At 47.2% G+C, this 60,948-nt stretch overlaps 1 protein-coding gene across 2 annotated transcripts; it reads left to right on the top strand.

Annotated features, from left to right (window-relative positions):
* Window positions 1-39,517: 39,517 nt before the first annotated feature.
* Window positions 39,518-59,250, top strand: PAX9 (paired box 9). 2 transcript variants are annotated; one of them, XM_055716392.1, is made up of 4 exons: window positions 39,518-39,726; window positions 40,611-41,237; window positions 43,534-43,676; window positions 58,373-59,250. In XM_055716392.1, the coding sequence occupies exons 1-4, from the start codon at window positions 39,723-39,725 to the stop codon at window positions 58,625-58,627; spliced, it is 1,029 nt and encodes a 342-aa protein (XP_055572367.1). In that variant the 5' UTR covers window positions 39,518-39,722; the 3' UTR covers window positions 58,628-59,250. The 2 variants fall into 2 exon arrangements, with proteins under 2 accessions (XP_055572367.1, XP_055572368.1); XM_055716393.1 differs by having other exon boundaries at window positions 43,537-43,676.
* The last annotated feature ends 1,698 nt before the right edge of the window (window positions 59,251-60,948 follow it).

The raw sequence follows: 60,948 nt of genomic DNA on the forward strand, positions 1-60,948 counted from the left end.
AAAATGGCATCCTAAAATGGGAATAACAGAGAAGAGAATCAGGCACCACAGCATCTAGACTCTACAGCATCTTAGAGGAAGGATTGCTCTAAACAGAGTTTCCATCCTCAGATTTCAGAAAAAAACCTTGCTCCCTTTTCAGATTTTCTCTTCTTCTTCTCCTTCTCCTTCTTCTTCTTCTTCTTCTTCTTCTTCTTCTTCTTCTTCCCTTCATGTCACATCTAACTATCCCATGTGACAGCTGACACATGGTGCCAGGTTACAGCTCCTTCAGTCTTCAATAATTCAGTTCCATAAACTTTGATGGAAAAATCTGCCTCATTGGCCCATCCCTACAGAGATGTTTAGAGGTACATTTGTCATTAAGAAGGTATAATGACACTTGAGCTGGCAAAGGCAGTTTGTATTGGCATTTTGGGCATCAAATGGGGAATAACAACATAAAAACAGTTTGGCAACAGCCTGTAGGAGTTTGCCTCCAGAGCGTATTGGCAGTAGGTTATGTCCCTTCAGCTAGCGGACGGGATGCTGCCAGGACTTCCACTTTTTTCCTACCATCTTTTTGGCCTTTCGAAATTACTCACAATCCCTTTTCTCCTGGAAAGCAGTAAACGGCAAGTAAGCAGCATGGTTTCTGTGTCTGTAGGTTTGAACTTGTCTTCCTCTCCAGCTTCTTGCCTGGGACATAATCTGAGATATTTTTTAGCCTATTAAAAAAGAATCATTATAATTACTGTTCATCATCAGTATCTTTGAGGAGTTATACTGTTCAAATTTATATATTTACATCAGAAACAATGTATTACCCTCACTGTAACCTTTGTTTAAGGTCACTATGTAAGGAAATATTTTCAAGTATTTTCAACGTGGGTGTTTTTTTCAGGTATAATACAAAAAAACATGCTATAATGTTGCCCCTAAACATGAGGTAACTATAATCATATTGTGATAGACAATGTGGCTTCTAAGGTCCTTTTGGGAAATGATGTTCTGCAAACAAAAAATCTAGAAATTAACTTTATTTGAAAGCTGATTTTCTTTTATGTTCATATGATGTCAGGAATTGGGGCTTTAAAGGAAAAAGTCAAATTACTGTAAACCTGTGAGACTCACCAACCCTGCAATGGCCTCATCCTTTGCTCTGACAATATAAAACGCCTTTCCAGGGCATCTGCATCATGTTTGCATCTACTTTAACATACTTTGATGTTTATTGGCAAAGTGAGGCCCGTAGTTTAAATAAACAATCTGCACTTCTATCTTTTACAGTAATACAGTATCACATTTCAGCCTTGAAGAATAAACATTGTTCAGTGGGCTCCAATGAAAAGGTAGTGGAGAATCAGAAATATTGGCTAAGCCCTAAATGCCACGAGAGAGTGATTTTTAATGGGAATCTGTGGTTTGGGGAAGGAAAAACTTGGCTGAGGTTTTTCTGCAACTTGGCCGTTTGATCCTGTTTGGAAAGACAGAAAGACAAACTGAGCTGACAGGTGATTTTAAGGCCTCTAAAGCCATGTCTTGAGGAAAAATATCAACCCTTGCTAAGCCTGCTGGCTTGTACCTGCAGCAGCAACATTAAACCCTTCAGGGAATGAAGCTCGCTGGCAATCCTGATACTCGGTCCCACGGCAGGTGGGACAGGGGACCTCAGTGCAGTCTGACAGCCATTCAAACCTAAACAGCACAGTGTTGAGTTCTTCTGTAAAATGAGTTGATGGAAACTGTTCTTTTCCCAGTGAGTGGAGGATTAATGGCCCGGTGAACACTGGAGCCAGTAGCAGGTATTACACTGACTAACCCCCTGTACCAGGGTCATAAGGAACTCAGAGAATGAGGGCTTGTGCACCCACATCGAGGTTTTCATTGTACCTGTTCTGTACTTAGGTATCATGTTGCCTTCCTTAGGGTAGGCCAACCAGCACAAACGGTTAAAAATCACATAGCTGTCAGAGGTTCATACATGGGACAAGGAAGCCACTGGGACCTGGACATATGAAGAAAACAGTCTGTTTTCACCCTTCCTGCATTTTTTTCTTTGTAACAACCCGAAATATTTCATGGCAGCATAAAGACAACAACAGAGAAAGGGAATCCTAGCAATGTTTATTTTAAAATGTCTTTCCTTCCCACACGAGGTCCTTTAAGACTGGCAAGCAAAAAGCTCTTGTCGACCTTCCACTCCATTTATTTCTCTGGCTCCACAATGTGCTTTCCCTCCTTGCATCCTTCTGCAGCCCACTGCTGGCTCTTTGTTGTCTGGAGAATCACTAGGATTCTAACTTTTTACCTAAATTGCTCAGTGGAAAAATATCAGAATATTTCATTTCATCAGCTTGAAGTGCTTTGCTTCTATATAGTTGAAGCACTTCAGCTGTGGTATTTTTACTTCAGCAAAACAACAAAACACACTAAACTGTTTCAATGCAAAAAGACTGAAGGTTGCTGTGGTTGTCTGTTTGAGGTATTTCATGTCATGAACAATTTTGACTTTTTATTCTGATTCTGAGCGAAGGGAAAATTCTTTTTCTTTTAGGGAAAAGAATTTCCCCCTAAAAGTTTGAAACAGAAATTTCAAATTTTGTTCTGCTCTAATGAAAATAGTTATTCTCCAGTCACTGATTGCTCATATCAAAATTACAGTTGCTTCACCCAGAATTTCGTATTTTGATTATCATTGGCCATATCACGATACATATATTGACAGGTTTCTGCAAAAGAACTGCTGTCTACAGTCAAGTTACCTTCAGTTTTAAAAATCATGGAAATCTGCGTTTGTCTTTGCCTGACCACACTCTTCTTGGGTTTGAAACATTGCTTAAAACTGCAGCCATTCAACAAAATGAACAACTCTAAGGTAGCTTGCCTGACCTTTCAGTCTACTCAGACGGATCGCTTAAGGCTTGCCCAGCCTCCCGTCAGCCTGAAATCACAGCAGCCAGCCCTGTGGTGTGGGCCCTGCACACATGAGGGTGCCACCTGCTCCGCTCCCCTCTCCGCTGGTCACGGGATCCCCAAACCACAGGAAACCTCCCAGGGCAAAGAGAATGGTCTTTCTCTTTTTTTTTAACCTGTCCCCATCATGCTGTCCAACTCCCCATCACCGTTCTCCACGCCATGATGCCAGCGTGTGAGCCTGGAGCCCCCGTCCCCTCTCAAGCCCTATGTGGGGCCACATAGAGGCAGGCTGGGTGACTCCGAGTAAGCTTCCAAGCCCATGCCTGGCACCTGAGAGGTCTCTGTCATTCGCAGGATAAACAGAGAGCTCAAGAGCATGTACAGGGGTCAAAACCAGCCTCATTCAGTGATGGATGAAACTTCTGTCCCAAAGGGTTTAGAGGTGGCAATCAAGTAGTGTGAAATTATCTTCTAGCTGAATGGCAAGGCAGCTCATGTCATCCCAGTGTTCCGTAAACTGCTTCAGAACCAGAGCAGGGATCTGACTTGGTTTTTGTCCTCATATGAGCAAAGCTACATAGATGAGTCATCCAGGCCACCAGCCTTGTCTCACAGCCCAGAAAAGGCTGAATTTACACACCCCTCAACCTTTTCTAGACTTTTCTCTCTGGGAAAAAAAATGAAATTGCTCCAGTAAATGACTAGTAATTGAAAAGTACCTACTGTTTGCTGAGTGGCTGCGTGCAGCTCATTAGGCTTCAGAGGGGTGAAAAGCCCTTTTGCAGGTGAGTGAAAAAAGGTGCATTTTTTCCTCAGCTGATTCACCCTCGTCTAATTTCATCATGACAATCCAACAAACACTATTAAAATAAAATAAATAAAACTAAACTAAAACAAAAATTCTTTAAAAACTTAACTGCAGTTATAGCTTCTATGGAATCAGCACTACTTTAAAATAAATTGGACTGCATTTATCTTGTTTGATTTCTGTTTACCTCAAGTTGCTTTTCATGCCAAAAAAAAGCATGTATATGATCAAAACACAAACAACTTTCTGAAGCAAATCTGGGAATACTTAGAAATGTTGTAGCTATTTTGCTTCCAAGGAAGAACTTTAGCAAGCCTAGGAATTCTTGCTGTTGTTGACCACAGTGTGTCTTCTTGGCCTTTCAAGGTCACAAAAGTAAAGGCCGAAGGGATGATGAATTTCTACAACTCAACGGCCATCCCACTCTCTGTAACCAAGATTTTCATCCCAGCAGATTGGCACCAAGGGAGTCAGCGTAGCCAGTCTGTCCTCATTTCTGTAATGTAATTCATGACCTTTGAAAGAGAAATCAGCTGAAGCATCAGGTACAGAGATAAGGAGGGAAATATTTGTGTTGTGGATATGGATCATTGGTTTGAAACCTTACTATGTCCAAAACCAGCCAAAGGTACTGCACAAATAAGCAAACTATGAAATATGAAAGCCTCAGTAGAAAAATAATGGAGGGTTCCTTGGTTCTCCTCATGCCCTAATGAAATCAGTTTAAAGCCATAAAACTCCCTCATTGATTCCAGTGGGGAAAACACCTGGAGGGTGAAGAAGGTCAATAAAGGCACAAAGATATGCTGAAGAAGGACTTTTGGCATACCAGCTCCAACTGACATGTGCTTTCTCACGTGGGCAGAAAGGCCCACTGCCAGTGAGAGGACCTTGCTCTGAACGTGTGAAGGAAATGCGGCTGGGAAGAAGCAGGAGATATTGGACTCTGGGCATCAGGGAGGGAAAGCAATGTGGAATGCAACCTGCACGTGTGTGAGCTGACTCATTGTGATTCATAGGGAAAAAGAAGAAAACATTACAGAGGAAACCTTCATAGTTTCTTATTTTTCTCCCCATGAGCTGTTGAATGAACATGGGCAATGAAAAAAAAAAAAGAAAACAGACATTTAGTGATTTTTTTTGACACAGGCATTGATTTTTTAAACTTTAAAGTTAAATTGATGCTACCCTTGCTGCATTTCAGTTCTCCAAAATGGTATTAGAAGACTTAATAATATTACATATATTTTGTAATACAGTATTTGTAAGCTCACAAGGGTTAGAGGCGGAAGCTTAATTTTCTGTTTTCCAATGCAAGATTTTTCTTAATGTATAGGTGCATCAATAGAAAAGTAGAAAAAGAATGTGTTGATGTGCTTTCATATGCAGTATAACTCTTTCCATGGTCCAAGATGTTTTACATTGTATAGTTTTTATTTTTTTGAAAACTTGATCCTGCAGGAGTTTCAAAATTCTAAGTTATACATAATCTACTTTCTGTGCTTGAAGAGGCAAAATAAAATAATTCTGATCTTAATTTTAAAAAATATTTTTCTCTCGATATTTCTAGGGGTTTTTTGCCATGACAGGAAAAGGTGAAAAAAATTTTCAATATCTTCAGCTCTTTCCAATCTCTAGTTTTGGCTGGTACCACCAATCACCTGTGGTTCAGCTTGGGATCTCAAGCAAATACAAGCTGGAAGTGCTCCCCATGGCCAAGACAGCCCCCCAAAACATCTGCTGCTTTCACTGCCTGCAGATGGCGGATCTCTCCTGCTGGGGGAATCCAGGTCCAACACGTGGATGCATGTGCTGTGCATCAGGTGCTCCTGGGTCTGACACTGCCAGGGCTGAGCAGCTGGTGCATATGTGACACAGTACGCTCAGCACATTGTGAATGTGCCAGACTTACTACATGAGCATAAGCCAACGGTGCAGCAGAGGTGCACTTCATCTCCAGATACCCTATGCATGGTCTGTGTTGTTAATGTGAGTTGTGCAGGGCTTCCAAACATCTGGAAACTCCCAGTAAATGGCTAAATTCCTTTTCCGTCTGGAGATCATTTATATACTACTACATCTGTGCTAGCTGTCATGCTGTTCCCTTATCTCCTCAATGACAGGCAGGAATGAGGAAGACCAGAGGAATTATCTATATTCATTACTTTTGTTTCTATTCCACACAACAGAATGTTTTATGTTACTGACACCTAGGATTTCTGCAGAGCCACAGGACAGACATTCCCACAGGAGCAACATCTCTGCTCTGCTGATGATAACCCCAATGTTTACCTCAACACCTCACTCAGAGCACCCGTGTAGGCAAGCGGGCATGCAGTAAACGTGCCGTCATCCTCATGTTTGTTTGCCTTGCCCTTCAGGGCACAACGGGAAAGCGTGAGATGCCATCAGGCCTTCACAGTGTCACAGTGCAGGTGGGCTCTGAGGACAGCACAGGAGCAATTATAAGTGAACAGGTTATGAAGACAAGTCATTGCCCAGCACTTAGCTCTGCCCCGTTTCAAAACCTGCAGCCACGCTCTAAGCAGAGAATGAAGCGATGCCGAAAAGCCCCCAGAGGGTATTAGGGCAAGGATGGCTACAAGGCTTCCCCAAAGGCCAGCGCCTCCGGCTCTGGCAAACCCGTTGTGTCTGTTTGCCAGGTGATCCATTAACATTTACAGGGAAACGCTCAGGAAACACTGGCAACCAGGATCTGGCCGAGCTGTCCTTGCCGCGAGCTGAGAGCAGTACACAGGTATCTACCCCCCTCTAGAGGTACAAGCCTGAAGCATCTGTTGCATCAGCAAAAGCGCTTGGCTGCGGGAAGCGCCCGACGCGGCGCTGCCGGTGCTGCCTGAGCTGCCGGCGCTGCCTGAGCTACCTGCGCTGCCTGCGCTGCCTGAGCTGCCGGCGCTGCCTGAGCTACCTGCGCTGCCTGCGCTGCCTGAGCTACCGGCGCTGCCTGAGCTACCTGCGCTGCCGGCGCTGCCTGAGCTGCCGGCGCTGCCTGAGCTACCTGCGCTGCCTGCGCTGCCTGAGCTGCCGGCGCTGCCTGAGCTGCTGGCGCTGCCTGCGCTGCCTGCGCTGCCTGTGCGCCTCCCGCGCGGCTGGCGGGGCTGGGCGCGCGCCCCGGCGGCGGTCCCGGCGGCAGGAACGCCGTGTGCCTCTGCGAGCGGGTACAAACCCACCGCCCGCCCCGCGGGGCTGCAAATTGCAGGCCCTTGCTCAGGTGTGAGAAACGGTAAAAGGTAGGAAACAGTGGAGAAACTAGGTTTCTGACTCAGTGTTCACTGCGCGCACACGAAATCTTCCACAGTTAGTGGGTTTTTTAAAAAATATTTCTTAATACTTTGCATTCTTTGCTTCGGTCTAAATCATATAGCCATTGCCTGTGTCTGAAAGGAATAGTTGTATTGGGGTTTCTTGCACATTAATCTCAAGATTGCGAGTTTTGACAAGCCCTTAAAAAATGCAGCACATACATAGATACATACATCAGTGTGTAGCCCCTGTATCTGACCTGCTTTGAGCTCTACCTTCCCAAACAGAACCAGCATCTCCTAGGGACCCTGGAGTGACACAGGAAACCTGCAGTTATCACAGTTCCTGTGCACAGATAAGTCAGATTTACCAGTACAGATGTGGAAACACATTGCATGACTGTTGTTGCAAATATAACAAAATATAGCAAAAAAATACACATTGCAAAACCACCAGACCCACTTGAAGATGGTGGGTTGGAAAATGTTAAAGGTATAAGAAACTGTAAGATGTTTTACCCAGTAATGTACCTTCCCTAAAACATGTGGAATAATGCAATGCAAAAAATCACATTATTGTGTTAAAACTGATTTGTCAAAAAGATACCACTGTGTTGAATTTAACCTTCTGAGTTTTGATTTTCTCAGCAGGTTCTGCTGCTGCAGCCATGAAGTCCCCTGAAGTCAGGGTGAGTTTTGCTGTTGATTTTTGTTCAGAATAGGATAAGAGGACATAAATAAGCACAGCTACAATGTTAAAGCGTGAAATTAATTTGGACGGCACAGCCAGGAATGTCCTGATTGGAAGGACAGAAAGGGCTTGAAAGGTGTTTCATCTGTAAATTTGATTCTCAAAGTGCAAGTATGCAATCAAAAATGTACAAGTATACATTTAACTCAAACGGCTTCTGGTGCAAATTTTTGGTTACATATTGCCCTCACAATGCAGGAATTTGTTATGGACATGTAACCAGAATGTGTAGGTCTGTGAGCATGGGTCAGAGGGCCTTACCCACCCTGTTCTCATGGGGTCAGGAAGTTTGAAATGAGTGGGGAGAAGGTACCAAACTTCTAGTATGTGTCTGATTTTTTAATTCCCTTTATTGCAAGGCCACAGAACCACAGGCTAGTTGAGGTGGGAAGGCACCTCTGGAGATACCTAGTCCAAAACTAGGCCAACTCCACTCCTCAAAGCAGGTCAAAACAGTAAGTTTCTCAGAGCCATGTCCATTTGGGTTTTGGATATCTCTGTTGTGGAGAATCCACAGCCTCTCCAGGCAACCTGTTCCCTTTTTTGAATATACTCACAGTCATTTTTTTTCTTATAGAATCATAGATTCATAGAATCATTTAGGTTTGAAAAGACCTTTAGGATCATCAAGTCCAACCATTAATTCAGGACTGCCAGGTCTATCATTAAACCATGTCCCTAATAAGCTCTGCATCTACACATTTTTTAAACACTTCCGGGGACGGAGATTCCACCACCTCCCTGGGCAGCCTGTCCCAGTGTTTGACCACCCTTTCAGTGAAGAAATTTTCCTAATATCCAAACTAAACCTCCCCTGGTGTAAGTTGAAGCCATTTCTTCTTGTTGCTAGTTATCTGGGAGAAGAAACTTACCCCCACCTGCCTACAACATCCTTTCAGGTAGTTGTAGAGAGCAATGAGATCCCCCAAGACTCCTTTTTCCCAGATGAAACAATCCCAGTTCCCTCAGCTGCTCCTCATAAGACTTGTGCTCCAGAACCTTCACCACCTTCATTGCTATTTTCCCACAAGTCATCTGTAAATGCTCACACCTAACTCTGTAAATCCTTCTTACATGGTAAATTATGGTCATTATTGAAAACAAGACGTCACTTCTGGCCAGAGAGCTTCTAACCCAAAGATTGCTCAAGATCTGGAGGGTATTCTGGATACATGTTGTCACATGAGTTCTCTCTGCCTGTGTTCCTCCACATGCAGTGATTTTGGGCCACTGCTGAAAACATGATACTTTGGGATGGTTGGACCTTTGTTCTAATGCAGAATTGTTCTTCCTTATGCTTTTAAAAGCTCCAGTAAATGTAGCACCACTGACTCAGGGTACTCTGAGACCAGGAAACCATGAAGCCCATTAAAACACAACTGGAACCAAGAGGGGAAGCAAGAGACCATCATGTGTCCCAACAAAGCCAGCTCTGAAGGAAAAAAAGAGCACATACAGGCACGGTGCTCCAGCCTGGGCAGTCTAAAATAAGAATGCTTCTGCAATGGCTTTAGGGAAGCGGTGTTTGCAGAGTGCCTAGCTCACTGAAGTCATGGTTACAGGCTGTAAATGCTGTTAAATCACCATTAAATCTCAGCTTTCGTGAGGGAGGTTCATTTTGCTGTTTTGCTTCCAACTGGAATTTAATTCCTTGTTAATCTCTGGGTTTTAAGTACAGTGAGCCTTCTTTTATCAACGCTCTGCAGAAGAACCTCACTAGACGATCACCTTTGGGTTACTCCCTCTGAATTCCTGGTCTAAGATTTTCTAACAGTCCAGGAAGAGGTGCTCCTAGGCTTTGAATCACACTGCTTGTAGGAGAACATGAACACTGACATGAATCCCAGAGAAAAGAAAAATCTCTCAGCTGACTTCAGCAAACTTGGTGAGCTCTCTGAGATTACTCATTCTGGCAAATACTGTGTGCTGTCCTGTCAGATTTTTGTACTTGAATTTCAGAAAACCTTAGAAACTTGGGTAACAAGAGTGACCGCTTTATCATCTGTTAATAAGGAATTCTCAGTTTGCTGCTCAGGGCTGAGACACATTTGTAACACTTATCTCCTATTCACCATTAAAGAAATTTCAGCTAGACTTGGAGCCAAATTATTCAGTGGCTTTGTCAACATCTATTACTCAAATGATGGAAGATGAAACAAATTTATTTTGATTAGGTCAATCCAAAGGAGTATTTCTATGCCCCATTTAGTAGTGTGTTTCTTCTGTAATGGAGAATAAATTGAGTCTTTTCCTAGATCATTTTTCCAGAGACGAGATTAAACTAGGTACAAGTTATGGTCTGATTAGAGTTATGGAATTCCAGATCAGTCGCAAAATTTGATTTTTTATGCAGATGCTGGGGGTGGGTGGGGTGGTGGTCTCCAGGAAGTAGAAGAAAAGAAAAAAATATTTTCTGCAAGTTACTTCAGAAAATGTGTTCCAAATACACCTGCAGGCCTTCATTAATATGAATGACACAGGAAAACATTCACACTTACACATATACCCACCATTAAGACTTTCACATGAAAAATTGAGTGCTCGGTTCCAAAAGGAAAAACAAGAACTTTAATTGATTATGACTTGTGGTGCTAGTTTAGCCAAAGGCAAAGTTGTACTTGGGCAGGAAGCAGGTTGCACAAACCCACACTTTTTCCAAACTGATCACATGTTCCAATCAGGAAATTCACTTAGTGTTTGGCAAAAAAACCCCCTACAGTTTCTATGGATCTTCAGAGGAAGGCTGAGTCAAAAAGCAGTAATGTCCTACTTATGCAGAGTCCTCTGCATTGACACCTTCTTCCTCAATGCCTCTTTTACAAATCACGTGCTACAAAATGCTAAATAAATTTATACATGTTTGTGTGTCCATATTAAAAAAAAACCAACTAGACTTTGTACAAAAGGAACAAGAAAACAGTTAGAAAACAAGTTATTTTGTCTTATTAGTGTAAAACCAAAAGTTACTTTTAAAAGGTCAGATTGCATAAAGTAAGAAAAGAAATGCTTCTTACAAAATAAATCTGACCTGAATTTTCATCCAGATGAAACGTGATTTTTGATTAAAAACAAAATCCTGTGCTAGGGGCCTGCCTTGTATTGCAGGCAATCCTGCCTTCACTTACAGCAGGGCAACACACTGGCTTCTTCTCTTACACCAGTTCTGCATCACTCTGACCCAGCGGACTTGCAGGTATAAATAACATTTTACAGCTGTGTGAGTACAGCTGACATTCATTGAAGCCAGTGGAAGCAGAGTAAACCTGAATTTGCAGCATAGATTAGAATTTCAAAGCAAAGATCTTCTTTGTGTCCTTTTATAGTAGGCTAGATCCTTGCTGTAATTCACCCTTTTGCTCTTTAGGACCAAGTCCATCACCGATGATCCCTCGTGTCTGCAACTTCAAACCCTGTGAGATCCAGCACAGACCTGGCTCCAGCCATGTCTAAATCAAACACCTGCCTGGCTGAACAGTAAAAAAGTGTGAGCAGGAGCATGCCATCTTTATTTTACGTGGTGCATTCCTAGAGTACATGGTGACTAAAGAGTTATCTGTGGAGAGATACAAGAGTTTAATGAGTTTCAGAAGGCAGGTGAATTTATTTTAGGTGCATTAACACTGTTTTGTGAATAAAGTAGTTAGAAAAGCCAATGCAAACAGTGTGCGATGCTTTTATAAATCTAGCCTGTAATTGTTAACATATGAAGCACACTTATTTTACTGCAACTTGAAGTGCACAGTAAAAGCTTGATTCATGAAGGCATTATGCAATAATTAAGTGGGTTTTCTGTGAACTTAACCAATAAAAATGTGCAGAAAGGACACGTCTGGAAGTTTCACTGATCACTGAAAGTGCAGAAGCTGGCAACACACAGGTGTTCTTATGGTATCAACTGGTGCCTGCTTGCAGCAGGGAAGCAGGGAAGAAGTGTTTTAGACGTAACCTTACACACTGCTATGTGTAGTTATGGTGCCTCAGGCAAATCAGGGCAAATGTTGTAAGTATCAGGCTTTGCCCTAAAATATTAATGTGACAAAGGGAACCTGTGGCATCAGCCCTCTTTGGTCACTTTCTGTATATACAAATATACTGTCTTCATCAAAAAGAATCTCTTGGTATGTTGGCCACAATACCTTACACAGGTGTTGTAAGTACGAAAATATAACAGAATTAGAAGTATCTGCATTGTGCTAGGCTTGGATATTTTTTTCGTAAGAAATAACTAACCCAATATTGCTAGCCTGTAGTTCTATTAAGCTACTCAATCAAACACCCAATTCTGGCTCTATAGCTGAAACTTAAAATAATGGTACTTATGGGTGGAAGACAGGGGAGATATGTTAAACCACCTTACTCATCTCTGGATCTGCAAGGTGAAGTATATCCCATTGTAATTCAATTAACCAATTAGTCTTAAATGAACTCTCCTTACACCTGCCAATTTCCTCTCTCTAAAGCTGGGAAGAAGGATGGAAGAATTTCCAGCTCTTTGTTCGCTGCTGAAGTTCTGCCTCTATCCCCGAGGGTGCCTTAACACCTAACACATAGCCCCGTGCAGCTGGAGTGTGCTGAGAGCACTCGTACACTTAGCTACAGCAGCTCAGCTGATGGGATGTCACTTGCTACTCAGTACTTCAAACTGTGCAACTACCTGTCCCAACCTGGCCATAAATCTGACTTACTGTCTCTCTTGCTTTTGAAAGACTGAAAAAAAAGGAAGCAAAAGCCCATTTGTCCAGGCAGTCGCAGATGCACAAGGTAAGGCTCATGCTCTGGATGTGATTCATTGGGCTCAACTCATACCAGTTCACCACAGCTCTGCTGTCTCATGCACTGGGCTCATTGTGCCATGATGTCTCCCTGCCTCTGGACCGTGCTGGACAGGCAAAGTCAGGGGGTGGAAGGGGTTGCAGGGCAGTGCCACCATGCTGGGCCCAGTGGCCAGTGGGCTAGGACCAGCTGTTTAGAAAACCAGGAGTGTAAGCCTTCTGAATGGCTCCAGAGAGAGACAACAGAAATCCAGGGCACTGGTTTTCTTGGTCCTTTTGTGAGACTTTTTTTTCAATGCATTATTGTTGCCATTAACTCTTCTGCTAATCACGTGTGATTTTATCAGGACACTGCATCGCATGTACTGGGTCTGCTGCTAGATTGGTTACTCTGGGCATAATCTCCACTATTGTCTGATTGTTAGTGAAGAAATGGGTATCAAAGGTATAATTGCTGACCATAACGTGCTGCTGCACTCTGCACCCATTCCTCCTACAGGAAGCGATGCAGCCAGTTAAAAAAGAGTGTACTCCAAGATGCTGGAGGCATTAGCACCTATATATGTAACCTATAGGGACAGGAGGAGTTTATGAAAAATTGTCCCAGAACAGATTCATATGGAGTATTTGCTCCATACCCTCACAGCTGGTACCCGACCCTGAAGGCACTTGCTGCCTAAATTCCCTGCGTGCCCACACTTCTCTTGCTGGGCATGTGAGGAGCAGCTGAAATGCCTTCTGTAAGGAAGCAGCTCCCACGTAAGCCCCACGGGACTTGCAGACCAAGCGTCCTTTTGCCTGTCTTGCTTGGCACTCCTGACTTTCAGGCATGGGGAGGGCTTGAGGCGGCATTACCACTCCTAGTGCTGCCAGCCTCAAGGATCCCTCATTAACGCCAGACCTATTTTAAATATTTTTCAAAACTGAACCAGTTCAATGATTTTGAAGCTCTTCTCTGTGTCGCTCATTAGCCATAGATTTGAAAGCAAATGTGAAACATGTTAGCTAAAATTTATCAAACTCTTCTACCGTGACCTGTGATGCTTTCCCACAGGGTGTAGTTCAAAGTAATTTTTTCTGTTGATTGCTGCTGTCAGAGCTAGAAAGGGGCCTCCACAGAGCAAAACACAGGGTCCCTGCTCCCCTTTCCACTGCTGGTTATGGGAAATATGGGACCGCAAGGGCTCTGCCCCTCCCTGCCAGCACTCCCCCCACCCCCACCCCCAGCAGCAAACCAGGTCAGCCATGGCTGTCTCTAGCTCCACCTTGAAAACTTCCTTGGATGGGGAATCTGCAGCCCCTCTGAGTAATGACTTCCAGTACTGCGCTACCCTCCTAGGAAAGAAATTTCTCTTAAGATATGATCTGAACAAAAGATTTTTTTTTCTTCTACTGAATAATAGAAAATACCTTTAGAAAATATGATCTCAGTACTGCATGTCTGGAACATCTTTCAAGTATTACTGTTGTTTTGTTTCCCCTGGGGTAGTCTAAGATGTTCCTTCCACACAATTTCTAGTGAGTATGTGATAATGGGGGTTTATGAAGGCACCAAAGAATAACGTGTGGTATGTCACATTTAAAATAATCACTTGAACTCTCTAGCCTTGCCTGTCTGTCCGTATCACACATCTCCCATCTTCCTGCCAACATAGCTGAGGCATCCCCTTTGGTCCTTCCTACACTCTCACCTCAGCAGGTACTGTGTAAAAAACCCTGGAGCTCCTGTACCTGAAACCGCCTTCCAGTATTCCCCCACTTCAACCTGGTGCAACCTTGACTATGAGTAAACATCATCTCAATTTTCATCACCTTTTATTTCTCTTTTCTTCTGCATTAATTTATTGCTAAACAATCACTGCCTGCAAAACCATTTTGGGATGCGGTAGGTACAAAAGCTGTGATCCCAGACAGAACAACACCTTCGGGTTGATATGTTCTTGAAAGTTCTCTCCTTCGTTCAGAAATATTGGGGAAGTCAGGTATAACTATTCTATTTCTAGTTGGAGGGCCACCTGCCATGTGAACCAGTCATAGGAAATTTATCAGAGGTGTTTTTCATGGCTTTTTTAGTCAGAGGGAGGTAATGTGAACCCATTTGGAGATTCTCATGTGAAATGCCCGGTGTAGCCCATATTTTCCTTTCATTACATACAAGTAGCTCCTAGTGATGCTGATGGAAATTACAGGTGTGTGCACTTAGAGGAGAATATAGATCTGTACTGTGCAAATTACTTCAGAAAACAAACTCAGTTTATGGACATGGACTGTGCAGAGCTGAGTGGCAGAATATTTCAAGCAATGTTCCCTTCATACCACATAGTAAAGGAAAGGGGGGGCTGGGGAGTGAGGGAGGGCAGAGATCTGGATTTTATAACTACTTTTAGTAACAACCATGGAGGATAAAACCTGCAGAGTTTTGACTAGCTTCAAAATCACTTCTCACCTCTGGTTTTGAAATCTGCAGCCCAATTATTTGTTTACTTGATAGTGCTAAAGTCTTATTCTCCATCGTTATTTGCTTGCTAGTAAAGAACCAAAAAGAGCAGCAGTCCAAAGGTAACCACACAACTAAATCACTTCCAGATGATAAGTCACACTCTGATGGTGAAAGCAGACTTTACAGTTTCGGCGTGCCAGGTAATATATGGCAGTCACACAGTTCCTATTAGGTTTTTGTAACAGTATATACACATACTCTTTTTTTTTTTTTTTTTTTTTTTTTTAGCTGTATTAGGGTTGGCTAATAACACATACGTACATTGTTTAGCCTGATTTCAATCAGAAAATCTCTCCCCCAGAAGAACAGACAGTTCTAAAGCATCTATTATCCCTAACCCTCCCCACGCAGAAATCATGTTAGCAATTTTTATTGTGACATTAAGTGCGCAGCAGTTTGGATAGCCAGCCTTAGAGGCATACAGTCTAAATATGCTCCCTCTATATGCATGCTTGTGATGCCATCTTTAAATACGTGACCACTTCATGCCTTTCCCACAGGATGCCTGCCTCATTCACTGCTCAGGATGGGTGGCATTCATTCATTGAAAAGCCATTCAATGTTTTGCTTTCTCCATGTGTTTAACATGTGGCTTAAACCCCTATTTACCACAGACCAGTCAATCTTGATCTGAAGAAAGAGTTTTTAATTTAATTTGGGAAGTTTCCCATGATCTTAATGACTGCAGTCTTTAAGCAGTTCACAAATGTGTCTTTATTTTCAGATTGCCCCTGTGATTATCATCCCCATTTTGCAGCTGGAAAACAGGAGACCAGAGGGGTGCAGTGATTTTGGGTGCCCAATTTAAGACTGCAGGACCTAATTTGTTAGGGTACTTACCATTATGTAATTCTTCAGATATTCAGAGCAGAGCTCCCATTGAGTCCTGCTGCAGCTGCAAGTGCTCCGCACTTCTCCAAATCAGACCCTGGAGTCTCAAGTCAGGTATCCGTATAACTGGGAACATGCAATTAGTGACCACGTGTGCTAAACTTGGTGTAAAAACTTACTGATGTCATAGAAGAGATATGTGGCACAAGCAAGGAGGGCTGCATCGAGTTCTTCAGGCTGGCATTCAATAGCTTTAAGCAAGATAGTCGTCACTGTTTTCCCCAACTCAACTATATTCAAAACACACCATTAAACCTTTAAACAACTTGATGGGGAGCTGAGCATCTCTTTACACAATCCTGACTCATCCTGAGCAGGGCTGGGACCGAGCACAGGCTGACACATCTTCTGTGAGCAAAGCGTATGGCTTCCTCTATTCCCAATGCATACCTGTAAAAGGGGAAAAAACTGCACAGATAACTGCAGCTCTGGAGCTTTCCAACTTCTGCGTGTTTGCTTTGGCAGCTCACAGAGTTCTTTTAAGAGAGTGTTTGTAGGTAATTTCCTAGGTTCTTAATGAAGCAAAGTGGAAAAACAAAAATTCTATTATGTGGCATCATATTAACACCTCTATGGCTCACGCTGTTGGGGTTAGCTCTTAGCTTCTCCATATGGATTTGTGCCCTCTGAGTTAATAGGGTAATGTGTAGCCATACTAAGTTGCTAACCTCTCTGCGGACCAGAGGACACTTTTGCTAGGGGCTGAGAGCAGAGTAGTGCCCTGACCCAGGATCCTCCTGCTCTGTTCTCTGCCCTGGAATGACCAGTGAAGGGGCTGTAGCCTTTAGCACATCTTTTCCTCCTCTAGCTCTTACTCCCCTCTCACCACCTCTGTCCCAGTCCTGTTCCTTCCTCAACTCTGGCTCCTTGTTTCCAGCCACTCCTTTCTCTCTCAGCCAGTTGCTGTTCCCATTTCCCAGTCAGTCCCAGTTGCTCCTGCTTTCTTCTGCCAGCCTCTTACCTGGAGGTGCTGGTCTCTCCCATCTGGGCTTCGAGTCCCTATCCCACTGGATTCCCAACCCCAGCTCTCCACCTCCTGAACGCAGCCTCTTGGCTCCAGGTTTTTGCCCACGTGCTTAGTTTCTAAAAGCTGTATCCCCATTTCCTCGCCCAGCTGGTCTCTGGTCACGTTTGATGCCTGGTCTGTATTTCTCTCTCATGACCCTCTTCTACTTTTTTCCTTCTGCAGCCACGGAGCTTCCCAAGAACTGCTGGAGTTTAAAAACTTCCACTAGGATAGAACTGCCTGTCATCATCCAGTGTGTCTCCCCTCCTTACTCCAGTTACTTTTAACTACATCCCTTCAGGAATGTTGACTTTATTTTTACCGTAAATAAATGTGACATGTTTTACCCTTATGGCTATGCTGCTCTTTCTGGAAGCAGTCTGTCCGATTATATATAATTTTATATAATAAATTATATATTAAATGTATATAATCATACTAGATTAATACGACTCAATCCTATAGAAGCTAGCAATCAGTTTTTTAGGGAACATAATTTTCTCTGGCTGGATAAATGCTTATGTGTGTAGTGTTAATGCCAGTGCTGGGCTGTGTAGCTTTTTACCGGGCTTTCAGCGGGGGTTGGCAGGAGAGGGCTGAGAGGTGGGGTCACCACCTGGGTTTCTTTTAGAGCTATCTCTGAAGAATGCAGAACAGACACTTCTGCAAGGGTCTGCCAAGCCAGACATTGCTGAGAAAAGAAATAGGAAGAAGGGGGTGAGGGGAAGGCACATGCGGCTGTTTATGGGGTTCAACTTCTAAAAGTAATGCTTTTAAGTTTAGGTGTAATAAAAACCTTTCATCTTCAACACAAAAGGTAAGTAAATAAATATATAGAGAGACACTGATACAGATGCAGACACAGCAAGCCACTGACACATGCACATCCTTGTAATTAATTTATGTCTTAGATTTTTGCTTGGTTGGTTGTTATTGACAGCAATGGGAGTGTTGTGTCCAAAAGGAGTACAATGTCAGGTCCCTCAGCATAAACAGAATTTGGTTGTTATGTTTGGAAGGGTTTTAAAGAACAACTTCTTACAGATTTATTGACTACAAATGTGATATAGACTGAGGAGAAGAGGCGGGCATACCCCACACTGCCTGATACCCCATAATCTCTGTGCTGTCAACTTTAGTCCATCAACTCTTGAAGTCAGGGGAAGATTCGCACTCAGCTGAGGAAGACCTTGGTCACATCTTCATGTCAGTCCTTCAGTTTGGTCTGCACTGAGCAATGGACAGGGTGAAGTACTGAACATCAATAACATTTTCTCTTGCCTTAGTTTTCCTACCACAAGCACAGAGAAAGCCCGGGCACAGGGTGGGGTAACGATCCTCTCTTCTAAAATGGTAACCTATGTGTGTGGCTCTTATCCTTATGGGCATGTACCTTCATAAATAAAGTCATATATATATATATATATAAAAAATGCTGACTAGCAACAAGGTAATTAGTCAACCAAATGTTCCAGAACTGTCATAAGGAGGAAGAAATAGTGATCTCAAGTTACTTCATCCCACCATCAATATCAGCTTGGAGTGTGAGTATGAAGCTAAACTATTTCATATGCTCCACACATGAAAATGGAGATGGAAAGTGATGAGCTCTTTATATGCCCCTTTCCAAATAAATTTGGAGAAGAGCTTAGGAGGTTAAGCAGGTCCCAAATGGTTTCTGCTGCTGAAATAGCCTATTGATGCTTTATTTTTCCCTTTAGATTTTCCACTACATTAAACATTTTAAACTACCAAATATTTCTTTTTAAAGGGGAATGGAATGAAAAGATGTCTTACATGATTTATTACAAATTCAGAGGGAAATACTCCCCTTGTAAATAGTTCTAAAAAAATTAGCATCATCAATTTAAATGTTGACATGCTTAATATTAAAGGGTCATATTGTACTGAAGGTCTTTAAGGAGAACTTCCCATCCAAATGAGTTGATTTCAGTGGGAGCTGATTGAAGTAGAGCTTGTGCTTTCTGGTAGCTGATCCGTCTCTGGGCTTAATTCTATGATTTTCAGTGCAGCTTGCACCTAAATCTTATTTTTTTGTGGGTCAGATGAGTTCACTCCCTGTTTCACCCCACAGGTTCCTATGCTGCAGCCACCCTTGCACTGCGGGCACCCTGCTGAAACCTCACGAAATGTGTACCGATGCCTTGGGGACACGTGAGTGACATGGCACTCAGGAGGTGAAGCTGGAAGTCTGAGCCCTGCCAGGACCTTGCCTGGTCTTTACCTTGTCCTTGGTGCACACTTCTGCTGCTCGGGCTTGGTGCTTGGGGTTTCACATCAGCGAGTGCAAGCAAGCGCAAAGCCAGGTCAAAGCACACCATCAGCTGTGTCCAGCACAGCCTCCCAAAATATTCTCCACCTTCACAGCCCGGTCTTCCTTTTGCAGCTTGCACAGACAGCGAGCACCTTCCAGAGGTGACCATGGCTTCTGGTTGCCTCCACCACTGAGCCAGCCTGGCAGAGCCGTGTGCCTTCCCCAGGCCACAGGGTGCCCTGGTCTTCCATGGTTAACACATCAAAACCTGTAAAGCACCTCTTATCATAAGCACAGGCTAGATTTCCACTGGGGGAAAAAAACCCACCAAAAACACCCCACACTATTTTGATTGTTTTATGTTTTATTTATACATTTATGATTCTAGAGTTCGTGTTTATTTAGGGGATTTTTTTTACCATTAAACTCAGTGTTCTGGAAAAAAAATACTTCATTTAGAGAAAATATTCAGCCTCTTCTCTGTCTTTCTGTTATTATCCAATATGAAAAGGATATTGTAAGCGCATATTCAGCTGAATATGCGGTTTGGCAGCGAGCGGCTATTCAGCTGCCCTGCTTCTACCTCAGAGTTTATTCAGGTCATAAAAGAGACATATAAGCATTTGAGTTAAGATTTATAGTTACATTAACTGTATCAGAAGCTTTTTGTACTTAATATAAAACACACTCTAATAGCTCAACTTTGCTGTATTCTACAATACAGTCAATATTAGACATGTTACCTCCTGTAATTACTGACATTAATAGCCTCAGGAATAATAGAAAGTGAGTTACATGCCAATGCGGTAGATGTAAATGGGACTTTAGAGTACACGCCATTTTGAAATATCATATGAGTCATTAAATTTGTACTTAATATTTCTTTATTTAGTAATTAGGCAATAACCCAACAAAACAAAGGATGTCCTCAGTTTAACACAGCATGGGTCAGATTTTGTTATAAAATCAATAAAGAGCTTGCCGTAAGAATTTAATTTAAATTTCATGAAAGATTCAACCCAGTACTGGGCAGAAGAGAAGCTCTTGCAGATAAATTTGAGGAGAAAGAGGGGACCAGGATTGGTACAGCTCCCTCCAACACCTCACAGTGACCCTTGCGACGCTTTAACCAGCATTGCATGAAACAGGGTTCTGGAAAGGAGCCTGAAGTCACGAGCAGCTCATGCAGGAAATCTTACATGTGTGCCTTCAAGCTGCCTTCGATTTGCTAATTTGGAAATTATATTTTTACCCCAGCTTCCTCAAATTATAATTTTGTAAGGCATCTATTTTAGAAGTTCCTCTTTCCTTCATCATTCATGCTACTGCAAATAGACATTCATTCCAAGCTTTTGCACAGAAGTAGCCACTGTTGCTTTCCAAAGGTCTTGCAAGACTGGAAAAGGATAGACTGGGGTTTCTTAAGCAAATAGTATCTCCAGAATGGCACACTATCTGAAATGTTTAAGATGAGGAATATGCCTGTAATGCATATTTCTCTCTACAGTCTTTCTTTTTCATCCATGTATTGATTAAGGTAACATTATCCAAACACATACAGTCAACATATTAGCATTCAGCTGATCCTATTTTGGCTTGATGTTAATTGCCTGTTATAGTGAACAAAGAAGAAAAGAACCCACTTTTACCTATAACCCTGATCTATTTTGAGGTCTCAAGGCTTTTCTGTTAATAATAAAAACACCAATAAATCCTCATCTCTTTGCTTTTTAAGCCTGACAGATAGTCTTTGAAGCATTAATGTATTTATTTCCTTCAACCAGATGTGCAATTTATATTGTATTTGATAGCAAACCTTAGCATTATAGAAGACACTTGTGCTAAAATAATAACACAAACGTGTTTTCCATCACTGGGCTAAAACCTTCCCAGGAATGTCTCCAGTCCCTCCTGTATTCCAGTGCCTTGCTAATATTCTCGCAACGGTTCCTTTGATGCTGGTAAGTCAGGTCACCTTCATTTCACAGAGATACAAATGAGGTCAGTTTGCAAACAGAATTAATACAGTAGGTTTAAGCAGGGCAACATTTAAGACCCCAGCCCGCATTTGCAAGGAGCACACTGTAAGGAGAGTGTTTAAATCCTACCTTTGAAGACAGTTGTATTTTTGCCCCTTAAAAATGGACTCAAAGAGCCAAATACGTGACTTTTTCTACTTGTGCAAGAAACTTCATGACTTTATGCACATTGGAATTGTGCAAATGGGATATTCATTTTTTTTGTTCTCTTACATCTTTATTAGCCTAGCTGGAGCCTCTAATGCAGTACAGAATTGAAAAGTAACCACTTCAGTGATTTTGAACACTTCAGCTGTGGTTTCTATGACAGAGAAATGCAGAACGATGCTGATAGAAAATCCACTGGACTTTCCAAATCCCTTACAGTGAGTGGAGGTGACCCAGCAAAGGCTCCTGATGCTGATATCTGTTGGTTCTCTGTAGGGTCAGCCACCCACACAGGTTCAACTCCTAGCTCACACAAGTAAATGACCCTTTAACACCACTGTGAATACTCCAATAGTAGACTTTTCCCTCCACTTTCTGAAGAGTGCAACATATGCCTTGAGGATGATGTTGGTGTGTGGCTTGCAAGATTAGAGATACTGGTAGCTGTACTTCCAGCATATGATATTGGCACTCATCTGCCATGAGACTTCAGGATTTTACTGTCTGGGAAAAGTGATTACTCTTGCTGACAAAAAAATTCTAAACCAAAATGGAAGGGAGTTACGGACTTTTACTCCTGCACCTAGAAGCAGGTATGCAGCATGACTCAGCTCAGGAGCACACAGCAGTCCAACAGGTAAAACAGGAGGCTGAGCTGTAGCTGTCTTCTCCACTGACGAGCCCACAGGGATTTCTGGGCTTCCTGAAGGAACATGGAAGTGACAATAACCCCAGAGAGCTCCCTCTCAAAGACAGTCTGCCTCATTACTCACCCTTATTTTCCTATGTTTTTCAACCTGGAGTAGGGTAGCTCTGCACCATTTTCAGTACCTTAAAGAGAAATTAGTCGTGCTTTCCCTAGGGATGAACAACTTCAGAACTCAAGTAATAAGTCAGGCTCCTGTTCCCAACTCCCTATAGTGTTATTATCGCTTATTGTTTCTCCTGCAGGTGAAGCATCAGGTAGAATCATGTCCAGTTGTGCTCATTGTTGTACAAAATGTACAGGAAGATGCAGAAACAGTTTACAAAATACTACGGTCCTACATAAAGTGTGTACGTCATGTGGTAGTTATAGTTACTATCCTCTTGGTGGCAGAATGAAGTCTATAAAAACAACATGCTGAGAAATCAAAGGATCACAGTAACTTGAGTCAGTTTTACCTTCTGATCTATTTGAAAAGTATTTATTAAAAAGATAAATGGCAACAGCAAAAATTGTGCCCTGGGAGCCGTTCTGATGTACGCTAATTGCAAACAGCCCTGCACATTCATTACATATGGTATGGCTCCTCCTAGTGAAACCCTGCACAAACATAGTTGAGGACTAATTTTCCTCCCTTCCAGTATTTCCACCACCTCTTGAACTGCAGTTACTTAAGGGAAGGGAAAAAAAGAAAAAAAGGATTATTTGCAGTTTTACTTCATAAACAAACTTCTGCCTTCGGATGTCTGTTTGGCTGCTGTTGGCTTTTGTGGCTCCTTTGCATGTGTGTGTTTGCCAGTTACCATTTGGGCCACCATAAATCAAAGAACTGTCTCAAGGAACTCAGATTGAAAGCATAAGCTGCTAGAGTTTGAGCTAACAAGACAATTGTCATCTGCTACAGAATACAAAGCCTCTTTCATACCTTCTGGTAGCTCCTACCCTCTCTGGAAAGCAGAGCAGGTGAATCGTAAGGCAGAACTTGGCTCTATGGCTTATAAAATACTGCATTTTGCAGTCATATGGAGAAAATAAATCTTTTATCTGAGTTACTTCATCTGTTTATCACCAGAGCTGGATATTTCATTCAGTTAGTAAATATAATTTTTGCAGTTATTTTAACCACTAATGATAACGTAATGCTTTAGTTATAAATAAATGCCAGCAGCAAAAGTAGAAAAGAAGGTCATGGGGAAACAAGAATCTTCATTGTCAGTAAGGTTAAAAATGGGATTGAACAACCAAAAGATTTGATAGAATTATGAAGAATTCATACCTTAGAAATTTCTGCAACTTTCTGGTCCAGAAAATTTTGAAAGTTTAGGTTCATTACAGGAGATGAGAAGAGTTTAATCCTTGAAAGGTGATTAAAATAAGCTTTAAAATATTCCCCCCAAAGTCTGTAGGAGGCATTGACAAATGGGATCTATTTGTAGCAAAAAAACCCCAAAAAACAAAAAAACACCCCCAAAAAAACACGCCCCAAGCAAAACAAAAATACAACTAAACTATTTGTCTGTCCAGTTAAAGGACCTGTCCTGCCTGGGCTAGGCAGTATCTGAGTTAAAGGCAGACTACTCTGGAGTCAGTGCTCCGCAGAGCAAAGTAAACTGCACATCCTTGATAAGCTCCCTCATGGTTTGCTCAGTCCTCTTCCACGTGCTGTGCTTGCTACTGGGGGTGTCATGGGAAACAAGACCTTTGGGATGAAGAGGTGCTGCAGTTTAGAAAAAATGGGCAGAACTCTTTACACATGGGATATTGTTTATAGCAAAAACTTAGGTTTGTCCTGAAGCTGGGATAAGCCTTGGTGACCAGCTCTCTCCCGTATATTAAATCTGACAGCGTATGTCTCCACAACTACTAAGTTGGAAGCTGCAAAAAATGGGTTGCAGGCACAATGCTCACCCTGAAAGAATCTAAAGCTAATGGCAGTCCCACTGAGTGGGATTACTTTACCACTGGCTCAGAGATCAGGGTTACACAATTGGTGCCTCTATTAATGTTTCAAGAACAGATCCTGAAATAATAATTTAAAACCTGAGTAAGAACTGAGTAACATTTAGACCCCGAAGACTCCCCTGCATCCTTGTTTGACTCTGCGTCTTGTCACTGCCATTTCATTGTGTTACCTGTGATGGATGCAAAGCTTCGATGATGAACAGTTGTTCTTCCTTTACAATTAGGTACGAACCTGTTATGGAAATCCAGCTGGTTATTTCTAGACTTCCCTGAAATGACTCTCTAAACACAGCTGCCTTACAGTCATGGTAAACATTCTTCACAAAGGCCAGTTTGCTCTGCAGGCCCCAAGGAATGTGGCAGCTTGATACCTGGATAAGCCTGGGCTCAGATTCTGTTTTTGCAGAAAAGCTGGAGTCTCTAGTTGATGTTGGTAAACAAACCCTGGAGCCATCGCTTAATAGGGTTCATAAGCTTTACTCAGCACCTTGTAATATGGAGCTGGATGCGACCAGAGCAGAAGGCAACAAAAAATCAGAAAAGTATTTCAGAAATACCTGGGATGAGTACTCTTGCACAGAGGAAGCTGCTGCCGGGGTGGTATGCCCAGATATTCAGCTGTTACACGTGGCCTGACATGGCTCACCTTGCACCGAGCTGAGGTGCTCAAGTAATTGTAGCTACTAACAGGCACAAGACCTGCTCCCCAGTGTCCACATCCAGCTCTCACAGACTTCAGCACAGGAACGGAGGGAAGGGCAGGAAGGAGGGAGAGGGCAATACTGAGATAGAGCTGTAATCCACTCCTGTTATCCAGACTTTTTGTTGAGAGGATGAAGTTGTTTTAATTTTTGGTCTCTGAAAGCTGAAGCTAGGTAGATTTGTGTTAGAAGCAGCATACAGAAAAGTCACTACTGTTAACCACTAGATAATTTTATTTTAAAGAAGAGTTTAGCTCTCCATTGCATTAAAGAGTTCATGTCTTCCCAGGAGTTCAGTCCTAGAAAAGCTATGCTATAGCTCCTCTCGGAGCAAGCACCACCCGCCAAAATTCAAACTGGTGAGAAGCCAGATCTCTCTGAACTTGCTGCTGATTTCTGGGAGCTTCCGTTTGCTTTTGTGATGGGGAGGCTGTGTAGGGAGTGTTGGAAAGGATGCAGGTAAAAATCTATTACTTGTTGTAGGATCAATTCCATCCTCATGACTGAGTGAAACTTACTGCCAAATAAGATATTACTTGCTCTGGTGCATGGTGGTGGAATTAAGCCCAGAAAGAAAATACCTGGAAACCTGGGCTTGACTGTGCAAGTGTAGGGCACACATGTGAAATTCCAGGCATGCCAGCATCAGGCAGCTTCCACACCCACTTGGCAGCCCAGAGAAGGCTGATCTCTGCCCACAGCTGGTCACAGCAGACCACCTTGGTGGCTTTAACACACCAGTTTGTCTCGAGAGGACTTGTTCTTGCCATGCACTATGATCAGCTGGAAGGGGCTGTTGCTCGTGGAAACGTTTCCACATTTGCATCTTTGCAGGCAGACAAACATAATGACGTGAAGGAAGAGGAGAAGAAATCAGTGAAGATTTCTTAAATGCTTCAAGAGGGGCCAGATGGCTGACTGGATCTCAGGAAGAACTACAGGACTTCTGTAGTATTGAACAGCTGGTAAGGCAAAAAAGGACTTCAAGGAGAGGCTATCAGCAGAGAAGCCCTTGTCTGGTTGTGAGTAATCTCATTCAATATTGGTACCAGAAAGAGGGGAAAAGCATAAAGTTAAAACTGTAATCCAGGGACTGACTGAGGGAAGGGTGAAAAAAAGAGAAACCAGCTGTCAGTGAGAGCTACTCTGTTACTTTAAAGTGTATTGATCTTGTTTCCTGTGGTCTTGCATTACAGCATATAAGGCAAATGTCACCACCACTATCAGCATGGGATTCACCTTCTTTCAAGCAGATGCTACCATCAGCTGGATGAATGATAATGTTTGAATCTGCCTTTCATAGCTCACTAGTTATTCTCAGAATTCTGAGGCTGACTCAAACGTACAGGGGAATGTTAGATATAAACACTGCTTAGCCCAGCATTACCTTCATGCTCAGAGGGGAGAAGGGGAAGGAGCAAGAGGCAGAGACAACGCTTTGGTATATGAACACCCTTCAAATTACAGTGCCTACAGCCTTGCCATGACCCAGCAGAAAGTCCCAGTCTCACTCTGTCACTGCGATGTCCCATCCCAAATGCTGCAGATGAATTTAATCACACAGAGGCCTGGAGCATTTTCCACGTTGGAAACAACCAGTTTCTGTGACTGAAATGAAAACGGAAAATTCCCAGCACAGTTAAGCTCAAAGACTTTCCTCCACCCCAACTGCTCTGCAAGCAAGGGTTATGCTAACCACAGATTGCATCGACTTGAGGGAGGCTGCCCAGCTGCTTCTCTGTCTTAAATGAGAAGCCGCACTTTGAGAGGATGGCTGCCAGGCAGAAGGGAAAGCCTGACCAGCTGCTGCTACAGGAGCAGTAGAAACCAGGCTGCCTTGCAGTCACCACTGAGACGATGGGGTCACCCACCCCACATCCAGAGCCTGGCTGGTGGGGCAAAGGCTGCAGCATGGCGGTTTGATGGGCAGGCACACTGATGGGAATGCAACGCCGGGAGAGGGACCTTTCATTAGCGTTCTGTTTCCTTCTCTCCTGGAGGTACTTTTTCAAGACCTGAGGAAAACAAAAGAAATCAAAACAAATCAAAACGCGGCAGCTGGTGGGCTCATCTCCCCTCCTGGCACCAAAGTCCATCCCTGAGCCCCCTCCAGGCTCCCCAGTGTCAGACCCACACACGAGGCATTTCAAAGGGCGAGTGGTTGCTCCCAGAGCAATCTCTGGTAAGCAGGACGAGGTGAGTATTGCTCCAAATCGCTAATCACTCATAATATCAACCTGGCAAGTGAATAAAACTAGGTTTCCAACAGACACAAAGATGGGGTGCACTCACAGCTCCTGCCTCCCTCCCGGCAAATTCAGGCAGCCCTGAAGACCGCGGGTGGGGGGCAGAGAGAACGCCAGGTATTTCATGGTGTTGATGCTACGAGGGCTCCTTTTTCCTACGTGTAATGGGTAGAAATAGCACGGTGGCCTCTGGGGCAACCACCACCTTGGAAAACGGGCGGAACGAAGCTGGCCCCGGGGGGGAGGGCTCCCCAACCCCCGCCTGGCGCCCACCCCCAACCCTGCACCGGGTCCAGGCCACTCTCCAGGCTCAAAAAAACACGTTTCTCACTCTCTGTCCACATCAGTGTGGTGTGTATCATCCACCCCCTTTCCCACCCGGCTCAAAGATTCAAGGAGAATGACAAAGAGCGGCAGAAGCGCCTGCGTTTGCTGCGTTTGCTTCTGACGCCAGAAAGGATTTAGCGACGTTACCGACAGCTCGTGTGGGAAGTCCCAAAGCGACCGAGAGAGAAACAAACGAGCAGGACAATCCTCGCTGGGTTGGAGCGCAGTCGGGGAGCCCCAGCGCGGGAGCCGGGGGCAGAGGTTGTGCGGGTTATCCCGGCAGAGCTCCTGGGGACGAACCGCCTCCCACTCCTAGAAAACGTCCCGGTTCGTGTAAGACACAACCACGCTGAAAACATATGTATATATTTATATATACGTTATATATTATTTATAGATGTATATACGACTATATATGGAGCGTGCGATGGGAAAGGACTGGCTCTTGCCGCTGTCCTTCCCGTCGGGAGAGAAAGCGGGGGCATTTTCGGCCCCGGGGGCTTCCCCTGCTCCCCCCCGCCCCGCCGCCGGGAGAGGCGCTGCGCGCAGTATCCGCGGGGGCCCGCGCCCCCTGCGCGCAGGTGCGCGCTGCAGGGCACAGCCGTCCCGCTGCGCATCCCCCCTGCTCCTCTCCTTCCCGGGGGTGCCCCAGCTGAAGGGGAGGGATGGGGTGGGCAGCCTGAGGCTACCCGGCGTGCAGCTTCCCGGGCCGAAAGCTGGCACCTCGAAAGGGATAAAAAACCGGGCGACGGCGAATTTTACCCCGTGCACAGCCCGTGTCGCCTCGCAGTGTCCCCTGCCGCCGGGTGAGTGCCACAAAAAGCACAGGACCGCTGCGGGGGCCGCGTAGCCCCCCGGGGCTGGGGGACGGGAAGGAGGGCAGAAGGGGCTGCCGGGGGCTGCAGGAGTGTGCCGCCGCCGGGACCCGCTCGCCCCGTTGCTTTCTGCGGTTTTCATGCGGTCACCTTGAACTGGCACCGGGCGGCTGTCGCCTGGGGGGCTCGGAACGCGATCGCTTGGGCGGGAGAGCCCGCAGGGTCCTTCGCTGTCGGGGGACGGGGACGGACGGGGGACGACCTGCCGTCGGCTCTTCCACACCGATTCCCTAATACAGAGCTCCGATCCTGTTAAGTCCTTTCTCCACTGCTACTGAATCTGGACCTCCTGACAGCCTAATACCTTTCCCTTAGTCCCACCAGCTGCACCCGTATGTATATAGCCATATACATCTATCTGAAAGAGACCGATTTTAAAGCGCACGTGTACACGCAAAGAAAACACTAACCGCGCAATAGGAGCACAAAAGTTTTAGCTGACTTTTTAATAAAAACATTTCTGAAAGCCAGCCTAAAGGTCATCTTTATTGTCTAAATCCGCACCACATTCCCAGCGTGATCCTACCTCTGTTGCATTGTTTCTCGGAACAGTATGCTCAGATTTGTTCATAAATAAGAAACTGTATTCTATGTGTGTAAACGCAGAAATACTGAAGGTAACAGGTTCAAAGGTTTTAAACCGGTTTTACTCCTGAAGAAACCACCCACGATTTTTTTTGAAGAAAGTTGCACATCATTAATATAGGAAGCTGGTCCTGAGAGTGTTTTGTATCTTCTATGGTGCTGCAGCTCTTCCATATACAAAATTATTATTAATTTACAATACCAATACATGAATAATTCATCTATGATTATTTGATTCTTTAAAATGCATTTTCCATTCAGAATATCATTCAGAATATCAGAATATTATTTGGTCTCGCAACTATATTTAACAGGAGTGGGGTCTATAATAGTCTTTCCATAGTCACAATTGATGAGTGGAAAGTATAGGTTAAATTAGAAGGTAAAAAGGGCACCTTATTCAAATCCCGTGGAAGCCCCCGCCTTCATCCTAAATTGTGTGCGTACAAAGAATAAACAAACCCTTCAAATGTGCAGAACAACGGGATGTTATTTGCTTTTTTCCCCCCCTAAGTGACATTTCATGTCTTACTCCTATTATAAGTGGAGGATGTTTGTACACGAGTGAAGAAAGATACTGTGTGGCTTATGCCCTGGTATCCAGAGACTGAGAGGCTGTTCACAGCATCCTGCATGATACAAGCGAGATCTCGGACAAAGACCTGCAAGTGCTGACAACGAACCAAAGCAGCTGGGCTGAGTTTCCTACCTTGGCTGAGCAGTTGCTGAGTTTGTAGATATGGGCACCCATCTATGAACCTGTGGCCAAGCCTCACCTCGGCCACTTTGCTCTGCCTCTGCCCAGCCACCCGTAGCTGGAGGGTCACTCTCCTGGGTTAGGTCTTGGTTCCAGGTCTCCATCCTGGAAGTCGCAGAGATGCAGTAAACCTGGCACTGCACGGCAGGGAGCTTTGCACCCGTGCTTTCCCTGGTTTGGAATACGCACCGACCTCTGTCATACAGCGAAGCCCTGGTACAGGGGAGCAGGGAAGCTGCCATGCAGCATCTCCAGCAGGGCTGCGTGGAGACCTTCGCCACAGCTATGCTTGGACGTCTTGGCAGCAGACTTTCCCTGGAGGCCTTGGCCTCGCCTTTCTTCCCATTGTATAGGTACTCGTCTCCTACAAGCAGCAGGCAAAGCCCACACCTCCCCCAGCCCTTCTATTCCCCTGCCCCACCGCTGAGCACCTGCCTATTGGTCTCAGACCTCTGAGATGACCTAAAACACTCCAAGGAAAAATGTCCCAAACGGAGATATCTCAGATCTCATCCCTGAGAGGAGGAAAAGTGTCAAGGGAAACACTGCACAGGCCGGGTGGATGCAGCAGGCATCAGTCCGGGGGCAGTGGTGGGGGCAGGCGGTGAGCAGCAGCCCGCTGTGACACCGGGCCCTGCCGACGGGGGCCAGGTCGGTGGCACTGGGGTGTCCCGAGGGAAGCTGGGCCGGGGCCAGGCAACGAGCAGCCCCCGCTGCCTGTCGGCGTGGAGCCGCCCGTGGTCGCTGGGGCGACGCCTCGGTGCTCAGCACAGGGCTAACACAGCAACATCCCCTCACCTTCCTGCCTCCAACTCCGCCGTTGGAAGCAATCCCAGGGCAGTGCGTGGAGTGCAAAGGCAGGGTCCGGCTCTCCAGCCTGGAAGCTGCCCTCGTCGGGGATGCTCCGGCGCTCCCTTGCCAAGAGCAGGGCGGTTCTGCAGCCCAGGCACTGGTCCTGCTGCGCCCCCTCCCTGGGCGGGGGGGCCGGGATTTGGGGCTGGAGGTGGGCAGCTGCAGGAGGAGGCAAGGGATCGCTCCGACGTGCCGGCTGCAGGCCGCCCCTCTCCCGCATCCCCCGGGCTGCACAGGTCCCTTAGGGCTGGACGGGGGTCCCGGCGGGGTGTGTGTGGGGGGGTGTCCCTTTGGCGGACAGCTACAGGCTCTGGGGCTCGGCCATCAGCGCTCGCAGCCCTTGGAAAAGGGAAGGAGGGGGGTGTGCAAAATCACAGCACGACGGGGGAAGCCAAAATGCCCCTCAGTGCCGCGGCTGGCCCCGCATCGTCCCTGCGTTACTCCTTGTTGCTGCGTTTGGCAGAAAACCCACGGAGAACCCGCTCTTAAATGTCTTTTTCTGAACCGTCAGAAGCCCAAGGGAAACATCTCCGCGTCGGGCGGCTTCTGCCTCTCCCTGGGAGCGGAGTCACGGTAGGTGGGCAGGGGCGAGGAGCAGCGGTCTTCTTCCCTCGAAATAGCCGGTTTTGTCCAAAGGGAAAAAAATATTTACAGCACAATTCTGCGTTAAATGTTGCGGCGTCTTAACGTCGTAAATGTGCTGGGTAGGTTTTACCCTTTGTTGTTACACCGCGGTTGCAGGAGAGAAATATTTTGCAAACGAAATTGGGGCGGCCCGGTGCGAAACGCACCCCCCGAGCTTTGCACGGCCGGGACCAGCGGCTCCCCGGCGGGAGCTGCCGACCTGCCCCGGTCCCACCGGCTGCAGCCCCTGCCGGCGGCCGCCGCCCTCCCGCTCCCCGCGCTGGCCCGGCGCGGGGCTTTTGCTGGAGAAGCAGCAGCGCAGGCTGCTGGGGATAGTGGCAAGCTGGCACTTGGCTGGCACGCAGCGTGGGTGGAATGACACTTTGATTTCCACGTGTGGTGTGAGCGGGCAGGGCTCGACCCCGCACCCCCCGTGTAAAAAACACTGCGTCACCGCAGAAACTTCCGACTCAGGGAGGCAGAAATTTTCGTTTCCTTCACCAAAAAATACACCAAGCGATAGCGAACTCCGCGCCCGATTACGTCTTTGCTATTTCACGTCGCAAATGGTTTGTTCTCACGTGCCTCAATAGCGCCAGGGGCCCTTCGGGGAGGGGGGTGAGGGTCGCGGTGCGGGGTCCCCCCCGGGGACCGGCCGTCGAGCGCAGCTGCGGCCCCGCACGGGGCAGGAGGGGATGGGGCAGGGAGAGGGGGCAGCTCGGCTCTCGCTCCGCGTCTCTTTCTTTCCCCCGTTTTATTCTCTTAACGAAAGGAAACCCTCAGAGCAGGAACGGTCGAGTTTTCTCCAGGCTGCAAAACATTAAAATGGCCACAAATCTTTCCGCGTAGGCCAAAAAGCTTGCTTTCTTTCGTAAGCAAGATCGCATTTACTACTCTATCAGGAAAAAAAAAAAAAAACCCAACAAAAAAACCAAAACAAACCAAACAAAGCCCAGTCCTCCATGTTTCGTGGCTATACAATGCAAGGGCAGACGAGGTTTTGGAAGAAAACATGAACAGCCCTTTCCCTTTGGAAATGCCCCCAGCCCAAGCCCTGTGCTGGCCCGGGCCCTGCGTGTCCCACCTTCCCCCCGTGCCCCCCTGGGCTGGCTGCCGCAGCCCCTCAGCCGCTCACACTGATGTCCCCACCTGCCGGCAAACCTCGGGTCACCTCGGAGGTGTCTCTTTTCCAGAGCAACGGGGCATCAACGAGTAGAACGCATAGGATGAAGGATGAAAGTATCCGTATACACATGTTTGGAGAGGGGGTTTATGCACGCTCTAGGAGCGGAAAAACCTTACCGAGAAAGAATCGAGAGAAAAAAAGGCGGACATGCAAATCTGATCAGGTAGGATCGCCACCGCCTTTACGTCCCGAAGACAAATATTTAGGAGGTCGATTTAACCGTGGGAAAGGATTAGCGGACACAAAGCCAGGTGAGGAAACTTCCTGGCGGAGCCACCTGCGGGAGCGCAGCCCGGGCCGCCCCCGGCCGCCCCCTCCCCAGCGAACCCCTTCGGGCTCGCCCCGCGGGGCTGCACGGCCGCGGGGAAGGAGAAACCCCGCTGGAAGCCAAGGCCTCCCCCACCAAAGAGACGAGGGAGGGGGATAATTATTCTTCCCCTGGCATTCCGGAGACATCCGTTTTAAGTCGCCAGGCGAAGGTAAAGCCCCGAGGTGCGCAGGGGAGCAAGGTAGAGCCGCGCTTGGCTTGTAGCTGCCTCTCGTCAAAACACAGCCAGGAGGTCCAGGCGTCGGTGTGAGCCGCTGTACAGGCGAACCCCTAAATCCCCGGTGCCTCAGGTGTGCTGTGCTGTGCTCCGACGGCGCAAGCGGGAGCTGCCCCCCTGCCCGGCACCGAGCCGGGCATCGCCAGGGACACCCCGAAACGCTGCCAGGTGTCAGCCAACGGTTCTACCCCTCGCCTTGACTTGCGGCGGCTGCCCGCCCCCCCCCCCCCCCTGCCGCGGGAAGGGCTCCGTGCCTCCCGCCCTCCCGTGTGCGCGCTGGCGTGCGTGGGGGTGCGGGGGTGCGCGCTCTCGGAAGAAAGCCACGGAGAAAAAGAACGGCTTTCCAAGTCTGACTTCGTGCTGTGTGTCCAGGAAGACGACAGAGCTGCCAGGAGTCTCTCAAAGGCTTCTGTTTACTTGGAAGCAGCTCGAAAATGCAATTGTTCCTGTAGGTGGCACTGGTACTAGGTGCTGCAGAAGCGAAGGCAGAAATGGAGAAAATTGCCTAGGAATTCCCAATTGGTTCCTATAATTTAATGCAGAACAATAGAGGTATTTTTTCATTTACTCTAAATTCATGTAACATGTGACAAATGAAAACCCGATTGCTTTATTAGAACAAAATATGCTTTTAAAATCAGGCCCTCTGTAGCTTTATGGCCTGGTCCATGAGAATTGTCTATTTCCCTATATGTCATTAAACAAATCCTAGTGCAAAGAGAAATTAACTCAGCACCACTCATTCAAGTCAAATGTTTGCACCAGGAAAGCCCTAATGAGACACTGTCTGGTTTCCAGAGGGGTTGCTAAGAACAAGTGGCGGCAAAGTTATTAAACCTGTCCAAGCGACTAACACATCATTAAGAGCCCCCCAGCTCCCCCCCCGCCAACCCTCCCAACCTCCATCTGAATATCCAGGCGAGGGTGGAAGGAGCGGCCGGTGGCGCGGCACCGTGGGCCGGTGGGATGCTCCCCGCCGGGGCGGCCTCGGGGCTGGGCAGCGGGGGCAGGCGCGGCGGGGCTCGGCGGGGCAGCGCGGCCCGCGGGGGCATCCGTAATCCCCGGCTCTGCGCCCGTTTTCAGGCTACTGTACATTTATTTCACCTGTTCATCTGACTTCAGTGTGTTCCAGTAAAGTGCCGACGCCTGCTCTCGCCTTCACTGGAGAGGATCTGCTACGGACCTGAGATGGGAGGGGGTGAACCCGGACAAGGCAGTCTGTCTCCTCCCGTCTCCTGGGAAGGGGCCAAATGCCCGGAGGCACTCGGCACGGGTCGCCTGAGCTTTTACAGACCTTGCCAGCTTCTTTTCCCACCAGGCCGGGAGGCGGCTCCCCGCGGCATGCCCGGGGGCTGAGAGCCCTGGCCGGGCGCGGGGAGCCGCCGGCGCCGAGCCCCGGGGAGCCGCTGCCCCATCACCGGAGAGATGCTCACGGTCCAGCCAAGCCGCCAGGACAACCCGACACTGCACGGGTAGTTTCTGACCGCTGAAACAGGGCTCCCCTGCTTCTGAACGCCAGCAAAGAGATTTGCAGGAGGTTGCATCCTTACCCCAAAAGCATGACACTCAAAAGCCTTATGCCTTGATTTCATGCTATGATGAATTGCTTGATTTTTTTTTTTCCCTTCAGATTCTGGGGTCTGTCACCGCCAAGGTGTCTCCAAGACCTGACTGTATTTTGCCCGTCATCGTTTCCGAAGTGTGCAGGAAATGTTCAGATGTGGCTTGTTTGTATTCGACGGAACTTTGTTAAGCAAAATTCACCCTATTACATTTCCAATCTCCGTCTTGTCCCTGACGTCAAATCAATTTCTTAAAATTGATTTCACACATGGCACTGCCCCCCCTTCACCCCCCGGCTTGTTTGAGAACGGGACAAAATAAAAATTAAAAAATAAAGCTATGAATTTCGGAATGGTTGTGAGTATTCCCATGCATGTTTGAACATTGTATTAATTCAATTAATATAAAAATGGATTCACAAGTACTTTCGTGCACGAACGCAGGCAGTTTATATGAACACAAGCGTACACGCATGTGTTTTAATAGCGAGCTACAACAAGGCAGCGGGCAGCGGTAAGAGACACGACATCTGCCAACGGGGGATCGGTAACGCGTCCCGGGATCGCTTACAAAAACTTTTTCCCTCGAGGAGGGGAGAACAAGTGGAAAACCAGGCCTGCTCCTGCAGAAGTTCGCCAAGGGGCTCGGGGCTGTGGGGAGGCGGCGGTCCCTGCCTGCAGGCACGCCGGCTGAGGGGCATCTCCCCCTGGAATATCCCCCCTCTCCTTCGCAGCAGTCTGTTAGCAAGCGCCTGCCGCGGGCTTGTTTGGAGTGCGGTTGTCCCCGGCTACGAGGGAAGGTCAGCACACCTGAGACCCGGGGGTCAGGCCAGGGATTTTCGAGCCCGCAGGCTCGGAGCGGTGGACCTCCGTCCACCGGGGAGCGCGGGGTCAGCCGGGGCCGGCCCCGCACCCCCCACGCCCCGCTAAGGCACGGTGCCCTCGCTGCCCTGCTGGGCTCAGCGATTCTGTCGCATCAGGAAAGGCACACGGCAGCCAGGGACACGCGAAGGCCCCTTCGTCCTGCATTTGATTCCTTACGTGCCTCACAGAAGATGGGAGCGATCCTGGGATGTCCCGTGGGACGCCACACGCCCGCGTGTAGGAATAGCTCCGTGCAAAACGAAAGCCCCGTTTAAAGCTCCGGGGGTCTCATCTCTCTACATCACACAGCGCCTTCCCCCCGGGATGGGTCACCTCCTGCCACAGCCCAAGGTTGTCGCTGCCCTTCCACCTGCCTCTGCCGGCTTTTCCCTGTCTTTCAGAGGTGGCCAAAAGCTTCTCCAATGTCCCCACCGCGCTGCCCCTTCACCCCTACTCCGGCTCCAAGGTGCTCTTTGCCCTCCAAACTGTCGCTTTTTTAAATGAATTAATATAATGTTCAAACGTCGATTCCCGGGGAGGGGGGGTGCGGGATTTCGTGGCTCTGCGCTGCATGGCAGGAGCCGGGGTGGAAGACGGGGCAGCTGCAACAGTCCCTGCGACAGTCCCATCACGTCTGCGTGGCTCTGAGCTCGGCCACCCCAGACCCCCACTTTCCCCACACCACATCGAGAAACCCGACCACCCGGCTACACTTATGGGGGGCTTTACACTTCGGGAAGTTCAGCTTACAAAACATGTTGTTATCTGAGCACCCTTCTGCCCTAACAGCTCCTCAGTAGCCTCCTCCCCTCGAAGAAGGAGAGGGGTTTAGCTTCCTTCCAAAAAAAAGAAAAATAAAAAATTCTGCGGCATCGAAGAGGGGCTGGGGGTGTGTGCCGCGTTGTATTTGGCTGATTTCTTCCAAGGAGCGGAGGAGGCCTGGAACCCGCGAGGCGCTGTACCCCGCGGCGCCCCCCGAAAGCCCTCGTGGAGTGGAAGACGGGCCCGCGGCTGGGGGCGGCGGGGGCCGGGCACCCCGAGGTGAGCACGGCCGAGCCCCCACGGGCGGGATGCCGCCGCGCCGGGACCCCGCTCCCCGCTGCGGGAAGTGGCCAGAGAGCCCCGGGGCTGGGCACTATCTGGGGGACCCCGGCGCCGGGAAGCGCCCGAGAGAGCCCTCACGGGCGGGGGCAGCCGGGGGCTGCCAGCCACCGCCTCGCCGGTACCGGCCGCGCCCGGGGCTGCGGCAACCCACGCCAGGTCCGTTTGGTGGAGGAGAGAAGGCGAGAGAGCGGGGTTTGAGGGAAGAGAGAGGCGGCGAAGCAGCCTCCAGCCGCGCTGTGCCATGCCCCGGCGTCGGGGGGAGGCAGGCAGAGGCGGTGACCCCCGAGAGACACCGGGTGCCGGCACCCGGGGCTCCAGCAGCACGGTGCGGGACGGAGCAGCCCGGTCCCTCTCCTCGGCGCGGAGGGGAAGGGGCGGGAGGGGAAGCCCGGCCCTTGGCTGGCCCTTGCCCGGGTCCCTTTCGGGGACCCCGAGGTGGGGGCGCGGGTGCGTGGCGGGGCGGCCTGCACCTCGGGACGAGCCCCCGGCCCGGCCACGCATGCCCTGCCCCGGGTGGCGAAATCCTGACCCCGCGCCCCCCGCCCTCCTCTCCCTGCCGCCTTTCCCTTCCGACTCCTCAATGATTTCCTACCTGAAAAAAATTAATCTTTTTGCCAGACAGGTCAGAAGCGATCAACAGGCTGTTGTATATTATAATGTTTTCATATTCCTCTCGGCTCCCCCTGCCCTCTACCGACTCACTGTAGATGTGACCTTTGGTATTTCAGCCCACACTCAGCAGTTGAATGGAAACAAGTTGAGCACGTTCACTTCTGATAAACATTATCCTTAAACCACTGGAGACCCGAGCAGAGTAAACGAGCTTTTCCGACAGGACCACATCAGGAACACACATTGAGAAAGGGAAAGAAACCGAATATCCAGGAGATCAGAGGCGGGCTCGGGGGTGGAGGGGTGGGAGAGGGAAGGAGGGGGAACAGACAGGTTGGAGGACACGGCGGAGGGGGGAGAAAAGGACACAGCCGTGAACACAATAGGCACAGATGGGGAGAGAAGCTGCCCCGGCAGCGTGGGAGAGCAGCGCAGGGTCACGCCCGAGCATCCCAGTAACCCTGGGGGAGATGCAGGGGCGTCTAGCGGGGCCGAGAGCCGCGGGGCCGGGCTGACACCGGCCGTGCGCCCGGAGATGGCCCGCGGCCACACGCCGCTGCACCGGGCTGAAGCGACGGGAGGTGGGGGGAGGCGTGTGCGGGGCGGCGGGCAGGGCCCGGCGGGCGGGGAAGCAGCCGGCCGGGAGGGCAGCCTTGCCGGGGGTCCCTCCAGGACTCTGCTTCGGGAAGCAGGACGCTGTGAAGGCGGATAGGATGTTTCGCGGACGCGCACCCCCTTCCATTGTTTAACTACATAATTAAGCTAATTTAAGGCTGGATCCGGGTCCCGCTAGCTCAATGCCTCCTGCCGTAGAAATACCGAAAGCAGGTCAGCTCACAACATCGACAAGGATTCTGGCTTCAGCAAATGCCCGCGAGTGTTGCCTGCGCAGCATGCCACCGCTTTGGGACATCTGACGGGGCAGGGGACGGGACGGGACAGACCCCTTTACCGGAGGTGATTTTATCTAGGCTGAGGAAGCATCACAATTTACAAGTGTGATATTCTGGACGGGCAACTCACATTTTTCTGAAATAACCGCAGAGCTGCTATAAAAAAATTGTTGGTGGTGGGTTGTTTGGGTTTTGTTTGTTTGTTTTAAATCCCTGCGGAGGAAAGAGAAGCATCCACGAATATTCCGATCAAATAAAAGAGATACCTGTGAAAGAACTACGATCGCCTTCTTCCCACCACAAAACATTTGCAACGTGCCATTAATTTCTGTGGGATCTCCTGCAATATCCTAGTCATTCATAACTATGCACATTCATTGCGATATGTGCAGGCTCTGAAATCTAGCGCAATTAATTTTATTTTTTTTCTAAAACTATCTTACAAACATTTCAATTACAATAATATTTATGCAGTGTTCATACACACCACTGACATCAATTTCGCATTTCGTGCACTCGGGTCACCGCGTTATTTCTTTTTACGTTTTATTTAATTTACAGATCCTGTATTTTCCAGACTATATTTAAAACAAACAAACTAGCTAACCAAAACAAACAAAAAAGAGTCTCAGAAAACAAAAATAAAGGAAAATGTGATAAATTCTTGGCGGGAATTGGGAAGCCCATGATCTCTGTGTGCAACATGATGTATGTGGCATGTATGTCAGAGGCACACACAAGCTCACAGATCAGGATCCACACACCTAATGCCAAACCAAACACTTCTTCCACATACACAAACACGCCGCGACCCACACATACCTTAATTCCTACCAGCTTTGTCTGTTTTTCTTTTAACTGTTAATATGTAGCAGTGTCTTTGATAAAGCTGAAATCAGCTGCGAGGAGTTGACATTTTACAGTCAAGCGCAGTGCAATATTTAGTGTGGGGATTAAAAGAAAAACCGGAGCCGGTCTTTGATGGCCGGGGACCATCAGCACCTCGATGCCCGGTCGCCGCCAGCCCCGTCCCGTGTCCTCCCGGGGCAAGGGAAGCTGCAGCTGACTTCCCGACCGGTTTGTGTTTTCCACCAAAAATTACTCAATTCCCATCGTTCACAGCCTTCTGGTACGCCACCCGCGAAATATTCGTTAAAGTGCTTTATTACAACAAGGCGACCGTAAACAAGGACGAACTTCTCTCCCGCATCCGCAAAGTCAACGCGGGGAACCCGCGCCTGTGTCAAGACATCGCGCTGCGCCTGCCAGGGGAGGGGGGGCACCGCTCTGCGGGCCCCGACGGCTCCTGCCCGGCCGCTCCCCCGGGAAGAAGGGCCGGGAAGGGCGGCGCGGCAGCCCGGCCGGTGCCCGGCGGGTGGCGGGTGCTGCGCCCTGCTCTGCCCGGGCCTGGCCGCCGACGGCGCCCCGGCCCCGCGGGGGCTGCGTGCCCGCCCGCCCCGGCCCCCCCGCCGAGCGATGCCCTGCCAGCGCCAGCCGCGCTCAGCGCCGCCCCGGCGTTAACTGCGCTTCCCGCGCAACTTACCGCCGGGCAGGTAGGAAATGGCCATTTCCATTGTGGCGGGGACCCAGGTGCCGAGCACGCCGGCGAGGGAGAGCGGAAGGGCCGCCAGCACCGCGCTGTCCGTCATCTCCCCCGGCCATTAGGCGGGCGGCTGGGCGCTGGGGCCGCCCCCGGGGGCGGGCTCGGGGGAGCGGTGGGCTGCGGCGCCCTGCCCAGCCCAGCCCTGCCCACGGTGCCCTGAGGTTGAAATGCAGAAGTCAAGGCTCTCTCGCCGGGAAGCAGATTTCCTTGTAGCCCTTTTCCCCTCACGCCCCTGCTGCCTCCGCGGTGGAGATCAGAGAGCCGCGGGGGCTAGTGCGGCCGGGAGCGCGGGAGGCCGGGAGCCTGGCTCTGGGCATAGGTGTCCGCCTGGGATTTAGGGCAGCCCCAGCGGTGTCCTGCTCAGAGGAATGGGTAAGTGCTGGGCGCTGCAGGAGGGTTCAAGTGCTGTCAAGAGAGGGGGAGCACCCGTTGGCCGTCATGTGCCGCAGCCGCAGCTCCCTTATTGACTTTGCTCGTGTTCCTACAAGTTGTAAGAACACGTTAAGGGTCAGGAGCAGAGAAAAGAGAAAGCTAATGACGGCTCGGTTTGTTATTAATGTTATTAGGCGAGTGCGAGGCAGGATCGCAGCCGAGCGAATGGCCGGAGCCTGTGGCACGTTGTATATTATTCCTGACACCGATCTTCGCAGTTAACGTTTTAGCACGTCTGGTTTACAGCCCGGTGTAATTGTGCTGTTAAGCAAGAGGCGCTAACAGCACCAGAAACGGTCTTTAAAAAGTTAGTCCCCACTCAGAAGCACCGCGTTGCCCCTGCCTCTCCCAAGATGTAAAAGAATTTCCTCAACTACTTTTTTTCCCCTTCCTCCCCCTCCCCCACGTCTTCGAAAATATTTTTCTTTTCTTTTTGTCTTCTCCGTGTTCCTTTTTCCTGTGGCAATAAAGCTGACTTGTCTGCTGGGGCGATCTCGTTTTGCATCTCTGGTATGTGCTTTTTTGGAATATGCTTGGTGCACAGTCCAGAGAGCTCCGACATTTGTTGCCAGGGTTTTTATTTCTTTTTTTTTTCTCTTTTTCCTCTCTTCCTCCCGCCCCCTCCCCTTGCTCTTTTTCTTTCTTTCTCTTTTTTTTTTTTTTTTCCCAATTTTGGGGGCACCGCGCTATTATAAAGAAGCATGTGTGGAGTGGCCGCGGGGTCCCCGAGCTGTGACATCTGCCTTGTGATGGGGAGCAGCTCAGACGCCCTCTTCTGAGCCGTTTGCCGTGTCCGACGGGTGTGTTTGTGCCTTTGCTTGCAGAACCTGCCTTCGGGGAAGTGAACCAGCTCGGGGGGGTGTTTGTCAACGGGAGACCCCTGCCCAATGCCATCAGGCTGCGGATTGTGGAACTGGCGCAACTGGGTATCAGACCGTGTGACATCAGCCGGCAGCTCCGCGTTTCCCACGGCTGTGTCAGCAAAATCCTGGCCCGCTACAACGAGACAGGCTCCATCCTACCGGGGGCTATCGGGGGCAGCAAGCCTCGGGTCACCACCCCCACGGTGGTAAAACATATCCGGACCTACAAACAAAGGGATCCGGGCATCTTCGCCTGGGAGATCCGGGATCGCCTGCTGGCCGATGGCGTGTGTGACAAGTACAACGTGCCGTCGGTCAGCTCCATCAGCCGCATCCTCCGGAACAAAATCGGGAACCTGTCTCAGCAAAGTCACTACGAGTCCTACAAGCAGCACCAGCCGCCCCCACAGCCTGCTCTGCCCTACAACCACATCTACTCCTACCCCAGCCCCATCGCTGCTGCGGGAGCCAAGGTGCCCACCCCTCCCGGGGTGCCAGCGATCCCCAGCACCATGGCCATGCCCAGGACGTGGCCGTCCTCCCACTCGGTGACGGACATCCTGGGGATCCGGTCCATCACAGATCAAGGTGAGGAGGGGGAACCCGGGGCCGCAGCGGCAGCCAGGCAGGACCAGAGCCTTTCGGTCCCCTGCTCCTGGGCTCCTTCCTGGCCGAAGGTCGGGAGGAGGTTCGGTGGTTTGCCTCGGCAAGCCTCTCGCGTTGTCCCCAGCCCCAGCTTACCGGAGGATGCGCGTCGGGACTCGGGCAGACCGGAGGTCCCGGGGTGGTGGTCTGCGGGGGGTCCGGCCAACGGTACATACCGGCCGTCCCCGCTGCCGCTGCGACCCGAGCAGTTGCGCCCTCGGCCGGCAAGAGCGGCCCGGGGTGCGGCGGCCCCGGCCCCGCGATCAGTCCCGGCCCCAGCCCCGGCCCCGGCCAAGGCTCGCTGCCGCCCTCCAGTCACAGGCGCCGCCTTGGCGTTACCGAGAAGTCCATTTTCTCTAGTTTTCGCAATCAGACCAAATTTGCTCCGGCAGGAAGTTCAAATGTCACCTAATTGCTTGCATTCTGATGCTGTGTTTTCCTCCGAAGCGGTGGTCCAGGAAAACCCAGCCCCCGAGACTTGCTTCTCTTGCCCCTTCCACCTTCTTTCTGTTCCTCTGCCTGGAAACTGCGTAGCGTCTCCCAGCCGCTCGCTACGCTTTGCCGCAAAGAAAGGGACGTTTTTTCCATTTCGGTCTCTGCCGGTGAACTAACAGTGAAAGTGGTTAAAACAGCAGTCTAAAATAACCTTTGCCTACAGCGATGTCTGTGTCCCACTCTTCCCTCCCCAATTAGCGGAGGGGGGCCCCGTGATTTCTGTTTTCATTGCGTTTTTAGCGGCAACAATCCGGTTCCAGCAACACTTCAACTGCAAATTGATCCTTTAGGCAATGCAGAATAATTTCCTTTTTCTGCTCTCAAAAAAGTGGTATGTTTTTTTCCTCAAGCAAAACACACGCACACAAATATCTTTTATTTATATTCATACATACAAAAATACAAAAGTTTGGTCCTTCTTCGCCCTCTGCTTCACGATATAAACTTTATCCTCAGCCCACACTGGCACAAACAAATGTGTTTCTGAGTGGACTTCAACAAATACACGCCTGGCAACCTCTGCTCTGTGCCGGGGAGAGGTAGTGTTGGCAACGAACATTAAAAAGAATGAGAACATTACAAACATTACAATCACATGAGAAATGGAGCTTTTTTTTTTTTTTTTTTTTTTTTTTTTTAGTGAGTTCCTCCTTTATTAACACCACATTGGCAGGCAGGCAGGCCTCCGACGGTCCTGCCTGGTGCCTCGGTATCTGCCCCGTCCCCCTCGGCACGGCACACATCTTTCTGCATGTAAAACCTCCCTCCTCCCCTTCCCAGCAGAGCGCCGGGGCTGCCGAGCGGCCGATGCCGCAGATGGGGGCTGCTCGCCCTTGATTTATAGGATAAACTGACCTTGCTGACACGGAAAGGAAGCCCCTATTCATGGGAAAGTGTGAGATCAGCAGAAAAGGGCGCTCACCGAGAGAGCTCAATTTCTTAAGACAACTTCAGATTTGTGCCTTCCCCCAGCCTCGGCGAGGGGCCGAGCGGGGTGTGCGGGGGAGCCCGCTCCCACGGCGGGCCCGCAGGCTCCGCTGGGCCGGTGGCGGGGCTCGAGGGAGCCCTGTGCCCCCGGGGGTCCCCAGCGGGGCCCGGCGAACGTGCCCGTCTGCAAACAGCCCGGTATTCCCGTGCCGCGGTTGATGCGCGTGTAAATAACAGGACTTCTCTCTCCCCTTCCCCCTTTTATCCCCCCTTTTATTTTCCTTTTCCTTTTCCTTTTATTTTCTTTTCCTTTTCCTTTTTTTTTTTAATGTCTTTTTGTGTTTTGTTTGTTTTGCTTTCCTGTGTTTTTTTTCTTCCCAAATTTGTTTGGATCCCGGTTCATCTGCAGCCGCGTCAGGGTTATTTCTAACAGGGGGTATCGTTTGTCCTCGGACTCGCACACACACGCACAGAGGAGGCGATTCCCGTAAATCCCCTTCGGACACCCCGGGGGACAAGTGCCGTCCCGCCAGTGTGGGGGACGCAGGGAGGAAAGACTCGGCCAGCTCCGGGCTCGGCTGGCGATCGCCGCCATCAGCTGCACGGAGGGACCCGACTCCCTTCTCCCCCTGGGATCACCTTTTCCAGGGGCTGTCGGGAGGCTCAGCGAAGGTGGAGCGGGCTCGGGACAAGCTTCCCCATAGCTCTGCCCCACGCACCGCGGCCCGTGGGGTCAGGGAGCCGTCCCCAGCCTGGAGCAAAGCGCTCCGCATCCCGGCCCCTGTCTCTAACCCCCCCTTCCCTCCGTCTTTCCCAGCAGTGAGCGACACCTCGCCTTACCCCAGCCCCAAGGTGGAGGAATGGAGCAGCCTGGGCCGGAACAGCTTCCCCCCCCCGGCCCAACACGCCGTCAACGGGCTGGAGAAGAGCTCTCTGGAGCAGGAGGCCAAGTACAGCCAGGTAAAGCGCGGGGGGCGGGAGGGCGGTGATGCGCAGGGTCCCTGAGCTCGGCCCCGGGCTTGCGGCCCCCGCCCCGGGCCGCCGCTCCCGGGCTGCAGCCGGTGCCGGCGTCTCCTCGGTTTTGGTTTGCCATCGGGTCCGCCAAGACAGGCCACGTCGGGACAGAGCCCGGCTCCTTGCTCTGCTCCCCTCTCCGCTCCCCCCCTCGGCACAGCCGCCGCAGCCCCCCCGGTAGCCCCCCCCTCCCCCGCCTTTCTGCTGGCCCAGAGGCTGCCGGCGGGGCGACCCCGGCCGCCCCGGGCTCTCGGCGCTGCCCCCGCCGCCGCGGCACAGCCCGCCCAGCAGACACCCGAGAATCGCCGCCGCCGGCCGCCCGCCCGCCGAGCCGCCCGGCGCCCGGCCCCCGCCGCGCCGCCCCCCGGGGCGCTGCCCCCGGCCCGGCCCCGACCCCCGTGCCGTTCCGTGCCGTGCCGTGCCGTGTCAGCGGGCACGTCCCGCCGCCGCCCCGAGAGCCGCCTTCTGCCCGCTCCGCAGCGTGCTCTGTAGGCAGGGGAATAATTTGAAAATGAGGTGTAATTGCTTCCTACATTAAGCATTTTTAAACGCTTAAGTAGACGGCGAATTTCCTACGTTTTAATTACAACACAATATAACTGTTACTTAATAAATCTCTGTCTAAATCTTTGTACTTGCTAATCAAATCCCATGCCAGGAGAAAAGCTATAAAAGGCTCAACTGTTACTCGTTGGGAAAGCACAGGTTTTGAAAACTTTTTTTTTTTTTTTTCCCGTGCGATGGAAACATTTCAGAAGGTATCAGAGGTTTCCCAGCTGCACTGACTTCCCGGACACTCGCTTGTTAGACTTATAACGAAGTCGAGGAAAAACCGCGGGCTCATGTTTAGCGTGTTCCCATTCAGAGACAGAGGGTTTGGACACAGCTTTCGAGTTCTGTGTCTGGTCTTGGATTCCATGTCGAGGAGACTGTTGTAGCTCGTATTCGGTGCTGAGAGTAGCAGGATCAGACCCTTTCGAATTCAAGATGCGGAGCACGAACGGCGGGGATGCTTGCAAAGAGGCGGATGAGGCAGAGTGGGAAGTACTGTAGGCCCCAAAAGCGAACCACCACTTTATTACATATATTGCCTTGCAAACAGTATGCCACCCTTAAAGCTATCCTGTTTATTTCGTGTTACATTTTTCTATTAACCCATTATTATTCTGTTCATTGCATAATGCAAATAACGTGCACTGTAGGATAGGATTACGTGTATGGTTAAAGATAGTTAGATTTAGAGTTAATATTCATCCATCCACAATTTTCTTTAAAAACAAAACAAAACAAAGTGTTAGCGGTCTTACTAAAAATGATGGAAATAGCTTGTCATTATTCTGTTAAGAACAGCTGTGCTGCGGCTGACTTGTCTTATTTTCCAGCCTGGGCCTTCTTCACACGGTTCTGCTGAAATATTTGCAGGATCAGGCTCCCAAGCTATAAACCACTTGCCTCTGTTGGAATCTCATTTGCCTCAACAGATGTGTTGAGGAACAATGTTACGTAAATTGGGTTATTTTCAATGCTGGTGTTGGAAACTATATTTTATCTTTTTTCACTCTTTCAGTATTTATGCTTTCATCTTCATTATATATCGCTGTTCTACTGTCATTACCAGTCGTCAAGTTTTGTTCAACCTGACAGATCACCTGAGAAATGTAATTTAAACATACTCGCTATTTAAAAATGGAGCAAATTGCTATTAATAAAATGGAATTAATTTATCAAAATACATTGTCCAGAGAGTTTAAAAGGGCAGAAAAGCTAAAAAGTATTTATCCAAAAGGTCATTTTCAGGACCCTGCTCATTAAAAGAAGACAGAGAGGAGATTCTCCCCACCCCCTCCCCCTTTTCCCTGTAATAATATAGATAAATAGAATTTGGCTTTGGAAAGTTCTAATGTATAGACCAGTCTATTCATGTAGTATTCAGACTTGCTTACCAGAGAATTCATTCACATGTACATTAATTGTTTCATCTGTCACAGATTTACTACCTTGCTATTTTAGAATGTATTCAGAAAAAAATTGTGTCTAATAAGGATGTGAAAATGTGTTTTTTTGCAGTTTTTGCAACATTCTTTTTTCAAAAAGATTTGTTCCAACCAGGTGCTAAAAGAATTTATGAACCAAATTCTTGCTGCACATAGCACTGACTAGCTGCCCATTCGCTGAAGCCCACTGAGTCTGTCTGGGGTGACAGTCTGTGACAGTAAAGTCTCACCAGAAGTCTCTGAACTCCTTGGATCTTTTTATAGTCTTCTACAGTGTGCACCGCTTTGGGTGTAAACAGATGAGCAGGAGACAAGAGAGAACATTGGTTCATTTGTGTGAATCTAGCAAAGGGGTATCTGGAACGGTGGAAAAACGGGGAAGCCACTGTCACAATTTATACGCCAGAAGGACTACGGTGAAATAGGCTCTGTCCTTGGGCTCCGGGGTAAATGCTATTTTCCTCATCTCCTTTGGTCAAAGCTCATTACAAAAGCTGGGTCTTAAGGAGGCAGCCAGCAGATTTCCCCCAGAGAAGAGAAGCGACTGTGCTGTAATATTCCAGTTTTATGTCTGTATTACCGAAGTCAGAGGCGCCTACAAGAGGAGTAGAGCAGCAGGGAATCAAGCGTGCGTGTTTTACTTAGGCTTTCCAATTACACAACAGGAGCAGAGGGAATGTGCTCTGAAGCACATTAACAAAGGATTTTGTGTGAGTGATAGGGAATTCTGCCGTTTCCAACATATAGCAGCTCTACATTTTAAGCATCAGTAACATTCAAGGTTCACCTATCCACAGCTTGCAAATAGTGGCATAGCTACTAGGGAGCGAAGGACTTGTTCCCCAGCCTTAATTATGGAAGATAATATTTTACTTCTCAAGAAATCCCCTGGAAACTCGCTTTGCATGGGGAAGACTAGAAAAACTGAGCCCAATGAACAAGGTTTTCTGTGCTTTTAAAAGATGTTATTTTGATCCCTCCTTTTAAATGACATCCGTTTGTTTTAACACAGGGGATCCTGTAGGCTTTTTTTAGGCAAAACTAGTGACCTCACAGCCTTGTCAGCCGGCAGGCAAGGCTGATCACTTTGATGGGTTCGAACGGCTGCATTTCACCCCTTGCCTCACACATCAGGGAATTCACCTAGGAAAGGGCTCCACAAAAAAGGCAGGAAGATTTCACGTTTTTGCCTCAGCAATATGCAGTCACGCTCATTTAACATGAAACTGAACCTCTGGATGTAGAACATTTTTCACTTGGAGTATTATGGATTTCCTGGTGTCTCTGGGGCCTTTGTTTGCGACATCGTTCGGTATTTGGGTTTGGGGAGTTGAAAGCTCTGACTGGCAGACTGGGATTCTGTACCAAATGTTCCCGAGGAAATCACAAAGATGCCTTGTTAAGTTCCTATTCATTTTTGAATTACCTGATGTCCCAAGTTGTCACTTATACATAAGCAATTGCGTTATATATTCCTGGTGCATCATATTCACAAATTTGTCATAGAGCTTTGCAAACAGAGTGACTGTGAATCAGAGAAACTGAAAAGGAAAATAGATTTTTCTGAGAGCTTTTAGGTCATACACATTTCATACAGAGCTCATTATATTGCAGTATTTAATAGGGAGAGACAAATTCAGCATGGCAGTGGGGGCATGGCTTCTACAGATAATTATATTATTAATACAAAGGATGAATATTCTGAGTACTTTATGCATTGCACAGCTTCTACTGGCAGCTGTATTAAGGAAAAAAAGGCTGAAATCACTGAAATACAAAACTATTTGTACCTTGCATTTGAAATGAAAGCATGTAATAAATATGTATCATATTTAAAATGCAGTTTTCAGACATCTGATGCTTGTGACTTTCTGGGCTAAAGTCACTGACATGCAAACTGAAAAAATTGTGGTTTGGATTTACACATGTATGAAAAAGGAGAAGATCTGACGTATGTCTGTATGATTTGTTGAGAGGCAAATAGCTTTGGAAATATTTTTTCTTTTCAGAATTATTTGCTGCTTGCATTGCAGGAAGCAGATGTGTGCATCGCCAAAGGGAGCTGATACTCATTAACGGGAAAAAGCTTGTAACTGGGGGGTCTGAGAGCAAGTGGTTAGTGCAGGCTTGCTCTTGGAAAGGGTACGCTGTCCAGAGGCCTGATCCCAATCCTACCAGTGCTGCTGAAAACACTCCTAATTCAGAAGGGCTTGTGACTATGGTTTGAGTGAAGTCTTCCTCTGACATACTGAGCAGACCCCAAAGCAGCCACCACTTCACCTCTGTCTTAGCTGAACTTCATCAGCTGTTGGTGGCTTGAGTTTTGGGCTCTGCTGCGAAAGCACTCCGCGTCCTTTGGTTGCGTTCTGATGGGTCATGAGCACCGTGTGCTGTCAGCACATAAAGGGAAGGCTCCATTTTAGGGCAAATGATTGCAAATACTTGTGGGTGCAATTCTGGACAATTATTTGTGCAGAAAATGTAGGCAATGTAAACATTTAGTTCCTGATCTTTGATTGTAGATGAACAATGAACTGTATATGCAATAGTCAAAGCATCTGTAATTGTTTTTATCTGCAGTGCTTAGAACCCACAACATATGGTAATTTCTTTTGAGAGAAGATGAAAATATAACCTTAAATGTTATGGCCAATTACATGACAGATTATTTATTGAAAATTAATTCGCAGATTTCTTATTTGGCATCTTGTATTCTAACTCAGGATTCAGGTGGTTGGATTCCTGCTATGGGTCTGTGCAAAATCCGTCAATGATAAAGGTCTGGACCGCCTGCTCACCACGCATACCCAGGGCGGGGGTGGGAAATGCGTTGAGGAGAGGTGCTTTTTTGTTTCCTTGCCGTGGTGCCTAGCAGAATTGTTAGCAGAGCTCCTGTCTGGTGCAGAGGTTCAGACCTTGGCTTGGAGACTGTCTGGTTCTGTGTCGCTCTCGTTAGGATCTCCAGACCAGTGCCTGCTACTCAAATACTGTCACTAAGGTCGCTTGCTCGAGGTCTAGGCATCCATGTCATTGCATGTTGTGGGTGAGGGGCATGAGCTGATCCCACTACATGCACCCGATTCCTTCCCAGGTGATCTGGATGGCACCCCATTCGAACCCCATTTGTGAGACCTGCCTCTTACTGGCCACCTGCTTCCACGGCCAAAACACAGTGCCCTGCCCACCAACCCACATGGCTTCAGGGCACTCCACCCGGATGAAACTAATAAAGAAAGTCAGAGAGGTGAGTGAATGGTATCATGACATGCAAACTGCACTCTGAGCACCCTCTGCTCAAAGGGCCCCAACCCACCAGGAGCTCTGCCACGACAAAGAGGACCAGGGACTGAAAAGTGAGAGTGGTGGGAAATAGGTATCACAGCCAAGGAGCAGAGTGCCAGGGGCAGGGGGATTAGATAGGACTTGATCTGTTCAGTCTTCTGGATGGTGTGTTTGAATTTGTCTGCTGTGGCAATTTATCAGCTCTTTGGAATTGCCTGCGTACCTAGCCATAACGACCACAGGCGTTCAATATTTGATGGGCTGTGATTTCACTCTTTACCAGCTTCCAAGTAGCCGCCTCTGCAGCATCAGAGGTTTATTAGGCAAAGGGGGCCGCTGTTTTGGCTCTCCCTGAAGAGGCCAAAGTGGGGACGTTACCAGTTTGCCCCCATATTTGCCTAGCTTCTAGCCATCAAGAATCCCTTTGACGCCTCTGCATCCCTAAGTCTCCTTCTTCCAACATCAGTTTCATTTAAATAACACCACACTGAAATTACGATATATTGTTAAATAGATTGAGAAAGCATTTTTCATAAAACCTTTTGCTACTACATCACAGTTTTAACCATCAGCATGGAAAGAACAAATGTTTATTCCTTCCACTGTATCGGCTTGTTTAACATCTATGTGTGCCCTACCTGACTGCAGGTTTTGCCAAAATACTAAGGGTGAATTATTGTGCAAATCTGTTGTGAAACTATGTGAGTCTGTTATTAGTTCCTGCTCAAGGGAGTTTGCTGATATGGCATGATTTTTTTCTGAGCTGTCATCTCATGAGGCCAGTGTATCTGTCTAAGGGAGACTCAGGTTGGGTCCTTGTCATTAAAGTCAAGGTTTGTGCTCACAGCAAACAGAATTTGTTTTCACTCCACTTTGAGGCAGTCTCGTTTTGAGGTTTGTTAAATAACAGAATATATCCCAAGATCCAGCACCTTCACTGGGAAGGCGGTGACTTCCATTAATGTCGTGCTCCCTAAACTGGAGTATGAATGGAAAGCAATCATTCAGTGAAGTACAGACTTTGCATGATAATCTACGTTTGGGAGACATTTTAGGTGGACTTAGTGGTGTGTGCTTGGTGTGCTGTATGTGGTAGATCTCACTTCACTGTGAAAACCCTGTAAACCCATCCCTCTTCTGAAGCAGCACTGGAAACCCTTGCTCCCCCCTTTCCCCTCAGAGGGCGCTTAGGTTTTACAACAACCTCCGTCAGCCTTGTCTCCATTGTGCCTTTTCCTCCTACCTCTCCTTTCTCTGTTGTTTTTGTAGTGGATTCCTCAGCCTCTGAGAAAGATTTTTTTTTCCCCCCTTTCTTTTGTTTCTGCTGTAGTTTGTTTTGGAAAAGACATAAAATGCCCCTGGCTCCTTTAGGAAGGGATTGGTGATGGTGTGTACATACGTATTTCCAAAACCAGGTTTTTATTTCCCTGAAGAGGCCAAGATTTAAAATTTGATAAGAAAATATAATTAAGAGTGATCTTGATGCATGTCGCAACTATAGTTAAAACACTCAATTGATATTATCTGATTTCTGTGTTATTCAGTGCAGCTGGGGACGTCTATAAGTAAAGGAAACAACTTTAAGTTAATAAAAAAGCACATTAAATGTGGGCAATGGGATCTGCTCATTATTAAGGGAATGAACACTATTTCAGAAGGAAGTAGCATGATTTTCTCATGCAGTACATTGTAATGCATTGAATTTAGTAACGGGAGAAATAACTATAAAGAAAATGACATCTTTGTAAGAGACACTGTGTAGGATTGGGTAGCTAATTATTTTGGAATCTTAAAGCACTCAAGCATGCAAATAACTCTGTTTTAATTGTGACTTCAACCAGAATACCAGCATTGCTTCATACGACTTACAGTGAAAGAGAAATACTGTAATTCCCCATTCCTGAAAGGTCTTTTTCCATTTTTCAAAGCTCAGTCTTCTGGGATTCAACCCAGCTCAGCTGAGCAACAGGCCAACTGTAAAGCCCTTGCCCATGTGTTATTTTAAAAGCTCCTCAATCCCAATGTATTACCGCTGTTCAGTCTTTCTTGAAAATAAAGGCATATGTTTTAAAGTAATAACCTACCTACAAAATATTTCCCCTTCTGTTCAAGAATTTTTGGATGTCTAAATTATTTAATGACAGTCCTAATTTTTTCAGTCAGTTTTATTTTCTTTTGCTTACGGTGAAATTAATAGCAAATCAAAGGGGGGAATATGTTCAGTAAAATAAGTTCATTCATCTAATAACATGGATATATACTCTAATATGAAAAGATTTTTGCAAGATTTTTCCCCAGCATTATAAAAAGACAGCAAATCCTGATTTGCAGGGTCAACTCTAACTAGGTTATTCACATACAGCTTAGCAATTTTGTTATATTTTTCTTAAAAAGATTTTTAATAAAAAACGTTATCATAAATTTACTCAGTACTCACTTTTGCAATCCTTCTTTAGGTAACTCTGACTTACTTGTGTAGGCACATTAATTTTAGCAGGATACCGATCTGAATGAGTGTTTGTAGGATCACGCCATTTTTCCCAATGATGCTCTATAGCACTGAATAGCAGCTTCAGAATTCACCCCTAATTTAGTTAACTACAATTTTTACCAAAATATTATTTAAGGTTATTAATTTTAAAACTTTAAAAGAAACATAGATGCATTACATCTTTAGGTAATGCCATTTTCCTAAATGAGATTTCCATTACAGGCCTGCTGCTAATGTTTTACTTGGAAAATTTGTTTACTCTTCCCTTGGGATCCTGTATGTTGGTTTGATTTATAAATCATATTTAACCTCCAATTAAAAAGGGAGATTTAGCATGTTTGCTTCCTTTATGTTTGCAGTTTGTGTTTGATTGCTCCTAGTGTTGTTACCATAACCTTTTTGACTGATTATGTGCACGTCACTAAGAACACGAGCTATCCTCTGGGTTTTTAAGGTAATTTGCTCTTCTGATTGAAGGACTAGATATTCAGCTCTGCTCCCTGCTATGCTTTTCCTTTGCTGTGGAAAAATTATTTCTCCAGTAGCTACTTTGTGACTGTGTTTTCAGGACATCGGAAAAGACCCAGCGTTTCCAGAAATTATTTTAAGTTTTTCATTGTGAAAAATGAGGGGTGGGAGGATGCCTGTCCGTGGGGCTACAGCAGCGCCCCTGTGGCTAATGCTGCTGCCAGTCCTCCACTTGGCTGGGGAGCGGCTGTTCTGAGGCGGCTGTGATACCTCGGCAGATTTGTTTCGTTTGCTCTCGGGGAAAAGCTCTGTGCTGGAGGATCAAGGCAGTGTGCTGAGCTAGCTGATCCAAGGGCAGGAAGGATTTGTTCCATCAAGTCAGTGTTAGATCTGAGAAATGCAAATGAAACAGCAACCTCATTCACTAGAGGTGTGTTGCCCAGGTCTCGACGCAGGCTGAACTGCTGATTCCGGCAGGGGAGTTGGGGCTGGATCACTGTCCAAGCTCATCAGGGCTCATGAATTAGCTAACTTGAGCTTGAAGCCTATGTTGTTTCTCCAGAAACACTTTTTTTTCATGGACCTTTAGAATACTTCTACAAAACATACTTTCTTAGTCTATGCAATAAATTATCTATTTAACAAAAAGATTGTAACAATTACAGGCAAGTGATTCAAATAATTGGAAATAATTACTTTTAAAACAAGAATCATTCATGTTCTTTCAGACACTTACTTTAGCATCTACCTGCAGCATCAAATCTGCTCTTGTTTGTATACACGTAAACCTGAAATGAGATAATTTGCATTATTGCTATTAATGATAACGAACATAAATGCAGGCCTGTGATTTTGAATGCTATGATTCTGGGTTATTTTTTGAAACATTTAGAAGCCACGTGGGAAGGGATCACAGGACAAGGCCTCATTTTGAGGCTGAGAGAACACATATCTAGCAAGCAAAAGGCAGAGAAGGAATAGTAGAGAAGGGGGTGAAATAAAACAAAATAATATCAATTAATTACAATATAGAATTTGGATTTATACCATGATGTCTGAAAGTGAAATCTAGCTTGTGTATTTCTCTGATATTAACATGTCCAAGGCAGGGGAAGAAAAATACCCCCAAAAAGCCAGGCAGTTTGGCTGACATGGATTGATTGGGAAGTTTGTTCAGGAACTTGTGCCCTGTCTCTCCTTTCCATGCAGGAGAGGGGAAGCTGAAGCTGTGTGACATATTGTACCAGCATAACCTTCAAAACAGAAATCAAGGTGTGTGTGGTGGTGACCTCTGGTTTAGAGAGGAACTGTTCTGACTTTCAGGAGTCCCAATGGCTAATGGAAATTACTTGTTCCACAGAAAATCCCATATAAGCTTGGTTCTAGACCTGCTTTTCATCCACCACCCTTTCTGTGTCCCAAATCTCAAACTGACTGAAAATGATGACAATAAAAGCCATCTCCAGTTAGTATTGTACCTAAAGTGTCTAAAACTAAAAATCTCCTCTGTTAAAGCTACTGAACCAACTCCTTCACTGATGAAAATACATGCAGTCCGCTTGTTTCAGCAGCACCATTTTATGTGACCTAAAGCAAGACTTTATGTCCACCTTGGCTTTGAATTCTGGCCTGGATATTCCTTTCAGTGGCACTGGTTATATCAGCGGTAACTTGGCAGAAGGGTACCAGATCCAGCTTGTGATCCTGACCCAGCCACTGTCGTTTTGCAGGTATCTTTGCGATAACATGTTTAACTGAATTTACGAATCGGTGGGAGGTCATGTGTTCTAGGTTTTGAACACAGCTCTGAAATTTGGAAGTACTTATTCTGTCAGTTGTCTTAAAACATTGATAGAAGCAGCAATTCAGAGCATTTGTTTCTCTCTGGTCTTTGTAGAAGCTGGACAGTAAGGGCTTTCAAACAGGAACCCTTATTACTTGCACAGCAGAGGTTCTTGTTCAGATAGAACTACATGTTTGTTTGTTTGCTTTTAAAAATTAGATTTCCCTTGAAAAGCAATGGTTTAAATTAAGAAAAAAAATATTTATAAAACTTAAAAACCAGGTTCAAGCAGCTCTGCACTTAAAACAAGTTCTAAGGGTTTTTAAAATCCATAAACACCATGGGGTTCTTGCACTCCTAATTATGAATGTTTATATTTTGGTGTTCATTTCCTCTGATTGAAATACTGCAGGATGAATTATTCATCCAGTATATACAGGGTCATGGAACTTAATCCCTTCCATTTATTTTAAGTGAATGTCATGTTTGTAAAAAGTGCCAGACTGACAGACAAGATTCAACCCTTCTGATAACCTACACTTTGTATCTAAAGCTGTTTAGAAGTAAAATCTCTTGCGGTTAAACTTATTGGGTCAGGTCCTTCACTGATGAAAGTCAGCGATGAAAATCAGGTTTTGGATTTTTTTTTTTTTTTTTTTTTTGAGTAGCATAGTTGTAAATCACGTAAGGTGAGTTTTTCTTTATCCCCTCAGCTTTAAATTCAGTCCAGAGGAGGCCTCTGGCTGCTTTGGGGTATGGCACAAGCCTCCCCTGGGGCAGATCCACACTTGGTGCTGCGCCAGTCCTTACCCATCCCAGTGCTGCCTGCTTGGCTGAAGGCACCCACTGGTGTCCACCTCACCATGGTTGTGAGCGGTAAAGCTTTGTAGCACTGGAACAGAAGTAAGAACGGCTCATAAATTCAGCGAGGCAGCGACAACAGCTCTCCAGCATTGGTGTTCTCCGACGGGTGGCAACTGGTGGTCCCTGCACAGCTGCCTCCGTGTCCTGCTCTCAGTATGAGGGCAAGATCTTTCTCACATTCAGAATAGACACTATAAAAACAACAGTGATCACAGTTGTTAGTATTTAAGTAATTTACGTAAAGGGGAAGTGGGTAAAAGGGTTTTTCTGTCTGTTACAAGTCAGGATAGGTATTCTTTTAAATTAAGCTTTTACAAAAACTAGTGAATCCTTAGTCAATAACAACTTAAGTAGCACCTCCAATGTAATTCAGTAACAAAAGAGGGCTTCCTCAGTCATTATAGTTCAGAGACTTTCATTTTACTTTGTGCCATAGGACCATACTGAGAAAGGCCACACAATGATAAATAGAACTAGGGGAACATATATATGATTAGATTAAATATATATCAGCAATGTCCGCATTAATGTGAGCTGCTCAGGAGCTCAGACTTGCCCCAAATTGTGCAAAGTGATCAGCTTTTGGTTGCTGAGAAGCCCCTGGCAGCCTCATCTGTAGGAGCTGCAGGAGACCAGGACATGGGCTTGAGCACTGATGGACCAACAAAAAGGTGGCTTGTTGGCACATTGCCTGGCACAGATCTAGCCTCGTCCCTCTCGCAGGCGGCCAGACACCACCCCAGCATGGGATCAGGCAGGGCGTAGCCTGGGGACCCTGCCCGACAGGCTGCATGGGTGAGGGCCCCCTGTTCCTGGCAGAAGCCAGGACAGAGCGAGTGAGCTGCGTGGCTGGGTATGGCATGGCAATGCTCATCCTCAGGGCCAAAGAACTGGCCATGTCCTCTTTTATTTACAGGTACACACAGAGTCATCAGCTCCAGGGATTTTTCTATTTTTTGCCTGGACACAGCATTGGATTTCTTGAGTACCAAAAGTTGCCTTTCTCCACCCATGTACCCTTGGCCTGTGATGGTGGGCTGCTGGGCACAGCCATTGTGGTATTTCCCCTTGGCATAATGCAGCGCTATGCACAGCTTTGAAGGATACATTTATAGTCTTACTCTTCCTCAGATGAGAGGCTGCTCGAGCATCTGCCTTTTCCAAAGAGGTCTAAGAGGAAGTGCCAGTGGTTGGAGAGCATCCTACAGCATGGCAGTCTGTACAGCATATGGGAAACATTTCCTCTTCCCTGTGCCAGAGGGTGGCTCTGGCTTTTCCCAGAGCCACACATGGTAGAGGGGAGCGGTGACGACACAGGAGACTGGAGGGACATGTACCTCCTCTGCAGCCTAGGAGGAATCCTTTCAAAAACACAGTCAAGGGTTCATGGGACATGACCACTCGGTGAGGAATCCTACTTAAAATGGGGCTTTCCAGGCACAGCCTTGAGCCCACTGTTTGGTAACAGCCTGCTTGGGAGTGGGCAAGCCTGGAGGAGCAGGGTGGCCTTACAGAGCCCAAAACCCTTCTTCCAAGGTTCAGGGCTTGGAGGTTTGTGCTTTCCCAAGGGCTGTGAGACTCTTCAGGGACTTGCCACAGGTATTTCCTGCTTCCAGCACCCCTTTTGGGTGCTGTGCAGGATATCTTTGGGTTGTGGCTTTTGATGTCTCAGTGCTACAGCCTGGCTCTAATGGCTCTACTGTCTCTGTGCAAAGCCTTTTGTTGCTGTTTGTTATAAAACCCAGAAAGGTTCTTGTTCTTGTTTCACGTTCTTCTGAAAAGCACTTTATACATTGGAAGAGGCAGGCAACTTGGAGAACAGCAGCTTTTTAGGGCCTGTCACACTTTTACTTTCCAGTAAAGTCAGTGAAATAATTTTCCATGTGATTTAAGAAGTGTACTAATTTACAGTGCAATTATTTGAAGGTTTGTATTAATTAGTATTGTTGCAAATGCTGATATTTAGAGCTGAGGCTAAAGTGTAATTCTGAGACACAGTAGGGGACGTGTAATTGGAGTTGAAGGTCAGGTCACATATTTGGATTTTCAAAAGAATAAGGCAAGTTCAGCTTCAACAAAGTGTTTATGGATTTGGAATGACAATTATGTTGCTGCTGCAGCTGTATGTTTTGTACTAATTAATACACCTATTGGAGGCTTGTGCCTGGTATCCTGTCACTGTCTCCTGCTGTTTTAGATCGTTGTACACATTTATATTGACTCCAGCAGGATTATGGCTTGGTTTCCCAAGTGGCAATGAGAGGATAGTCCAGCCAGGGGAACTGTGAGTTACACTGGTAGGAAACTCATGAGCCTGAAACCAGGCCAGTGCCATTTATGGAGGTAAATACTGGAAATAAAAGCAGGTGCAATGCAGACAGGAACTGAACAAGCAAAATGTTAACATCGTGTGAAGCTTTAGCAGAAATAAAAGCCTGTTTCATTTCTTAACTCTGCACTATCTAGGTTGGGTTTGGTGCTACCAGATGATTAAAAATGGGAGATACTATATGATTTGTTGAATTGATACCTGTTCTTTCATATTCAGATAAGAAATGCTTCTGTGAAAAAATACCGTCCCAATTCTTAAAACATAAACACTATACAAATCAAAAATTAAGCAAGATGAATGATCTTGGTTTGTACCTGTTCTGCTGAAGAAGCATTTACAGGGTGTGAAATAAACCACCAACGACTTTTTATTTAAATAAGGAGTCATTCATTGTGAAATCCTACTGTGGCAGCCTGAAGGACTCTCCCTTCTCTATTTAAATAGAAACCCTTCTCCCCAGCCTATGGAAGGACCTAGGAAAATAGCTTGCAGGAAAGGACCCAGCCCTGCAATTGTTTTGTGCACAGAAGCCCTATTGAAACCAGGAGAAGCTGTGAGCAAAGAACATTTGCAAGGTTATATCCAAAGTACCTAGAAAACAGATTTTTAAAAGACATCATCAATAGTAATAATAATACTATAGTTCTGACTCATGCTCTGAGCAAACAGTTACCCAAGAGTTTCAGATGTTCCCACCTCCCCCAGCTGCTTGTTACCTCTCTGCTCCAGGGAATGTTGCTTCAGGATCTGTGCCCGCGCCTGCCCACTGCAGCTCAGGGCTGAGCCCACCCTGCTCCGGGGCTGGGGTAGGTGAGGCGCTGGTATGGCTCCCTCTCTCTTGTCACTGGAATGGCTGTGGTCGCTGCACACCCAGGTTAAACTGTGACAGCACCACCTGCCAGGGCCTGGCCTCCACAACCAACACCGCATGTGAGATTTGGGAAAGATGGGTAAATGTTACAGCCCATCTGCTCCCACCCATGGGACCCATTGCCAAGAGGATGAAGGTGCTCAGCAAAAGAGATGGGACAAACTCACCACAAATACCTCCAGTAGCTCTCAAATGTAATGATTAGGTGCAACGTGGGCTTAAGGAGTCTGTGAACAGCAGCTGGTGGGAAGGCGGAGGGGCATGCAGGGGCTCAGCGGTTCTTGCCCTGCTCCCACTGTGTGATCCCTAAACGCCTGTTGCTGGTCCCTGGCTGGGACAGGCTGCTGGGAGAGGTGTGCAGGGCTGGCACGGGTCTTAAAAGCAAAGCACAAGGGGGCCACTGTGCCCCTGAAACCCAGCGTGGCTATGGAGTCTCTCTGGGTGTCCCCACCAGCCCCGGCTCTTGTATAAAGCCCCAGCAGCATCTGAGGGCAGTTTCTTTATGGCAGCTCCGCTGTGTCTTACTCTCTTAGAAACATTTTTCCCTTTCCTTTCAGGCACCCAACGGCCTCCCGGCCGTCAGCAGTTTTGTGTCAGCGCCAGCCATGCCTCCCTATGCCACACCAGCCCAAGTGTCACCTTACATGACATACAGCGCCGCCCCATCCAGCTACATGGCGAGCCATGGCTGGCAGCACGCTGGAGGCACCCCGCTGTCCCCTCACAGCTGCGACATCCCCGCCTCGCTGGCATTCAAGGGCATGCAGACGGCCAGGGAGGGCAGCCACTCGGTCACAGCCTCGGCACTCTGATGCAGGAGCCAGCCCAGGACCACCACGAGCCCGCTGGCTGGTCACCCCCCCGAGCCCGGCTCCCGGACTGCTCTCTTTGTGCCGGCCATAACTGGCATTTCTCCTCATGACTTGTCTCCCATAAGGCTGTTGGGATTGAAAGCGCTGAAGACAACATCAGAAACTGAGAGAAGTGTGGTGTTGCACTCTTTAAGTAAAGACCTTGTGTCCCTCAAAGGGCTCATGGAGCCTTGTTCCACTCTCTCCTGGTCAAACCACACGTATTTATTCTTAATCATCACAGACTTTCTAAATGTGCAATTGTTACTAAGTTTTGTGTAAAGATCAATAAAGAAAAATCACCACAGAAAATTCTGCTATGCCTTGAATCAGCAAAGGTGGCTAAATGGGAGGCGTTTGCCGATTGCCTAGAGAACAACCTTTTCACCGATGAGGTTATACAATCCACTGCTATTCAGAGATCACTTTTTGGTTGTTTTGTTGGGTTTTGGTAATCAAATATAGAATCAAGGCAATAGGTGGCTCTCAGATGCTTCTGGCATGTCACCATCCTCAGGCAGTAGTAGTACCTTTGTGTTTTTATCCATTTGTAAATATAGGCTTTTGACAGCATTTGTTTTCACCTTCCAGTACATTTATTTCTTTATTTCTACTTTTTTTTTTTTTTTTAAGTTAAAAATGTGACTTTCTAGCTATTTTCTCTGTCTTTGCATGGTGGGGTGATAGCCTCAGGTGGTAAGGTTTAGGTAAGTTTTTTTTTCATCACATTTTTGTGCCTACAGTGGAGGATTCAACACCTCATGAAATGCAGTTATCTCTGTAGCAGAAGATTTGAAGCCAGAAATCCAGCCAAGTAACTCTCCCCCAGCTACAGCCAGCCTCCCAGATTCATGAAACACCACATTCGTGTTAAATGTACAAGCAGAGATGAGTGGAAAGTATCTGAAGAAAACTGAAAACTGTGGAGGAAGATGCCGTTAGTGTGCAGCTGTGCAGAGATGCTTACAAAGCTGTGTCAGCCAACAAACCCACTGAGAAACAGAATTGTACCATCCTTGTCAGCTCACTTGTGTCCGGCATTTTTGGCCCCAAGGTTATGTTGTAACTTTTTCAAGAGGAAGTTGGCTTTAATTTCTGCTTTAATGGATGTAAAATATGGCTCTTGGTAAAGTTTACATTGTTGTTCTAAAGCCTTTTATTCCCTAATAGGTATACTGGTGGTGGTGCTACAAACACAGATATTATTTAATATTAACAGATACCCTTTCTACATTTCTGTATCCAGTGGCAAGTACTCTGTGCCAGTTATTTTGCTTTAAACTTTAATCCCAAGAGAACTAACGTTCTGATCTTTGAAAATTTACCTGTTTTCCTTGGGCAATAATAAAGTTCTGACTATTATTCCAGAATGCTTTCCCCATGCTGTAGGTATGTTCAGAATATGAATGTGGAAAAAAAAAATTAAGCCTAGTGTGACATTTCATATTCTTCATAGAATATTAATATATTGTTGTTTTTTTTATAAATGTTGTGCAATAACTTAAATTACACTAGAGATAGTTAAAGCAGAGGAGAAAACGTCATTCTTCAAATTTTGCTCTATCTGCATACCATATTAAACATTCATTCAGTGGGAAGGTAAAATACAGTCCCCTCTTAAAATATAGACGTCTCTATGTATTTCCAGCTTTCATCGCCAAGACAGCTGTGGGTGAATTTTCATAATCTAAGTAATCAGTACATATGTTATGTACAGTATATCCGCTGAAATATAGATGGAGTCGACTGGCTGCTGCCACCTTTGCTTTTTTGCATTAAAAAATAGTTAACGGAACCGTATTTCTATAAAGAACACAGGTATTGTATTATGGACCTAAGGAAAGAAAGAGCTCATCTCGGATGTGATCCCGGATTCTTCAGCCTCAAAGGCATTCAACAGCTGTTTAGCTTTAACGAGATGCTGAAACCCTTGTTACTCAGTAGAACGCTTTTTAAAGAATGTTTCTTTGAAACCACTAAAGGTAACGCACACACAAGTGCCCTTCCACTCTGCTGCACTGTTCGTGATGTCACAGACATTATCCTACCTTTATGCAGTTGTAGCTGAAATAAGACGAGCCTTAACACCATGGAAAAGAAATTGGTTTAATTCTAGACTTAGCTCTTCGCTAAAAATAAAATGGAGGAAAAAAAAAAGATAAGAAAAAGATCATGAGTAAATAAATGACTAAGTTGGCAATGGGATTTTAGCTTTAAACCTACTTGTTTTACTGGGTTATAGAATTATTAAGTCCACCTATTGTAACCATATAGCACAAACA

Source organism: Falco cherrug, chromosome 7 (assembly GCF_023634085.1).
Source record: "Falco cherrug isolate bFalChe1 chromosome 7, bFalChe1.pri, whole genome shotgun sequence".
Classification (NCBI taxonomy): Eukaryota; Metazoa; Chordata; class Aves; order Falconiformes; family Falconidae; genus Falco; species Falco cherrug.

Excerpts from the sequence above, each read along its gene's own strand:
- PAX9 (XM_055716392.1), top strand. Across the intron at positions 41,238-43,533 it reads CCGGTCCATCACAGATCAAG|CAGTGAGCGACACCTCGCCT; the intron begins GTGAGGAGGGGG and ends CGTCTTTCCCAG. Across the intron at positions 43,677-58,372 it reads AGGAGGCCAAGTACAGCCAG|GCACCCAACGGCCTCCCGGC; the intron begins GTAAAGCGCGGG and ends CTTTCCTTTCAG.